The following is a 60,948-nucleotide window of genomic DNA, read 5'->3' on the forward strand; positions in this document are numbered from 1 at the left end:
ATGCAATTTAAAATGCAGGAAGCAGCAGCGATCACTGCCCAGAGAGGCCTTGAGTCCCCTAAGTCCATGATTGGTCGGAGAAGAATGGATGGAGGCAGGATCCAGTGGAAAGCAAGGCAGATATTTATTTTTCTGTTGCAACAAAGCTCCCTTCCCTCCTTCCAAGGAGGGAGAGACCCTGAACAAAAGTGTTCAGGAGCCTTTAAAGATTTTTGACATTGCCCAACCCCCTCAGCCAAAGACCACCCCAAAATCATCATACATACATCATAGGAGGCGGTCTACAGCAGAAATCCTGTCTGCCAGGATACCTGATAATGGTCGCTGGTTACATTATCTGGGCAGCCTGGTTATTCTTTTGTGATGGTTAATACTTCAGTTCCTGAATCCAGGTCACAGGCTCGCTCTATTCATACACAAATATGCTCTTAAGACAGGAATTGTAAGAGAAAAGACAATGGGAAGGCTTTCCCCATGTGCCTCCCTTACTGCAGAGGAATATTTGAGGTCATTGGCAGAGTCAAAATGGCTTCAGGATTGCTCTCCCATACTATTTCAGACACATGGTTCATATATTTAGATATGTGCGCATTTATGAATATTTATTCTATATTTGAGACCTGAGAATTCTTATAACAAGGGGAAGTATCCTGAGGCACAGTAAGGGTGTAGATTGTTCAAGGACTGTTAAAAGATTGTATTGGTGGAGTAAAATAACTAATGCCTGCTTTTCCCGAAGTGGAAGTGGTGTCACTAACCCGAGAAGGAAGGAGTGGCAACGAACAAAACAAAGGGAGGCAGATCTGGTTGTGTGAGGAGGGGGTCGGAGAGGAGGGGAAAGAGTGGATGGGATCTGTGACCTACATAGAAAGATGTTCACTATGTCGGACACAGTAGAATGTAAAACTAAATTATCAATGAAAACAAATTAGAGATTGTTTGATGGCTGTCATTTCATGCTTCATTCACTCCTTAATGAATCATTTGGAAAGGCTCAATCAATTTAGGTCAGTGGAGGCTGTATACATGAACCAATAAGCTACGTTCATATATTTTTATATAACAACTCTTGGTTAGTACTTTGTCTGTAATATGATACGCAGCATAGATGACATCTAAATTTACTTTCTAGCCATTTCTCAACAAAATGTTGCCTTGAGAATTCACAGCCTATCTTTGTAGGCATGTTCCAGCAGCTCAGTTAGACATTTAGGTTCACAGAAGTCATTCTCTTTAACTCCTTGTCCATTGAGCTTCCATTTCCATTTTAAAAAAATGTTCCGGTTTACCAAAAAATAAAATCTACAATAGTTAATTTCATAAAGATAAAGGTAAAGGTACCCCTGCCCGAGCGGGCCAGTCTTGACAGACTCTGGGGTTTGTGCGCCCATCTCACATCTATTGGCCGGGGGCCAGCGCTGTCCGGGGACACTTCCGGGTCACGTGGCCAGCGTGACAACACTGCTCTGGCGAGCCAGAGCCGCACACGGAACGCCGTTTACCTTCCCGCTGGTAAGCGGTACCTATTTATCTACTTGCCCCCGGGGGTGCTTTCGAACTGCTAGGTGGGCAGGCGCTGGGACCGAGCAGCGGGAGCGCACCCCGCCGCGGGGATTCGAACCGCCGACCTTTCGATCGGCAAGCCCTAGGCGTTGAGGCTTTAATTTCATGCACATTGTATAATCTTTGTCCCACTAGGGGGAGCAACAGCACTTTATCAGCCAGCACATTTTATATTACAACTGAATGTCCAAAATTTGAAGAAAACTGACCTTCATATGTAAATGCTGACAATCCCAGATGAATTTTATGCAGGTCCAAAAATAGATATCTATTTCCCTGATTTTGGCACATACCAACAAAAGCCTCCTAGTGCATGCTGACAATGGCATTTTATGCAACTATTGGCTTTCACTGGTATATCTTTTGAGTTTTCAGGCATTTACAAAGTTTGCTATATTTGCAACAAAATAATTGGCAACCTGCCTCCTCTGAACTATATTCAAGCCAGGCTGCTGACTCTCCTGGTGTAGCAGCTGGAACCTTATTGGCTGTTAGCTTCTTTATTGCTTCATACTTTGGTAATCAAGTCTAGATTATTTCCTTTTGTAATACTGAATTTACTCTCCTCTGTTTGCAAAATTTTTGATTTTGTTGTCTTTGAATGTATTGATACATTCTGTTGATTGCTTTCTTCTCCACCTTCTATTCCCCAAGTGTTTTGTATTGGATAATAAGCGGGTGGCTGTTCTTAGCTTGTTTGGGAACAGTTCATTGTGGAAAGGGTATGTAAATAAGCTAAATCAAATCAGTAACATTCATAAGACTATAAAGAGACCTGATGGAACAGAATAAAAGCCCTGTCTAATTCGTGCTACCAAAAATGTTATTTTTATTTCAAACAATACCAATAATAAAAGGAGTGACAATATTTAAAGAATGGCAAAGAATATTATCAAGATATATTTGGCAGGGCAAGAAACCAAGAATTAAATTTAAGATATTAACTGATGCAAGAGAAAGAGGAGGTTTCGCCCTGCCAGACTTGAGGTTATATTATGAAGCGTCATGTCTTCGTTGGTTGAAAGAATGGATGAAGTTAGAAAATAATGAATTATTGGATTTAGAAGGTTATGATAATAGATTCGGTTGGCACACGTATTTATGGTATGATAAAAAAAGAATACATAAAGGGTTTGAAAACCACATCTTTAGAGGATCTTTGATTGGAGTTTGGAATAGGTATAAAAATGTATTAGAACCAAAGATTCCACATTGGTTATCACCATTAGAGGTTATGAGTATTAAAAAGATAAATATGAGCGGGAGATGGATAACATATGAGAAACTATTAAAAAAGGAAGGAAATAAGTGGAAATTGAAACCATATGAAGAAGTAAAAGAATATGCTAAGGACTGGCTGCATTATTTTCAGTTAAATGAAAAGTTTAAAAAAGAGTTTTCTGAAAAAGAATCTAGATTTCAACAAGAAATCTTAAACAATGAAGTGAAAATTTTATCTAAAATGTATAAAATATTGTTGGAATGGAATACTGTGGACGAAGAGGTTAAATCTGTTATGATTAGCTGGGCTAGAGATTTCAGATATAATATTGAATTTGAGAAATGGACTAAATTATGGAAGGATGGGTTAAAGTTTACAGCTTGTACAACAATTAAGGAAAATGTTATGAAGATGTTATATAGATGGTATATAACACCAGTAAAACTGGGTAAAATGTATAAAGTGTGTAATAAATGTTGGAAGTGTAAGGAGACAGAAGGAACATTTTACCATATGTGGTGGGAATGTAAGAAGGTAAAAAGCTTCTGGGAGATGATCTATAATGAGTTAAAGAAAATGTTGAAATATACTTTTGTTAAAAAACCAGAAGCTATCTTGTTGGGAATACTGGATAATGAAATTAGTAAAAAAGATGTGAAATTAGTTTTGTATGCAGTAACAGCAGCCAGAATTTTGCTGGCACAGAAATGGAAACAGGAAGAGATGCCCACGAAAGAAGAATGGAGGATGAAACTGATGGAATACGCAGAAATGGATAGATTGACGGGGAGAATTAGGAACCAACGTGACCAGAGATTCTCCGAGGACTGGAAGAAATTTACAGAGTATATCAAAAATTTCTGTGATGAGCAAATAACGTTCGTTGGCTTTCAAAAAGCTCTGTGAAATTACTGTTAGAAATATTGTTTTAAAAATATGATGTGATTAAGAGTATTTGAGTGCAATATAATATTGGGAAATGTGAGACGATAAAAAATAAACGGAAAATTATCAGACAAGCTGAGGGAAGTTCTGGAAAAAAGGGTTTAAGTTAAAAATGGATGTATAATTTTGTAAAAATGTTTTTTTTTAATGGAAAATCTAATAAAAAATATTTATATATATAAAAAAAGCCCTGTCTAATTCAGCACCCTGTTTCCCAACCAAATGTCCATGGAAAGTCTATATGCAAGATATGGGTGCAACAGCACTCTCTCGTTGTTGTTCCCCAGCTATTGTTCCCCAGTATACTGTCTCTGAACCTGGGCGTAGTAGAATTGAGTCATCAAAACCAGAAGCCATTGAGAGCTTTCTCCTCCATGCATTTGTCCAATTCTGTTTTAAAGCTATCCAAGTTGTTGTCCGCCATCACTACATCTTGTAGCTGTGAATTCTCTCTTTCTCTTTTTAAAAAAGGATTTTTATTAAAATTTTGTTTTACAATTTCAGATAAACCTTGGGCTATGCGGAGAGCAATTGCCTGCTTTAAATCTCCTGCTTCTCAGTTTAACTGGATGACCCTGGAGTCTGAGTATAAGAAGAGAGGAAGGAACAGAAGACAACCCTCTATTTCCATGCGTCATTTTATACAGTGGTGCCTCGCAAGATGAAAAACTCACTAGACGAAAGGGTTTTGCGGTTTTTGAGCTGCTTCGCAAGACGAATTTCCCTATGGGCTTGCTTCGCAAGACGAAAACGTCTTGCAAGTTTGTTTCCTTTTTCTTAACACCGTTAATACAGTTGCGACTTGACTTCGAGGAGCAACTCATAGAACGCGGTGTGGTAGCCTTTTTTGAGGTTTTTGGTGATTTTTGAAGCTTTTCCAAAACTTTCCCGACACCGTGCTTCGCAAGACGAAAAATTTGCTAGACGAAAAAACTCGCGGAACGAATTAATTTCGTCTTGCGAGGCACCACTGTACATCTATCAGACATGCTGGGGTATTTTAATGCAGCTCGATAAAACAGGGATTCATTGGGTGGGTGGGTGGGGGAAACCATGTACCCCACCTGGAGCTCCTTGGAGAAAAAGGTGGGACACAAAGGTAAAAAATAAAATATAGTAGATACATTCTGGCTGTAGGGCGTTGTTGAGGAGGCCAGAATACATAAGGTCTCCCTCTTGCACCTTGCAATTGCTAGAAATAGCAAATGCCTCTCTCTGGTTTTTGTCACCTTGTGGAGCTGCACCTTGCCTGCCTTTCTGTGATATTAACCTTGGATGCCTGACCTTGCCTCTGGATAATGTTTTGGACCAGGACTAATTCTCTGTGTTGACCCTGGTGTGTTTGGATTGTGCTGCACCTCTAATTCTGCCTCCGTTGACTGAGTGTTTTGGTAAGAGATGTGGTAAGAAAATCGAGACTGGCTTTTTTCCACAGTGGACCTCAAGGGATCCCAAGTCCCTTGATGGGGAGTTGAGCTGGATATAGAAAAATAGGGATGGTTGGCTTTTGCTGCCCAACTCCCCAAGGGACTCAATCCCCTAAGTCATGGGTAGGCAAACTATGGCCCGAGGGCTGGATCCGGTCCAATCGCCTTCTAAATCTGGCCCATGGACGGTCCGGGAATCAGCGTGTTTTTACATGAGTAGAATGTGTGCTTTTATTTAAAATGCATCTCTAGGTTATTTGTGGGGCCTGCCTGGTGTTTTTACATGAGTAGACTGTGTGCTTTTATTTAAAATGCACCTCTGGGTTGTTTGTGGGGCATAGGGATTCGTTCATTCCCCCCTCTCCCAAAAAAATATAGTCTGGCCCCCCACAAGGTCTGAGGGACAGAGGACCGGCCCCCTGGTGAAAAAGTTTGCTGACCCCTGCCCTAAGTCTGGGATCAGTCAGAGATGAATGGATGGAGGCAGGATGCAGTGAAAACAAGGCAGATCTTTATGTTTCTGTTGCAACAGAGTTCCCTCCCTCCTAGCAAGGAGGCAAGAGTGACCAAGAACCAAGAAGAAACATCTCTTTTAAGGGTTTTCATTTTTGCGTGGAGAAGGACAATTCCCTCTACAAAGTCAGAAATTATATCACACCTAAGGTGGGGTTACTGTGGCTCAGGCAGGCCAAGGGGGTGATATTCCTGAGGATTTAGCAAGTTTTACATAGTTCCAGTGCAAGAAGATCAAACCTCTCCATTCTGAAGGAAATCAGCCCTGAGTGCTCACTGGAAGGACAGATGCTGAAGCTGAGGCTCCAAGACTTTGGCCACCTCATGAGAAGAGAAGGCTCCCTGGAAAAGACCCTGATGTTGGGAAAGATGGAGGGCACAAGGAGAAGGGGACGACAGAGGACGAGATGGTTGGACAGTGTTCTCGAAGCTACTAACATGAGTTTGACCAAACTGTAGGAGGCAGTGGAAGACAGGAGTGCCTGGCGTGCTCTGGTCCATGGGGTCACGAAGAGTCGGATACGACTAAACGGCTCAACAACAACAACAACAACAACAACAACATAGTTCCAGACACAGTTTACACAAAACATTAGCATTTGATAAGACAATCAGGATGCTCTCAGACATCCCTCAATGCGGAGCATCTGGGCAAACAGTGACAATTAATACAAAGGAGGTTCATAGATATAGGAGAGGAATCCCTTCAGGAACGTCCCCTGATTGCTCTCTGCCTATGTGTTCTCAGGCAAGGGGGATTAAGGAGGCAGAGGAAATATTGAGAGTCTTTAAGAAAGCCAAGATGGCTTTTGGATTGCTCTTTTGGATCACATTCATCCAGTACTTTACCAGCTACACTGGCTCCCGGTGGAGTACAGGGTCAGGTTTAAGGTGCTGGTTTTGACCTTTAAAGCCCTATGCGGCCTGGGACCCACATACCTACCGGACCGCCTCTCCTGGTATGCCCCGCGGTGGACCTTAAGGTTCACAAATAACAAGACTTTGGAGGTCCCGAGCCACAAGGTGGTTGGATTGGTCGCAACTAGGGCCAAGGCCTTTTCAGTACTGGCCCTGACTTGGTGGAACGCTCTGTCACAAGGGACTAGGATCCTGCAGGACTTGACATATTTCCGCAGAGCCTGCAAGACAGAGCTGTGGCCTTTGGTTTGGACTCAGTCTGACCCTTATGTCTTCCTTCCCTTTACGGTTTTGATTTATGGGCTACTTTTAAAATGAGGCTGCTTTTTAAATTGCATTTTAACCTGTATTTTAAATTGTTCACACACACCCCTATTATGTTTCCATTGTAATTTTACTGGTGTTAGCCGCCCTGAGCCCGGCTTTGGCCGGGGAGGGCAGGGTATAAATAAAATTTATTATTATTATTATTACTTTTCTCCAAACAAAAGGTGGCAGCAAAGAAAGGAGTAGCTGCCTTTGCCACTGAAATAACAATAAGCATATTTTTCTGCAAAAAGCTTGAACGATGCTTTCTGCTGACCAGCCTCATTTATTAGCTAGCACATGTGGTAGAAGAGTCCTCAACTCTTTATCTAAGAGACTACTTAGTCCAGATTCACATTGCCTCTCCTCAAACAGACCTTTGATCAGTACAAGACCTGAGAAGAGCTTTCCAGTTTCTTAACAACAGCATGTTAGCTAGAACAACCTGTCCTTAGCAAACAGCTAGAGTAAACATGGATCACCCAGGCAAGAGATTTTGTGTGCTGAACATGCACTCCCAAGTTTTGCATCCTGACAGAAAAAAAATGAGAGGCGTCTGTTTTGTGGTTGGAGTCAGGACAGCCAGATCAGAAGATCACAGGCCTTTAAGTTCAAACAGCATGTAGAGGTATATGGCAGAAAAGTATAAATGTTCAGATTCATGTATATATTCAGTAAGATAGCACAGCTCACATCACCGCTGTGGTCTCCGATCCATTCTCCCTGATGTTTTTTTGCCAGCGCAGTAAATATGCAGCAGAATAATCTGTGGTAGCTGTCCCTAGTTTACCTGCCTTTTTCAAAGAGTTAAGAGTCAGTCAATATTAAGATGGAGGAAATGGAGGGGAAAGAATCAACACTTTAAGTGCTCTGGTGCCTGAATAATGCAAAGGGGAAAGAGTAAAATGCCTGGTTGTCATGACAACACCATCCCTAGATGCACTGGGATGCTTCTTACTGTGCTTACATCCCAAAGCTTCCGGACTATTGAAATGATGTGAGCAAATTTTCCAGTTGTGCAAGTAAGTATATGGAAGTGTTCTGCATGGCAGACAGGATGTGAGGAATTTTGCGAGGGCTTGGCCCTGTCCCAGAACATAAATGGGGAACTGAAGCTGGAAGTAAAACCTGCCTTAGAGTAGATAACTATTAACTACAGTCACACCCACCATACATTTAAAGCACACTTCTTTCCCAAAAAAATCAAGGGAATTGTAGTTCTGTGAGGGGTCAACTGCAACTCCCATGATTCTTTGAGGGAGGTCATGCCTGTTAAAGTGGTTTGGATGTGGTTTAAATTGTTTAGGGTTGTAGCCAGCTAAGTTCTACTAAGAGTGTTGTTGTTTAGTCGTTTAGTCGTGTCCGACTCTTCGTGACCCCCTGGACCAGAGCACGCCAGGCACTCCTGTCTTCCACTGCCTCCCGCAGTTTGGTCAAACTCATGCTGGTAGCTTCGAGAACACTGTCCAACCATCTCGTCCTCTGTCGTCCCCTTCTCCTTGTGCCCTCCATCTTCCCCAACGTCACGGTCTTTTCCAGGGAGTCTTCTCTTCTCATGAGGTGGCCAAAATATTGAAGCCTCAGCTTTAGGATCTGTCCTTCCAGTGAGCACTCAGGGCTGATTAGTTTCCATGGTTCTACTAAGAGTAGAACCATGGAAACTAGGAGACCCTACTTTTTCTTGCCAATTAATTTCAATGGGTCTACTCTTAAGTATGCCTGACGTGGGATACAACCCTTATTATTTATTGGTTACGTTTCTAGATCACTTTCTCCCAAGGAAGTCCAAAGCAACATATAAGAAGCTATAAAAAACACAAAGTACAGATCATAAATAAAACATCATAACCAATGTAGTATAACTAGCTTCTCTTTCCTCCTCATGGACTAGAAAAACCTTGAACTGCAGTTCCAAGATACTGTTTGGAGAAGGAAATGCAAATTCTAGTCTTTGGAGTGCCGTGGAAATTGCTGCAAGGCACGTGTTCCTCTGAGGAAAAGAAATGGAAATTACACGAGCGAATATGAGTGGTATTGGCTATTGTACTTCTTATTATCACAAAACAACATACTGCAGCATAAAAATTACTAGAATAACTAAAAACTACATAGACTCTTAACAGTGCTTCAACATTAAAATCATTTATTTTGGCCCTGGGAGAATAAAGAAGTGTTAGAATCATAGAAATGTAGAGCTGGAAGGGATCCTGAGGGTCATCTAGTCCAACCCTGATTTCTAGAAAAGAGGGCTGCCATATGTCCTGGATTTCCTGGACACTACTGGGATTTCAAATACGCAAGTGACGTCCGGGGGAATTAATGGAAGGCCTGGACCTTTGGCAAGTAAACCGAAAAAACACTTTCATTTAAAAGAAAAAGCTCAAAAATTTTGGGGTCTTCCTAAAAAAAAAGGACACTTTCGGAGTGTCTTGGTTTTTACTTTTTGAAATATGGCAACCCTACAGAAAGGTTTGCCTAAGATTGGAGTCTTATGTCTTTGAAGTAGTTAAAACTATACATAGTTAGAATATATAATGAATGCAAAGCATACAATGTTATACAGAATTCATACATTACCACTACCCAAATACCCCCCACTATTCTCTTTCTGAAATTATATCTTTTTTTAAAAAAAGCATATAAAACCCACAATATCATCATAAGAATTGATGGGAACCTTCTATAGCTGTAGCTTCATTCACCAGATAACTCCAGGAAGGATATCCGAATGGAGTAAATTTTTCTCGGATGCCTTTCACGCCATCAAAAGTAGCAAAACAATATGAAAATCCAGGGATTTTTCAAGTTCTTCTTCTGGTGTCCTGGCTCTTTCTTATTTGCTTCAGGTTAGTATCAACCTCATTATCCATTATGTGCTTTTAGACTGTTGACTTCATTCATCTTCACAAGCCTTTTGTGGAAGATTACTGTTGTTCCCAGGACATGGGTGGCGCTGTGGGTTAAACCACTGAGCCTAGGGCTTGCCAATAAGAAGGTCAGCGTTTCAAATCCCTGTGACAGGGTGAGCTCCCGTTGCTCGGTCCCTGCTCCTGCCAACCTAGCAGTTCAAAAGCACGTCAAAGTGCAAGTAGATAAATAGGTACTGCTCCCGCAGGAAGGTAAACGGCGTTTCCGTGCACTGCTCTGGTTCGTCAGAAGTGGCTTAGTCATGCTGGCCACATGACCCGGAAGCTGTACGCCGGCTCCCTCGGCCAATAAAGCGAGATGAGCGCCGCAACCCCAGAGTCGGTCACGAATGGACCTAATGGTCAGGGGTCCCTTTACCATTGTTCCCATTTTGTAGACCAGAGAAGTCCGCTAAGCCTTTAAGATACAGCAGTGTTGTGGAACGGCAGAGACTCCTCCAAGGCCCCGACGAGGGAATCGTGGCATCGGAGCCCCATCCAGATAGGGACAGGATGTAAGCCCACATCACTTATCAGAAGCCGGATCCTAGCCTGTATTCTGGATTGGCAATTGGGGATGCAGATTAGGATAAGGGCTGAGGCCGGGGCACAGAGCAGATGGAGAAGGAAGGCTTCCCTTGGGTCCGCTCCCTGGCCATTTCAGCAGCCATCACCTGGGGCCCTACCTACTTTTCCCTCGTTGGGTCCCCCCCCCCCCCGGTTCAAACCGATGGTTAAGGACTTCCGGAGGCGGCGCAAAACAGCAATGGCGGTCCTCTTCGCGCTGTGAAGAGGGGCTCCGCGGAAAAGGGTCGTCCGCTGCGGCAGAGCGGAGACCCGTTAAGATAAACCACAGGTAGAGTGAGCCCGTGGACGTGGGACTCGGCGGGCACCAGGAGCGACCTCGGAAATGCAGAAGGGACCCCGTAAGGGGCTCCGGAACGTGAAAGGGGTAGCGGTGCTGTGAGTTCATCGCTCTTTCCGCGGAAGTGAAGCCGCGCGGCTGCTGCTGATGAGCGCTGACCTTTCTTCTTTGAATTTGGCTGCAAACAACAACTCGTGAGTAAGAAACACAAGATTCCTGAACGTTAAATTGAGAAATTCGGCTGAAAGCGGGAGACGTTAAAAGGAAGTCCGTCTTTCGGCTCTGCTTAAAGTTCTAAGCAAAGACTTTTAAAACTGAAGTGTGGAGAGGGGCTCTTTAAAAGAAGAAGGAATTTACTTTGCAAATTTGGACTTGGCTGAAAGGAAAAATTTATGTTATGCATGGACTGATTGTGGATTGAGGTTTCTCCTCTTTCTGGTGGATTATAAAGTTTTGTGAATTTAGCTCCCTGCTCCCGAACTGCTTGGATACAAAAGATCCATCAAATTGTGGTAACTGTTTTCAAAGTTAAATGATACATTTGGGCAAAGTGGTGAGATACAATAAGGAACTGTTGCATGCACTATTGTTAAAAACTACCATCTGGCTTGGACAAAGCACTGCAAGTTTAAAGTGAATTTGAAAGGTTCTCTCCTTTATTCCTTTTGTTGTATTTTCTTTGAGGAATTTAATGGTGGAAACTTTTTGCCTTTTTCCCTGCTTTCTAACTCTTGGGGAGCTCCCCCTACAGGATTGTGGATTATCTAGTCTCTGAGAACTGCTGGTTGTTTTGCAAATCTTCTGCTTGGATGTTTTTGTCTTGGACTGCTTTCCCATGGGATTTACAATTTGACCTTGAGGCACGGACAGCTGTGGAATGAGTGGCGCAGCAAAAACAAGGGCTGCCAAAAAAGCAAAACAGACTGAACTGTTGCAATCAACTTTAACTGTGCAGCCACGTAGATCATCTGTTCCAATCGTTACAGGCCTTCAGGAGGAAGAAGTTAAACAGCCAGCTCCAGGGGATATGGCTTCAGGAGGACTGGATCCAGTTTCTAAAGAAATACTGGAGCAGCTGGCAACTTTAAATAAGAAAGCTGATGAACAGGCGGCTAGATTTGAACAAGTAACGGCTACTATTAACAAATTGACAGACCAAGTTAACCAAAATACACAGGCGATAGGGAATTTTCAAACTGTAACAGCAGAAAATCGGAAACTGGTCGAAGAAGTAAGATTAAAAGTGGAACAGGCCAATAAGAAGATTGAGGAAGTAAGAGGGGAAGTAAGGCCACTGAGTAGACAGATCAATGAACAGCAAGCTTTTCTGTCCATGCAGGAACTGAAAAATAGGGAGAGCAATCTGAGGCTGAGAAATATACCAGAATCTGAAAAAGAAGATTTGATTGGCTTCTTGACAGCAGAAATTTCAAAATCTTGGAACCTAGCAGAAGACAAGGATTTTAAAATAGTCACCGCATTCAGATTGGGAAGAGTGGCGAGGAAGGATAAACCGAGAGATTGCCTGATCATTTTGAGATCTAGGCAAGAAAGAGATAACATACTTAGCCTACATTTTAAAAACTCACTGGTGATTCAGGGGAAGACAGCAGAAATCTACAGAGATATACCAAAACAACTTTTGGACCTGAGAACTACATTTAAAGACCTCGCTGCATTGTTGAGAAACAACTCAATTCCCTATAGGTGGGAATTCCCCCAAGGACTATCTTTCAACTTCAAAGGGAAAAGGGTAAAAATTAGAAGCACAGAAGATCAAGAAAAATTCCTGAACGATTACGGGGAGGACCTTCGGAAAGGAGTGGCAGGAGCTTGGCCACCACCTCCTTCTGGCTCAACACCTGTTCCACCTCCAGATTTGGACGAAAAGGGAGATCCATCCCAATTGGACTGACAGATTGATCCAGGATGTCTCTGCAGCTACTTAGTTGGAATATTCATGGAGCAAATTCCCCTGAGAAAAGGAAAATTTTTTTCCACATATTGAAAAAAGAACAATTGGACATTATATGTTTGCAAGAAACACACGTGACTAGGCTTCATAGGAGAGTTTTAATCAACAAAAGACTAGGCCAAGAATTTATTTCAGACAAAGTTAAGAAAAGAGGAGTAGTGATCTATGCAAAAGAAAACCTATCACCAAAGTTATTGTTTAAAGATGAACAAGGAAGAATTTTAGCAATTGAAATACAAACACAAGGAGAAAAATTTTTGATAGTAGGAATATATGCACCTAATGAGGGGAAATCAGAATTCTACAAAAAGCTGCATGAGACAATGCTGGACTATATTGACTATACCAACATCATTGTGATGGGAGACATGAATGGGGTGGTCTCCACCTACATGGACAAGTCACAACACCAAAACCTGACTAATGATGGTAGGTTACCTAAGACCTATTTTGAATTAACTGACAACATGGACTTGATCAACATATGGAGGACAAAGAACCCACTAGGTAAAGAAGGAACATTCTTTTCTGAGGCACATCTATCCTGGACAAGAATCGACCAAATTTGGATATCTAGAGGACTGGCTCCTAAAACAAAAAAAGTAGAAATCTGCCCTAAAACCTGCTCCGACCACAACGCTTTAAAAATGGAACTAAGACTTATGCCAACTGGATCTTTCAGATGGAGAATGAATGACACTTTATTTAGAGATCAGGAGATAGTGAAGAAGGCCCAAAAAACCCTGAAAGATTATTTTGAATTAAATTTGAACACCTCGGTGGAAAAGAGAACAATCTGGGACGCGAGTAAAGCGGTTATGAGAGGGTTTCTGATTCAACAGAATTCAATAAAGAAAAAACTCTGGAATGGGAAAAAAGATAAGATATTAGAGAAGATAAGAGATGGTGAAAAGAGGTTGAGACTTAACCCAAAGTCAAAAGAAGTATTAAGAGAAATTAAATTTTACCAAGCTCAATATTCGAAATTGATAAATCAAGAAGTAGAATGGAAAATTAAACAAATGAGACAAAAATCATTTGAATCAGCAAATAAGTGTGGAAAACTGCTAGCATGGCAGTTGAAAAAGAGACAAAAATTGAACTTTGTCACCAATCTGGAGGTTGAAGGGGAAAGTATTCAGAAACCAGAAGAAATTAGAAAGTGTTTCCTGATATATTTTAAAAAATTGTTCAAACAAGGGCCTCAGGAAGAGATGGAGATAAACCAATTTATAGATCTAAATGGATTACAAAAATTATCCCAAGAGAAACAAACAACCCTGAATCACAGAATAACAACACAGGAAATTGAAAGTGCCATTCAGAATATGCAACTAGGAAAATCTCCGGGTCCAGACGGACTTACCTCCAAGTATTATAAGACATTAAAGGACTATTTGACTCAACCATTATTGGAGGTATGCAACCAGATTATGGAGGGGAAGGGGGCACCGGAATTGTGGAAAGAAACTTTCATCACATTGATACCAAAATTGGAATCTGAAAAGACTCAACTTAAGAATTACCGTCTCATCTCACTCCTAAATGTGGATTACAAAATTTTTGCTAACATTTTGGCAAACAGGCTTAAAAAGGTCTTAAATGATGTAATTCATAAGGACCAGGCAGGCTTTCTCCCAGGCAGACATTTGTCAGACAATACTAGGAACATTATAGATGTTCTGGAACTATTGCAGGAAAAATTGAATACAAAAGCAGTGTTAATTTTTATAGACGCGGAGAAGGCCTTTGACAACATTTCCTGGAAGTTTATGAAGAAAAATTTGGAAGGGATGGGAGTGGGACGGGCATTCCAAAATAGCATAGAAGCAATCTATTCAGAACAAAAGGCTAAATTGATAGTGAACAATGTGGTGACAGAAGAGTTCAAAATTGAAAAAGGGACACGGCAGGGGTGCCCCTTATCCCCCCTGTTATTCATATCAGTCCTGGAGGTGTTACTGAATTTGATTAGGAAGGACCAGTTGGTACAAGGAATACAGGTCGGAGAAAAACAATATAAATTAAAGGCCTTTGCAGATGATTTGGTACTAACATTACGAGAGCCAGAATCCAGTACTAGAAGAGCTTTAGAATTAATAAATGAGTTTGGTCGAGTGGCTGGTTTTAAATTGAATAAACATAAGACTAAGGTGTTGGGAAAAAATTTGACATCTTCAGAAATAGTTGAGTTTCAGAAGGAGACAGAATTAACTGTGGTAAAAAAAGTAAAATACCTGGGGGTCAATTTGTCTGTTAAAAATCTGAATTTATTTAAAGACAATTATGAAAAATGTTGGTCTGAAATCAAAAGGGATTTAGAAATTTGGTCAAGATTGAAACTTTCCTTGTTGGGAAGAATTGCAGCTGTTAAGATGAATGTATTGCCAAGGATGTTATTTTTGTTTCAAACCCTACAGATTGTGGACAGAGTGGAATGTTTTGGAAAATGGCAGAAAGATATTTCGAAGTTTATCTGGCAGGGCAAAAAGCCCAGGATAAAATTTAAAATACTAACAGATGCGAAAGAAAGAGGGGGATTTGCCCTGCCGGATTTAAGGTTATACTATGAAGCTGCATCTTTCTGCTGGATGAAAGATTGGTTCTTACTAGAAAACACGGATGTCCTAGATCTGGAAGGGTTTAATAATGCTTTTGGATGGCTTGCATATTTATGGTACGACAAGGTAAAGGTTCACAAGCTGTTTAAAAACCACATTGTCAGGAAAGCTGTGTTCATAGTTTGGACTAAATATAAAGACTTACTAGAAAACAAGACTCCGAGGTGGCTTTCACCAGTAGAGGCAAAGGCCCGAAAAAGACCAAACATGGAGGTTGGTTGGGCAAAGTATTGTGAGATTATAGAAAAGATTGGAGAGAATTGGAGGTTGCAGAGCTTAGACAAATTAAAAAACAAGGTGCATGACTGGTTACACTACGCCCAAATCCAAGAGGTTTTCAAAAAGGACAAAAAAATAGGCTTCCAGGTGGAGAAATCGAAATTAGAGACAGAACTACTTGAACCAAAGACAAAAGTGCTTTCAAGAATGTATAACTTGCTGCTTAAATGGAATACTCAAGACGAGTTAGTCAAATCAGCCATGATAAAGTGGGCTCAGGACATTGGGTACAACATTATGTTTGATGACTGGGAAAGGTTATGGACCACCGGTTTGAAATTCACTGCATGTAATGCTTTGAAAGAAAATGTTATGAAAATGATATATACCGTATTTTTCGCTCTATAGGACGCACTTTTTCTCCTTCAAAAATGAAGGGGAAATGTGTGTGCGTCCTATGGAGCGAAGGCGCCGTAGCCCCGCGACCCTCTCCCGGCTGGAGAGGTGAAGCGCGGCTATGGCAGGAGCCTCTACAGCCCCACGTCACCTCTCCAGCCGGGAGAGCGCACGCGGGGCTAAAGAAGCACCTGCGACCCTCTCCTGGCTGGGGAGGTGACGCGCTGCTATAGAGGCTCCTGCCATAGCTGCGTGTCACCTCTCCAGCTGGGAGAGGGTCGCGGGAGGCTGCTTTAGCCCCGCGCACGCTCTCCCGGCTGGGGAGATGACGCGCTGCTATAGAGGCTCCTGCCATAGCTGCGTGTCACCTCTCCAGCTGGGAGAGGGTCGCGGGAGGCTGCTTTAGCCCCGCGCGCGCTCTCCCGGCTGGGGAGATGACGCGCTGCTATAGAGGCTCCTGCCATAGCTGCGTGTCACCTCTCCAGCTGGGAGAGGGTCGCGGGAGGCTGCTTTAGCCCCGCGCGCGCTCTCCCGGCTGGGGAGATGACGCGCTGCTATAGAGGCTCCTGCTATAGCTGCGTGTCACCTCTCCAGCTGGGAGAGGGTCGCGGGAGGCTGCTTTAGCCCCGCGCGCGCTCTCCCGGCTGGGGAGATGACGCGCTGCTATAGAGGCTCCTGCTATAGCTGCGTGTCACCTCTCCAGCCGGGAGAGCGCGCGCGGGGCTAAAGCAGCCTCCCGCGACCCTCTCCCAGCTGGAGAAGTGACACGCAGCTATAGCAGGAGCCTCTATAGCAGCGCGTCATCTCCCCAGCCGAGAGAGCGCGCGCGGGGCTAAAGCAGCCTCCCGCGACCCTCTCCCAGCTGGAGAGGTGACACGCAGCTATAGCAGGAGCCTCTATAGCAGCGCGTCATCTCCCCAGCCGGGAGAGCGCGCGCGGGGCTAAAGCAGCCTCCCGCGACCCTCTCCCAGCTGGAGAAGTGACACGCAGCTATGGCAGGAGCCTCTCCGCTGTGCCTTTCCGCTGCTCCCTGACCTGCTCTTTGGGGCTGGTGGTGGGCTTCCCCCCGCCAGCCCCAAAGAGCAGGTCGAAAGGAACCTGAAGCCTGGAGAGCGAGAGGGGTCAGTGCACACCGACCCCCCCTCTCGCTCTCCAGGCTTCCAAGGTAGCCACCTGAACGCACCTTAAACGGCACCTTGTTTTAGAATGGGAAAAGAAGAGGGGGAAAGTTCTCCCCCTCTCTGTGCAGCGCCTCCTGCCGCTTCACTGAAGGGGCGCTGGGCAGAGAGGGGGAGATTTTTTTCCCTTGTTCTCCCCCCTCTAAAACAAAGTGCGTCCTATTGTCCGGTGCGTCCAATGGTGCGAAAAATACGGTAGGTGGTACATGACCCCAGTCAAACTTGCAAAGATATACCATTTGTCAGATAATAAATGCTGGAAATGTAGGGAGGCTGAAGGAACATTCTTTCACCTCTGGTGGACGTGCCCGAGAGTGAAGGCTTTCTGGGAAATGATTTATAATGAGTTAAAAAAGGTATTTAAGTATACCTTCCCCAAGAAACCAGAGGCCTTCCTCCTGGGTAAAATGTACCAAGCAAACAACATGTCTGGAGCAGCACAGGAACACAGTCCTGAAACCAATGTTTCTCTGCAAGGAGGGAGGAGGTAAAAAAAACCTTTCTTGTTACAGGAGTTTAGTAATCACCATTTCAAAGGGCGACAGACTACCAGGAAAGGCAATCAGATAAGGCATTATCAGATAACATGGCAGACAGGAAAAACAACAACATTCAAATTTCTGTTGTAGACCACCTTTTCTGTGATGTAGTATGATGTTTGTAGGTGGGGGGTGGTCTTGGGTTACACCCCTTCTGTGATGTATGTATTATGTATGGAGGAGTGGTTTTGAGCTCCAGGGCAGGGAATTTAAAATGTCTATATAAGGGCAGACACACCTTGGTTCTGGGTCCTCCTCCTTTCCTGCGTGTGAGGGGAGCACCCTGTTGCAACAGTTCAATAAAGATCAGGCTTACTAGCTGCTTTGCTTCTCAATATTCTCTGGTTGGCCTCTGTTATTTTCTCCTACCAATAGGGAACCCATGTAAGGAATCTATATCGGCTCTTGGATACCCCATAAGGGAAAAAGGGCAGATTTTGTTTACAACACCTACCTCTTAGCAATTGTCACAACTGGGTTGGGCATTGGGGCAATCCTTTGTTTTGGATGGAGGGGAGGTTGTAGTCTCTGCCTGCTCCTCCAAATGCTGGAGTATCCCGCTAAAGGGACCGGGGGGTGGGGAGTGGTCATGTTCGTGTGTTCAGGCGGGGCCAGGGCTGAAGGCAGTCCCCCAGACAGCGGTCCCTGCGGTGGTCACCCTATTTGATGTAAGTCTTAGGAAAAGGGAAAAGGTAAAGGACCCCTGGATGTTTAAGTCCAGTCAAAGGCGACTATGGGGTGTGGCACTCAACTCGCTTTCAGGCCGAGGGAGCCGGCGTTTGTCCACAGACAGCTTTCCGGAGCATGCGGACAGCATGACTAAACCGCTTCTGGCACAATGGAACACCATAACAGAAACCAGAGCGCATGGAAACACTGTTTACTTTCCCGCCACAGCAGTACCTATTTATCTACTTGCACTGGTGTGCTTTCGAACTGCTAGGTTGGCAGGAGCTGGGGCAGAGCCATAGCTGTCAACCTTCCCTTTTTTTGGCAGGAAATTCCCTTATTCCAGCACCGTTTCCCGCTGCTTCCAGCATTGTTATATACCCCTTAGACTGTCCCCGGTACAGGTGAGGCTGCTGCTCCCTTATTTTCAGGGCTGCTGATCCCTTATTTTCAAATCTGAAAATTGACAGCTATGGACAGAGCAACGGGAGCTCACCCAGCCACTGGCATTCAAACTTTTGGATCGGCGAGCCCAAGAGGCTCGGTGGTTTAGACCACAGCGCCACCCTCGTCCCCAAGTATTAGGAACACCCCCGCCCGGATTGGCCTAAGTGTTGCTTCCAGTGGGCGGGCCAGAAGTATTGATTGCCCCATGCCCAAGCCAAACCTCTTTCATCTGCATTCAATAAAGTTTGTTTCAATCCAAACCAGTCCTTTATTTGTCTGCAGCTTGGGGACTAGAGAGCACAATGCCTGGACCCGCAAGAGAGACTGAGAACTGGTGACTTGCCAAAGGCCACCTAGGCACTTCATACCTAAGCAGTGATGTGAATAGTGTCATGAGACAAAGGTTCTTGAGAGCAGAAGCAGTAAGGCCTACAAGGCCTACAAAATCATTCAAACCTGCTAACTGTGGACAGCAAACTGTTAAGTCACTGTGACTTGTGACTCCCTATAAAAGCAGCCAGCCTCTCTGTGGGCCTCAGTGTGTGTGTCTCAGCCAGTGTGTGTGTTGTGTTGTTGCAGACACAGTGGCTCCAGGACTCTAGTAAATCAGTAACTAAGATTGTGCCTCTGTGAAGAGTCAGATAGCTGCCATGCAGTGGCATAGCGTGGGGGGTGTAGGGGGGGGGCGGCCGCAACATCTGGGGGGCGCGCGCTCGCACTCACAGCTCTCTGCCCCTACCTGTTAGGGGGTGCAAATTACTTGCCTTGTCCCGGGTGCTGACAACCCACGCTATGCCACTGCTGCCATGAGCACTCTGTGTATGCTCTTTAACTATGCTGTTTATGAACAACTTTATTTTCTCAAGTAAAAGTTTTATTCTGTTTATGAAGAAGACTCTGCTTTGATTAATTTACCGCTGCACGACAAGTAGTGGCAGCTGGGAAGGAGAATGTGACTTGTAGTCTGCATAGCTTCATCCCTCCCTCAGTGGCTAGCGGCAGCAAAATCAGATTGGTCTCAACTAGGGCTAGGGCCTTTTCAGCACTGGCCCCGACTTGGTGGAATGCTTTGTCACAACAGACTAGGGCCCTGCGGGACTTGACATCTTTCCGCAGGGCCTGCAAGACAGAGCTATTCTGCCTGGCCTTTGCTTTGGACTCAGTCTGGCCCTTATGTTTCCCTCGCCTTATGGTTTGATCTATGGGCTACTTTTGAAATGAGGCTGCATTTTAAATTGCATTATAACCTGTATTTTAAATTGGTTTTTTCCTATTATGATTTTACTGTAATTTTACTTGTGTTAGCCGCCCTGAGCCGAGGAATAAATAAAATTTATTATTATTATTACTATTATTATTATTAATGCAGAACAAGCTCTCTCACACACATATATGCACAATTTATTCAGGCTGCAGAATTTGTCTTACTCAGGGAGCAAAATTTCTGTTACTTTGTTCCGTATTTGGGTTTTCTTCATGCACGGTGCATTCCCAACGAAAGTTTTGCTTTGGCAGATATGTATTTTGGTAAGAGTGGTTCCTCTGAAACGCTTTTTCAACCTGCAACTTCCTAGTTCTGTCAATTAGCTGGATGGCTGGAATTCACCTTGGGCTTAACTGAGTGGATCACTAATTCCCATGGGTCAGCCTCAGCCCAGTCTTCACTCATTTGCCCTAGTTAACGAGCAACAACTCCTACTCACAATTATATAATAATCCACCAGACTGTATTGTGGCTAAAATTAAAGCAATTAGCTCTAGGCAGAGGAAAATGTTACTAAACAAAATACCAGTGCTCGGCTTCCATTATATAAAAAGCAAATCAAGCAACTGTTTTTATGGTAGATTAGCTATTTTAGAGTGAACAGAGAGGTTGCAGTCATATGTTCCAGCTATAATGGCTGCAGCTTATACCAGCAAATAATGTAGTCAGATTCCTATGTTCCCATACCCTCCAACATCATTGAAAATAGGGACGTCCCATTCCATAATGATAATTTTACTATTTATATCCCACACATCTTACTGGGTTGCCCCAGCCACCCTGGGCTTCTTCCAACATACATAAAAACATTAAACATTAAAAAAAACCTTCCCTCTACAGGATTGCCTTCAGATGGCTCAGGGGTCAGATAACTCCATACCCTCCAACATTTCTCCAATGAAAATAAGGGACATCCTAAGGAAAAATGGGTCATTCCGGGATCAAATCAGAAACTGGGATGGCTTCTCTAAATCAGGGATGTCCCTGGAAAATAGGAACACTTGGAGGGTCTGTGCTTCCCAACAGCAAAGTAAAAAGCATGATTCTAGGATCGGAAAAGTCAGCTAATATTCATTCATTCATTTATAAAAGTCTATATACTCACATAAAATATCAAGGTGATACACAGCAAAATATGCAAACACAATAAAATATAGAATATTGTTAAGAAATATGATACTCATAAGAATGACTAGTTCATCAAAAAGGGGAGAATTAAACAACTGAATAGGCCTGTCGGCACAAAACAGTCTTCAATATAACAATGGAAACTTCTCCCATAGGAGCCATGACAACAGTGTTCCTGACCTCCTCCTTCTTTGGCGATCACTTACAGCCAACTATGATTATCTACCATGAACACAGTTTTAACAGTGAGTCCGTAAGTGACTGTGGAGGCCAATTCTGCATTAACACCTCTTTCCCATGACTTTACCTTCTGCGCAACCAGCGGCACATTGTGCTATGGGAGTAGAAAACCAAAGATGTCCATAAAGTCAGTCAATCCATCTGAACAGCTTTCAAGACAAGAACAGAAGAATGGCTGCTTTCTGGCTTCTAACTGCTCCAACTGACTGGGCTTTCAGCTTAGCCAGAGATCCTTTCAAGCAACTCACCTGGCCTCCTAGGAAACAAACCATTCCCTAGGATTCCAGAGCTGGTTGTGGGGTCAGAGCCTGGCCAAGGACGGGAGCCAATGGGCTCTGGGCTCCGGGAATGCTCTCTCTGCCAGGCCCAGGGCACCACTGGGCAACTTCAGGTAGCTGCCAAGCATCTGCATTTACACCCATGCAGAAGGCTCAGGCAGCTGGATCTAGGCTCCGCTTAGAGTTCCCCCAAATCCTCTCAACTTTGCACCCCTCTGGAGTATTGAAGGAAATAAGGCAGGCCATGACTGTGGTCCAGTTTCTGGCACCTCCTTTAAATTCACCAGTTTCTTCAGGAGTCGGTTGGCTAGTGGTCCATCATTTGGTCATGGTGTATCATACATTCCAATGGGTTGAATGTTCTTTTAAAGTTTTTTCGGGGGGCCCTTCATTGTATTATGGAGCCTTCTTTCTCCACCTGGTTGCTCACTCACATTCACCACTAGGCATCTTTTTAAAAACATGTTTGGTGCTTTATTGTATTATTACAACAACAACAAATCTGTTTATTGTGAGGACCATGCCTGTACACAAACATCAAGACAACAATAGTTAAAAATATTAAAATTCATTAGATACTATGCCAACAAATACCTTCATCCCACAAAATAGAAAGAGAGGGAAAACAAGCAACGAGTTAAACAGACGATGAAGGGGTCTTTACATTGTCATCCATAAATCTTTCCCTGGCTTTCATGGCCTTCATCACATTATTACATGAAAACACCTTTTATCTGAGGAACGTGGGGGCTGAGAGGAAGAACCAATAAGGCAAGTGTAATAGGTATGAGTTACTCGTGCGTAAGCTGGTGCCTTTCTCGGTTAATTTGCCTTGTTAAAACTTTCTGACTGCACAGCCCCTTCTCATCGTGGCTGCCTCAGTCACTGGCAGAATCCGTCAGTGGGCGTTTCTTGAACCTCTTCCAACATAAAAGTTGTTTGACACCCAGTCTCCTCCTCCTCTCACTGCGCGGGAGTCTTCTGCGCAGGGAAGGCGTGGGTAGCGGAGGACCTGGGCTCTCCTCACTGATGTCCAGTGAAGAGTCCTGGAGCCCTCTCTCCAATTCCCCCGCCTGCCCCCCTTTATCCCCGGTGTTGCGCTGATTGGCTTCCCCCTCTACTGAGCTGTTTCTCCCCCTGCTGCTGGGTCCTTCGCCAGCAGAATCTGGGAGCCTCCCCTTCGCCTCTCCCTCCGATGTCAGTTCCCTGACAGCAAGGCTGTGCTAGCAAACACTGCTCACTTTTATCTCTGTTTCTCTTTGGACGAAGCCTGAAGAGCAAATGGTGGACAGGCTAGGAGCCTCAATGGCACCCTCTGGAAGTTTCACCCAGGGCAAAAACCCTGGCTAGCCCCTCACCCAGCCCCCAAGCTACACCTCTGTGTGAAGCCCATGAAAGTGCTGGCCTCAGGTGAGTTGCTTGCCAGCAGGTGAGGTGGGCTAGAATATTGGGCCTCTCCAGACCCCAAAAGGCTGCTGTGCACCTCTTAAATGCGCTTTTAAGAAACAAAAGAGCTCTCAGGCCTCAAGCACAGAATTACTTTTTTATTGCCTCTTGCTAAACTAATCTAGACATGATCCTGGAGGAACATCGGCTGGCTGTGAGTGTGAAGGCTGCTCCCCGCAAGGCCCTTTCCACCTGGCCTAGGCCCACACTCACCAGCCCCACTGAAGAGGCTCCTCATAAGGCTGAAGGAACATCGCCCGGCTATTGTTTTATTGATTTAATATGCTGTAAACCGCTTTGAGATTTTTATTAAAAATATAAAGCGGTATGTAAATAAATAAATCTCCCCCTCTTTTTTGTTATTGTTGCTAAAAATAGAGATACCTCTCTTGGATCATGCTGCAATTTCTCTGTGTTTTTAATATTAATATTATTATTAATAATAATAATAATAAGTCCATCTGGCTCCCAACATAATTAAAAGCGCAATAAAACATCAAACATTAAAAACCTCCCTAAAGAGGGCTGCCTTCAGATGTCTTCTAAAAGTCAGATACTTGTTTATTCCCTTGACATCTGAATGGAGGGCATTCCACAGGGCAGACGCCACCACCGAGAAGGCCCTCTGCCTGGTTTCCTGTAACCTCACTTCTCGCAGTGCCCAGGCTGGACAATGGGGGTGGAGACGCTCCTACAGGTATACTGGGCCAAGGCCGTTTAGGGCTTTAAAGATCAGCACCAACACTTTGAATTGTGCTCGGAGGCAATGTAGGTCTTTCAGGACCGGTGTTATATGGTCTCGGCAGCCACTTCCAGTCATCAGTCTAGCTGCTGCATTCTGGATTAATTGTAGTTTCCGGGTCACTGTCAGAGGTAGCCCCACGTAAACCGCATTGCAGTAGTCCATGCAGGAGATAACTAGAGCATGCACCACTCTGGTAAGATAGTCTGCGGGCAGGTAGGGTCTCAGCCTGCATACCAGATGGAGCTGGTAGACAGCTGCCCTGGATACAGAATTGACCTGCGCCTCCATAGACAGTTGTGAGTCGGTTGCACACCTGGTCCTTCAGAGGCACAGTTACCCCATTCAGGACCAGGGAGTCCTCCACACCCACCCGCCCCCTGTCCCCCCAAAACAGTACTTCTGTCTTGTCAGGATTCAACCTCAATCTGTTAGCCGACATCCATCCTCCAATCATCTCCAGACATTCACACAGGACCTTCGCCTTCACTGGTTCTGATTTAAAAGAGAGGTAGAGCTGGGTATCATCCACATACTGATGAACACCCAGCCCAAACCCCCTGATAATCTCTCCCAGCGGATTCATATAGATGTTAAAAAGCACGTGGGAGAGGACGGAACCCTGAGGCACCCCACAAGTGAGGGCCCAGGGGTCTGAACACACCACTTTCTGGACACAGCCCAGGAGGAAGGAGCGGAACCACTGTATAACAGCTCCTCCAGCTCCTCCAGACGGTCCAGAAGGATGTCATGGTTGATGGTATCAAAGGCTGCTGAGAGATCCTGCAGAACTAGGAAACAGCTCTCACCTTTGTCCCTAGCCCGCTGGAGATCATCAACCAACGTGACCAAGGCAGTTTCAGTCCCATGATGAGACCTGAATTCCGATTGGAAGGGACGCGAATGGTCCGCATCCTCCAGGCATGCCTGGAGTTGTTCAGCAACCACCCGCTCAATCACCTTGCCACAAAATGGAAGATTTGAGACTGGGCGATAATTGGCCATATTGGCTGGGTCCCAAGATGTTTTTTTAAAGAAGCGGTTTAATAACTGCCTCTTTCAGTGGGTCTGGGAAGGCTCCCCCATAGAGGGGAGCATTCACCACCCTGCAGAGCTGCAGAGCCCATCGCCCAGCCCTTCCCGGCTTGTTTTTATGAGCCAGGATGGGCAAGGATCAAGGAGACAGGTAGTTGGTTTCACTCGTCCAAGCAGCCTGTCCACATCCTCAGAGGTTACAGATTGGAATTGATCCCACGCAACTTGACTAGACAGGACTCAGGTGTGCTTTAAAGATGCAGCATGTTGTTATAAGAATTTTAAGGTCTCAAATATAGAATAAATATTCATAAATGCAGTCTTACTGGAATTTATGTAAAGGTGGTGGGGTTGCCCCTCCAGCAGACCTCCTACCCCCCCCCAACTACCAAAATCAACAAATCACTCCTGCAAATGTCCCCACAAAACATTTCATCACACAGTTGATAAAGAAACTAAGATTAAGAAACTGACAAGAAAAAGTATCTGAAACCATAAACTTGTTAATGCTTATAAAATAAACTTGTTTATGTGGTTTAATGTTAACAACTGTCTGGACTCCGTGTGTACCCGAGAGAAACGGGTTGGTGGCAGCGGGGAAGCAATCACAGTGGTGGCACAGGGATCAATAGATCATCAAAGGTACGGGGACCCTGTGTTACCTACCTGAGGCTAGGTAATCACTTCACTTCTTAGTTTCTTTGCCGGCCTATACCTTCCTAATAACTTCTAACTGATTATCCCACCTGTCTATCTGACTCCTCTTAACAGATTCTCTCAGTTTCTCACATCAAACTATCCCAACCCACAGCCATATCCTCCCTTTCCCTTCTCTAACACCCGACTGACACCTTAACAACACTAACTCTAACTCCTCCCCTTGGGTTCCCACTTGTCAATCACTTCACACTCATTTAACCCTTTCCTTATGACCCAGCATGATGTCACCTAGGAGGGCAAACGCCACATAATGTAATAATACAATAAAACACAAAGAAAGGTTTCTAGGTGCACAAACAGGTTTTTAAAAAGATGCCTAGAGGTGGCAAATGTGGGTGAGCACCCAGGCGGAGAGAGAAGGTGGTTCCATAATGCAATGAAGGGGAGGGCAAAAAAGCTTTAAAAGAACATCCAGCCCACTGGAACATATGATACACCATGACCAAATGATGGACCACTAGCCAGCCAACTCATGGGCAAACAGGTGGATTTAAAGGAGATGCCAGAAAGTGGATCACAGTCATGGCCTGCCTTATTTCCTTAGATTCTCCAGAGGGGTGCAAAGCTGGGAGGATTTGGGGGAACATGAAGGGGAGCCTAGATCCACCTGCCTGAGCCTTCTGCTTGGGGGTAAATGCAGGGCTGGGTCAGACGCTTGGCAGCTGCCTGAGGTTGCCCAGTGGTGCCCTGGGCCTGGCAGAGATAGCGTTCCTGGAGCCCAGAGCCCATTGGCTCCTGTCCTTCGCCAGGCTCTGACCTCACAACCAGCTGTGGAATCCTGGGGGAATGTTTGGTTTCCTAGGAGGCTAGGTGAGTTCTTTGAAAGGATCCCTGGCTAAGCTGAAAGCCCGTTGGTTCAGTTAGGAGCCTTCTTTTCTGAATTTGAAAGCTGTTCGACTGACTTTGTGGGCCTTTCTGGGTTTGTAGATCTTTTGCATAATGTGCCGCTGGTGGCGTAGAAGGTAAAGTCATGGGAAAGGGGGGAGGCATCCTGAAGATTCGTACCCCCACCACATGCCCAGTTTTTAAAGATGCTCCTTGGTTATGAAGACCTTTCTTAAATCCCATGCTGGATGTTACATGAGCCAGCAACTTTCCCAGGGAGCTTTCTGATTTGTTGCTATGGAGAGATTTTCCTTCAAGAATGTTTGAGACCACTGGAACAGAAACCCACCCCACCGAAACAGAAACAGGGGAGATGTTGGGGACTGCTGGCCTTCCAATTATTGCTGAATCCCATCCAATCCCCTCCTGCGGGCTAGAGAAGGATCTCTGGTGCGAGATGGCCGTCCCCAGCTTCCCACCTCCAGCCATGTGCATTTCCAGTGGGCATCCCTACATTGACCATGTGCACCGTATCAACAGCCAGTGTGAATTGGAGAGTGTGACACGCAGAAAACACCAAGGGAATCGGCCCTGGAACGGCCCCAGGTGGAATCTGGACCATCTGTTCCCGGAGAGACCCCAGTGACGACGGCGACCCCCCGGCATTGTGAAAAGCTCAAAAAGCAAAATTCAACACTCCCAAGGGAAACCTTCACTGCTCAGGCCCAATGGCACCACCCTCCACCACGAGCTCAGCGGCTGCAGTATTCACAGATACTGTCCAAATCCCTTCCAGTCCCAGAGCCTCCCTGAACCCACCCGCAGGGACACCCGTCCCACCCTCTGCCACATTGAACATGTGTGCTGTCCTCAAAAAGGGGGAAATCCACCTCCCAGCAACCTCTGAACTGCCTAAAATTCCCAGCGAGCAGCACACCGGACCCTCCATTCACAGAGAGCACATCACTGCGGGTCTCCAGCTGCCGAGTGCATCATCTGCTGCCATCGAGATATTTTACTTCAAGAACACAGAAACAGAAAATGCCTTAATAATAATAATAATAATAATATAGAGATCTAACTAAGAGTTAAAGTAGCTATTGCTAAAGTTCGTCTGAGCAGCTGGCCACAGCAGCAACTGCTCTGCAGTGGTGATGGTCTCGAAGCAAAATCTCTCCATACCCACGAAGGATGCACTCAGCAGCTGGAAATCCGTACCCCATACAAATAGAAGGTCCAATATGCTGTTCCCTGGGAACCCCAGGCAACTCAAAAGCCACTGGGAAGTAGACCTCCCCACCCTGCAAGACAGCACACATGCTCCATACAACAGAGAATAGGACAAGTATCCCTGCAGGCAAGCTCAGGGAAGCTCCAAGACCCAAAAAAGATCAAGACAAAATCCCCACATTGCACAGACAGTGCACGAGGCAAACGACACAAATGCCACAGTGGCTGAACTCATAATGGAAGCCAATGCCATCAAGTCCCGAGCAACAAAAATCTCCCTTGGGAGGGCCAGATACCACCCACTGAACTCTTCACAATGCCAAAAAGAGTCGCCATCGTCATCAGGGTCCGTCCAAAAACAGACAGTCCAGACTCCAATCAAGACGTCTCCAGATGTGGCATGTGTCTCCAGAGCCACATGCCACACTCTCCAGCCCACACCAGTGGCTGATGCAATGCACACAATCCAGGCTAAAACACCAGTCAAAAATGTACACAATCAAGTGTTCTACAATTCCCCACCGAGCACCACCTGGCCTTACTACGCCTCTGGCAGGATCCATCTCTCCTTGTAACGCAGAGCCCAAGTCTTTTTTGAAGCTTTAGCTGCCTCTTTTCCGGACCCTGCTGGGATTCAGCCTCAACCTAACGTCCTTCCCCTTCTGCCCTCTTTGCACAGAGCTGTTTATGGTGGAGGCCTCCCATCTGAGCTCCCTGCACATTCTTACTGTGCTGTTCTGGCTATATAAAGAAAAACCCCTTTCTCAGGAGGAGTTGACCCTCGTCTTCCCCGACCTAAGAGAACTGCTTAAGATCCATGGTAAGTCTGTTTCCCCTCCAGACCATTCTGTGGCTGGCCCAGGCCTCCGCTTCTCCCTGGGTGGGTCAGGAGCAGAGGGAGAAGGGCCAAAAATAAAAGCACAGCATCCAAAGAACTCTGCAGCAGGATCAGACCCGAGGGGCCCAGCCAGACCTGCAGCCTGTTTTCAGGGGGCCCCACAAGCAGCAGGGCAGAAGCTCAATGCCCCCCGAACTCCCCTGACGCCCTACACACGCCACACTCACCAGCCCACACTGGCCACTGATGCAACGCAACCAGTTTGGATGAGAACAATGCCCCCCCCCCCGGAACAGGGATTGTTCAGAGGCATCAAGAGCCTAGTGCAGCCAGTTGCTGCCTCTCAACCTAACCTACCACACAGGCTGGTTGTGAGGATTAAATGAGAAGGGAATCCATGGGCACCCTCTTAAGCTCCTTGGAGGAAAAGGTGACATAAATAAAGGAGACACCTGGTGTCAGAGTTGCTTCCAGATCCGAGCTCACAGAGGATCACGCTAGCCAGCGTTCACTGTATAAAAGTCTTTATTGATTTACAGTTTCCAATTCCAAGCTGCAGCGTGCAACTCTACGTCTTACAAGCTAGACCGGCGAAGCTCCGTCTGAGTCTCTGCCTCCTGTACACCAACTTAATACCCTAGCCTTACTCCACCTTTTCCGCCTGACCGTTCTTCTCTGGGTCCCTCTGCCCCCCGGGGTCTCTTCCTTCCGGGACTCTTCTGACGCTGACCCCCCGGACCCCTCTGTCTCCTTTCCGGGCTGCTTACTGTGCCGCCTTCCTGTGCATTTGAACTTGGCGCGCGCGCCCAACCTCCCACTTTCCGTTTGACCGTTTCTTCTCTCTCCGATGGAGGTGTGGCTACTCCTGACTCATGCCCTTCCCCCTGCGGCAAGCCGCCGGATCCCGATGCCTGGCGCCCTTCCTCCCCACTGCGCTCTGTTGGGGACGTTGGCCCCGATTTCCAACTGCTGCTCTCTGAACCCCCTTTTGTCCCTTCCTCCTGGGGTGTCCCCCTAAGCTCCCCCCTTGCTCTGGTCACTGGCGCTCCTTTCTGTGAATCTTCCGATTCACTGGAGAGACTCGGAGATCTCAGGTCGTCGTCAACGCTCATTTTTCCTTCGGACTCCTCCCCTTCACTCTCTGTTTCCTCCCTTGCCCTCGCCTCTGCTCCTGAACCCCTGACACCTGGTCTCTCCACCACTGAGAAAGTGGGATTCAAAAAAGAGCAGGCTGTTTCTGTCCCTCTCCTGTCCCTGCTGGGGTTATTCTTTATTCCCCCACTCCTGTTGCCTTGCTCAACCTCCCCCCCCACCTCTTCCCTCCCCCCCAGGTTCTCTGTCGGGGGAAATGAAGGATCTGCAGGAGAAAGGGCCCGTCACTGAGGAGATTGGGGACCACCTGCTTTCCCAGGTAAGGATCCCAGAGCAGGGCAGAGGCTGGCAGCAATTGGCAGGGGGCTGCCTGTGGGTTTCCAGTGGACTTGGGCCCTTGATTTCCTGATGCTCACTGGACGTGTTTCCTCTCCCCTGCCCCCTCCCTCCCTTCTCCCCCCCCCCCCAGTTTGGTGTGGCTGCAAGTGAGGAGCTCCAGCAGGCCATTGCCAAATATGGCTTGCAGCAGGCCAGGGCTCTGGAGTTCCTTCAAGCGAAGCAGAAGAGGGATGCTCGGTTCTGGCATGTCATCCAGATATGCTCCATGAGAAGAGGAGGCTGAGCTCAGGGAAAGGGCCTTCTCAGCTGAAGGATCACTCCCTGGGCGAATGAAAGTGTGCAGGAGAACAAGCCAGATGGTGTAGGTTAGGTGGTAACCTCTAGTTGGATGCAACCCCAATCTCCTCTCTAGGTGGTTCAAGATTCCAGGGATTCTGGGGGCTGAGCAGCAAGGCTCCCCCCACTTGTTTTGCCGCTGACTCTCTCTGGTGTCCAGAAACGTCATAATAGTGATAATTATGTTGTCTGTCTGCTTCCTTCTCTGCCTCTCCCAGGAAATCGAGAGCTGCCCATAAGGCCACCACCGTTCAGCTAAAGGATTTTCTGGAGTTCGAGATGCAGCTACCCTCTGCTGCTGAATAACATCATCCAGCACACTAATGGCCTCTCTCTCTCTCTCTCCTTCTCCATATATTTATGTGTCAGGTGTGGTGGCGAGGGTGTCCCAGGAGAGCTGTGTGGCGTTTGCCTCCCAGGATGGGTCATAAGGAAAGGGTTAAAGTGGGTGTGATGTGATTGGCCAGTGAGAATGCAAGGGGGGAGTAAAAGTTAGAGTGGGAGTTTTTGAAAGTCAGTTGAGGTTTGGGAGTTGAGGTTTGGGAGTTGGAGAAGAAAGAGGGAGGAATAGGAGTTGTATTAATAATAATAATAATAATTTATTATTTATACCCCGCACATCTGGCTGGGCCTCCCCAGCCACTCTGGGCGGCTTCCATAAAAACCAAAAATACAATAAAATATCACACGTTAAAAACTTCCCTGAACAGGGCTGCCTTAAGATGTCTCCTGAATGTCAGATAGTTGTTTATTGCTTTGACATCTGCTGGAAGGGCGTTCCACAGGGCGGGCGCCACTACCGAGAAGGCCCTCTGCCTGGTTCCCTGTAGCTTTGCTTCTCGCAATGAGGGAACCGCCAGAAGGCCCTCGGCGCTGGACCTCAGCGTCCGGGCAGAATGATGGGGGTGGAGACGCTCCTTCAGGTATACAAGACCGAGGCCGTTTAGGGCTTTAAAGGTCAGCACCAACACTTTGAATTGTGCTCGGAAACGTACTGTATTGTGAGACAGTGAGAGGAATTGTTAGGTGGAGTCAGATAGATAGTTGGGAATAATCACTTTGAAGTTGTTAGGAACTAAGATTAAGAAACTGCCAAGAAAAATTAACTGTAACCATAAGCTTGTTCCTGCATTTAAAAATAAACTTGATTATTTGTTAATGTTAACAACTGACTGGACTCCGTGTGTCCCTGTGAGATACAGGGTGGTGGCAGCGGAAAAAAGCAATCGCAGTGGTGGCACAGGGTCAACAGCCCGTCAAACGCCCGGTGGCCCTGTGTGTGATCGCCACAAGCTGCTTCCTCTCCATGATTCCATGTTGATGTGCTTCCTAAGTTTGGGAGGTTGTGAGTTGCATTGAGCCTGCCTAACTAGGGAAAGACAGCACACAAGAGGGTGATGGTGTGATAAAAGGCCAAGGCGAAGACCTCTCCCTCACGAGATGTCCAAACCTGTGCCAGCTATGGTGAATGCTAGGCAACATGGTTAAATGAAAGTCCTGAGGGGATTCAACAGACAGGATGTGTTGCTGTAGCACTATGTCAGTGTGAGACCACAGAAGAGCTAGCTTGACACCTGAGAAACACACAAAAATGGCGAAGGGCAAAACACCAACTGCACTTTCCAGTCATTACTGGACCTTCCTGCTAGGTGTAAAGCATAGAACACTATTGAGTAAATGGTCTCTCCCAAAGTGTTAGAATGCCACAAGTAATTTAGTAGCAAAACGCAACATGTGTTATTTTTATATGATATATTTATACAAAGACATCCATTTACAACATACGATGCTATTATTTGTGGGGCAAAATTTTTTAAGAAAAATTCTAGCCCCAAAGGGGGGAATAATGTGATAGGAATTATATGGTCTTAGATATATGGTAAAGTTCATAACTGCACATACATAGATCAACACAGGAAGACCATCCTGGAACCATTTTGATTCCTAAACTGACCAAATCCTTTCTCTGCAAGGTTAAAAATGGAAAAGCCTCCCCATTGTCTCTTCCTTCACAAATCCTGTCTTAATCTGTGTTTGAATAAGGTGTGAGCCTGTGACCTGGCCCAGGAAATAAGTATTTTACCACTACAAAAGAATGGCCAGGCTCCCCAGGCAATCCAATCAAGTAACTTGCCAGACAGGAGATAAACAAGGACAAGAGAAAAACAACATTTAAATTTCTGTGATGTAGGTGAGATGTATCTGAGGGGTGGTCTTAGGTTACACCCCTTCTGTGATGTATGCATAATGTTTCTGGGGGTGGTCTTGATCTAGAGGATGGGAATTTCAAAAGTCTTTATAAGGCCTTGCACGCCATTGTTCTGGGTCCTCTTCCTCTCCTGCGTGTGAGGGGAGTACCCTGTTGCAACAGATCAATAAAGATCAAGCTTACTAGCTGCTTTGCTTCTCAATATTCTCTGGTTGGCCTCTGTTATTTTCTCCTACCAATAGGGAACCTACGTAAGGACTCTATATGGGCTCTTGGATACCCCATAAGGGAAAAGAAAATATTTTTATTTACAACAATGGGGTGGGGGGAGAGACGATGGTGTGTGTTTATGCAACCCCCATCTGCCTTCATTAGTGCCCCATGGGCATAACAACAGCCCACTTTCTGATCAGCAAACAAGGATCCCTTTGCCTTCTGCCTCTGGGCTGCTGCTGCTCATCTGTCTTTCAGACCTGTTTGCTTTTAAATGCAGCCTTGTTCCTAGTTTGTTCTGGGAGCTGGGTTTCAAAGTAATAAAATGAAACCAACTTTGCAGGCAGCCTATCAAAAACACTCCCTCGTCACCCCCTCTCTCTGCATCTTCCTTGCTCAGATTCAACTTGGGAGCACCAGTATCTCTGCCTGGTGTGCGATGAGTGCAAGGAGATCCTTGAGGACTTCCAGGAGGAGTTGGGGCAGGCAGAGAATCACGGGCGGCTGGATGCCTCCCCAAAGCGCCTGGATGCCAGATCTCTTTGCAAGAGCAGCCACCCACTGGCCAGGCAGTTCCAGGTAGGGCCTCCCCTTCGCCCTCCCTCCAATCCCTGGCCTTATCCTGCTCTTCCTCTCTGCGAAATGCTGCCTTTTTCTGCCCCTGCTGTGCAGAATCTTGATCTCACGAAACACCACATAATTCAGGAAGGGCCTCTGCAGCTGCGCAATCAACAAGAAGACGACTGCGGGTACGTAGAAGAAACAACCTCTCCCACCAAAACACACACACACATGGCACAGGCCTCTGAGTGGAGGGGCATGCGCTCTTCCTCTGCAGTTGGCTTTGCCATTTAGACCCCCCCCTTTTCTATTAAGACAGGAATCAATGAGGGGAGGGGGTTGTGGCTTTGTGGTGGCCGAAAAACACTGGAGTCTAAAAGCCCTGGAGAGTCGCTGCTGCAAAGTGGAGCCTCAGCTGTCGAAACATCCAACTTTCATGAGTATTTAGAGCTCTCATACAACAAGCCACAGATCCCAAGACTCTCTTGGAAAGAGTGTTTGGGTGGCAGAAGGGCTCTGGTAGCTCGATGGCAGAACATGTGCTTGGCATGCAGAAGGTCCCAGCTTCCATCCCCAACGGCATTTCCGGGTTGGGCTCAGGGGAAGACCCCCCGCCTGGGACCCTGGAGAGACACAAGACAGGGCTAGATGGGCTCAAGGGCCTGATTTGGTCCAGCCTCCTTTGTCCCTCTGACTTGCTGGGCCTTTGGCTGATTCTGCAGCCTGGCACCTAGATGTTCTCCTCAGGATCAGTGGCGCAGGTGAGCAACAACCCCTCTCTCTGCGTGTGTTTGTGTCTCTTAGGCCTGCACGTCCTGCTTCTGGAACATCTTGTAATATTTCTGAAGCCAAAGGGGCGGCGGATGCAGTTAAAATGATTCAGGAGGAAGGCAGGGGGCTCTGTTTTAAGCCCCGTGGTTCCTCTGGAGACCACCCTCGTCCGTCCTGCAGCCACAGGTAAGATGGGGGGCCATAACACCACCGCTCTTCATGACACCATGAGCAACAACCCCTCACTCTGTGTGTGTGTGTGTCTCTTAGGCCTGCGCGCCCTGCTTCTTAAAGACCTGGTCGTGTTCCTGAAGCCAAAGGAGAAGTGGGTGCAGATGAAATGCCTGAGGAAGAAGACAGAGCAGGGCTCCTCTTTAAGCGCTCGTCTGTCCCTCAGCCGGAGGTAAGAAGGGGTCCCATAACACCACTACACATGATGACCCTGTAAGGACTCTTCTTCCATCTTGTCTATTTTCTCTGATCAGATCCAAGATCATTCTTCCTGATCTGTGTTTTGGAGGAGACACCAGACATCTATGAGCTGGTGGCGTCCAGCCCTTCTGAGAGGATCATGTAAGATGCTTGCCTCTTATTCTCCCCTCTCCCCTGGGAAATGACAACAAGCCAAGCAGTTTAAACGAAGCTACAAGCACAGAAACGAGATTTATTTGGGGGGTGAAATATACTCAGAGTCGCAGAGTGATTTCATGCTCTTTATTCAGCTCATAGTGGTGAGGAGGAATGAATGAAAGTCCCCTCACAGTATCTGCTTTATATACATTATTTACACAATGGGCTGCACATGATTGGCTAATTCCGGAATTCTACTGTAAGCCAATCAGGTTGTGGATTCACTTCAATCTGGAGCAGGATTGGGTGGTTCCTGCCAACCAATCATACTGCTGCATTGTTCTAGGACCAATCAGACTGCTGCATTCTGAATCCTATTGTTCTAGGACTAATCAGACTGCTGCAATTTGGATCCTATTGTTCTCAGTACATAACACCCCTCCCCTCTAAGTTCCAGTCCTGCCCGGGAGGTCGCATTCATAGTCCTCAAGGTATGCCGGCGGCCTACGTGTGCGTCGCGGCCTGGGGTGTTCCCTGGTCCGGGCTCCAGGTTCTGGCTCGTGTTCCAAGGATGCTGGCTGTGATGGGGCTGTTTGGTCTGGTGCAACCGGCTCGCTCAGTCGTGGTTCTGGTTCTGGTGTCCTTTCGGCCTCACGGGTCCTCTCTGTATTTACTGATTCTGCCTCTCCTGCTGGCCCCTCCTGCTCTATGGGTCTCACTGCCCCGCTGTTCCCTTGGGACTCCTCTGACCTGTCCTCCTCCTGGGTTTCTCCCGGGAATCGTCGCCGTATCTGGTCGCAGTGGCGGCGCCAGCATTGCCCCCCATCCGTTAGCACCTCGTACGACACGGGGCCAGTGACCCTGGTGACTGTGGCGGGTACCCATGCTGGGCCTGCCCCAAAATTCTTTGCGTACACTGGGTCCTGGGCCTCGAAGGTCCGGGGGTTCCTGCCTTCCCCCACCACTACCTCATCCTGAGCTCTATCGGGGTGAAGGCGGTCCAATCTGATTGCAAGGCGCCGACCCATTAGTAGTTCAGCAGGGCTCCGGCCAGTCGTTGAGCTGGGGGTGCTGTGCTGTGCTAGAAGGAATGTAGCAAGGCGGTACTCCCAGTCCCCTTGCGTCATGCGGCGAAGGGTGTCCTTGGTGGTCCGCACCATGCGTTCTGCTTGGCCATTGGTGGCAGGGTGGAACGGCGCCGAACGGATGTGGCGGATGGCGTTCTGTGCTGTGAAGGTTTGGAATTCTCCTGACGTAAATGCAGTCCCGTTGTCTGAGACGAGAGTGTCAGGGAGCCCGTGGGTTGCAAACAGCCTGCGTAGTACCCGGATGGCTGCGGACGTGGAAGTGGACGGTACCAGTGCGACTTCCAGCCATTTGGTGTAGGAGTCCACCACTATGAAGAATGTTTTCCCCTGAAAGGGGCCAGCGAAATCCACATGCAGGCGTGACCATGGTGCTTGGGCGGACTCCCAGGACTGGACTGGGGCCCTTGGGGGATCTGGGCGGGATTCTTGGCAGGCCTGGCAGTGTTTGACCCAGGCCTCTATCTCTCCATCAATCCCCGGCCACCACACATAACTCCTGGCAAGGGCCTTCATTCTTACTACCCCTGGATGTGTCTCGTGTAGGGCTGTGAGGACCCTTTTGCGGAGGGGCTGGGGAACAACGACTCTGCTTCCCCATAACAGGCACCCCTTGTGGGCAGACAGTTCATGTTTGCGGGTTGTGTAGCCGGCGAATTCTGGCCCGGGGCTGCTGCTGGGCCATCCCCTCCACACCCAGTCCAGGACCCGGGAGATGACCCTATCTTTCTTGGAATGGTGTGCAACTTCTTGTGCCTGAATGGGGCGGTCGGGAAGCAGCTCCAGGCTCATAACCTCTTGTGCAGGTGCTGGGTCAGGGCCTGTTTCCGGTAGTGGTAGCCTGCTGAGGGCGTCCGCATGGCCCATCGCCTTCCCAGGTCGGTGAATCAGTGCATACTGGTAGCTGGCAAGGAAAATTGACCACCTGAGGACGCGAGGAGACAGCACTTGGGGGGTCTGCCTTTCGGGGGCAAACAAGCCAAGCAACGGCTTGTGGTCAGTCACCACGGTGAAGGGCCGCCCGTACAAGAAATCATGGAATTTTTTTACTCCCTTCACGATTGCCAGACCCTCCTTGTCGATTTGCGAGTAGTTCCGCTCGGTTGCGTTGAGTGTCTGGGAAAAGTACGCCACTGGTACCTCTCTTCCATCCGGGAGTTGGTGCCCCAGGACAGCGCCAATGCCATAGGGTGAGGCGTCGCATGCTAGCACCACCGGCAGCCTCTCGTCGAAGTGTGCCAAGACAGAGTTTGAGACAAGCAAGTCCTTGACTGCCTGGAATGCGGCCTCCTGGCGCTGGCCCCACACCCAAGTGGCCCGCTTGTCCAGGAGTCTGTGTAGGGGCTCCGCTACCGCCGCCTTGTGGGGAAGGAAGGAATGGTAAAAGTTCAATAGTCCCAAGAAGGCCTGAAGTTCAGTCTTGCTCTTGGGCGCTGGGGCATCACAAATAGCCCGTACCTTGTCCCCAGTCGGGTGGACCCCTTCTGCGTCCACCATAAATCCCAGAAAGTCCACCTGAGGCACTCCTAGTAGACATTTTTCCCGCTTCACCTTGAGACCCGCCGTCTGGAAACGGTGCAGAACGGTGCGGAGGCGGTCCTCAAACTCCTCTGGTGTGGGCCCGGCAATCAACACATCATCGAAGAAGGGGGTGACACCAGGAATCCCTTTAAGGAGAGAGTCCATTAAATTCTGGAATATGCCTGGTGCCACGCTGACCCCGAATTGCAGCCGCTTTACCCTGAACGCTCCTCTGTGTGTCACAATCGTCTGTGCCTCTGCTGTGGCCTCATCTACTGGCAGCTGTTGATATGCTTGGGCCAAGTCCAGCTTGCCAAAAATTTTCGACCCAGCCAGGGTGGCAAGGACATGGCTGACCACTGGCACTGGGTATGCGTGGGCCGTGAGGGCCTTGTTTATGGTACATTTGTAGTCTGCGCAGATGCGGACCGAACCATTAGGCTTGACGGGTGTGACGATTGGAGTTTCCCAGGGGGCATTAGGCACCGGCTCCAGCACTCCTTGCTCCACGAGTCGGTCCAATTCCTCGTCTATACGGGGTTTCAAGGAGAACGGGACCCGGCGGGCCTTGAGCCTGACCGGTCGTACTGCGGGGTCAAGCTGTAGTGCAATGGGGGGGCCCGTATACTGTCCCAATTTCCCGTCGAAAACCCCTGGAAATTCCTTGCATATGGCGTCCACGTCCACTTGTAAGCTAGTGTGGTTCACCCCGGTGACAGCTAGCCCCAGTGGTCCAAACCATGCCAATCCCAGTAAGCTAATGTAGGGGCCCTTGACCACAAGCAAGTCCAGTTGCCGCGTCCGCCCTCGGTATTGCACCCTGAAGGTCCCCACCCCCATTGTGGGGACCTTACGTTTCTGGAAGTCCCGGAGGGTGAATGGGGCCGGCCTGAGTTTGGGACCCCCAGTAGGACACAGTTTCCTTAAAGTCTTTGCCGAGATTATGGATAGAGTTGAACCCGTGTCAAGCTCCATGCGGCATGGGGCCCCCTCTATCTGTACCTCTACATAAATTTTCTCTACATTGGGGTGGGGCAACTGGTATACCTGGCAGTCCGTGAGCTCCGTCGAGTTGCCTTGGTGCGTTGGCCCCCGGGACCTGGGGCTCTTGGGTTGGTCATCTGATGCCTGGTGTCGGGTGGGCCGAGCCCGACACACCCGGGCGATGTGTCCCGATTTTCTGCACTGCCTGCACTCTGCGTTGCGGAAACGGCAGGTCCTCCTCTCGTGACTCTCCCCGCAGCTTGCGCAGTTTCCTCCTTCTCGTCGAGGCAGCTGTGGTCTGTGCGCTGCTTGAGTGCGCTGCTGTACTCGGTGCACCTCCTCCCTGTCGGATCCTGAGTCGTCGGTGAGGTCTTCGTGGTGGACCCTCGGTTGGGATGGCAGGCTCGGCCGTGCCTCTTGTGTCGACCTCTCGGCAGCTTCCGTTGCCAGGGCCTCCTCCAGAGCGACCTGGAACGTTAGGTCCTTCTTAGCGTAGAGGTGTCGTTGCAGCTTCTCATCCTTCAGGCCACCGACGAGGCGGTCACGAAGCATGTTCTCCAGCTCTGAGAAGTTGCAGAACCGGGCGGCTTGGCGGAGAGAGGTCACAAACCCAGTTATGGTTTCCCCAGGGGCTTGTCGCTTTGCGTAGAAGGCATTTCGACGAGCCACCACTGAGGGCTGCGGCGAAAAGTGCCCCTTCAGCTGTTCCATTATTGTTTTGTATGGAACAGTAGCGACGTCTTCAGGTGCAAGGAGAGCCCGGGCGATTTCAAACGTCTCCTCTCCGCAGACGCTGAAGAATATTGCCCTCTTCTTGGCGTCTTCTTCGTCGGTGACCCCTTTGGCTTCTAGGAGGAAGGTGAAACGGGAGGCGTATGCTTCCCAGTCTCCAGATGCTGGGTTGAATGGCGAGAAGCTGCTGTTGGCTGCCATTCTGAGTTCCTTGTGTCCCGGAGCTGAAGCCTGGATACACGGTGCGAGGCAGCGGTGCGGCAGGTGGCGGTGCTGCGGTGCTGTGTGTGGCAGTCAGCTCAGCGGGATCCCATCCTCGTCGCCAGTGAAATATACTCAGAGTCGCAGAGTGATTTCATGCTCTTTATTCAGCTCATAGTGGTGAGGAGGAATGAATGAAAGTCCCCTCACAGTATCTGCTTTATATACATTATTTACACAATGGGCTGCACATGATTGGCTAATTCCGGAATTCTACTGTAAGCCAATCAGGTTGTGGATTCACTTCAATCTGGAGCAGGATTGGGTGGTTCCTGCCAACCAATCATACTGCTGCATTGTTCTAGGACCAATCAGACTGCTGCATTCTGAATCCTATTGTTCTAGGACTAATCAGACGGCTGCAATTTGGATCCTATTGTTCTCAGTACATAACAGGGGGAGACATACATTAAGTGTCAAAAGGCAGGGTAAAGGTGTGTATTTATATATGTGTATGTTTTGTATGCATATATATTAGCTTTGAATAGCGCTGGAACTCCCTGGAGAAAGACGCTGCTGAAATAAATGTGGGGTTGCACTTTGGTCGCCTGCCTTGCAAACTGGCAAATCGAAGCCCCTCTTCTGCTCTCTTGGGGCTTTAAGAGCGTCTCTCTCTGTCTCCCTTCTTTTCCTGGCAGGTGGCTGCAGCATCAGGAGAGGGTGACAATGGCCACCAGGAAAATTGTCATTCTGCCCTGCAGGCAGCCCCACCAGATGTCCCCCCCCCCACGTGCACCCACCTGTGCCTTTCTGGTGAGAGAGACCCCCCCACACTCTGCATGTTTCCTATTGCCAGGCTAGGACACCTCCAGGCAAAGGGACCTGGCTGGATTGTAGCCGACAGGGCCAAGTTGGGAGCCGCATCCATGACAGCCTCATCTTTGGGCCCTGGGCCCTCTCACTGTCAGCAAATGGCCCCCAGGAGGCCCTCGGTTTGGAAGAGAACCGCTCCTGGGAGGCTTCTCAGCCGGGTGAAGGGGATGGACACCCCCCTTTGCGATGGCTGCCCTCCTTTTCAGGGGTCCCTAGCCCCTTCCCTCTGGGCTCGCCTTTTTGCAGGAGATAGACAAGGAGCAATGGGAGCGCTAGACAGCAGAGTCTATTTTTTATAGTTATAAAATTTCATTGATGTATTTTTCTTCGGTTTACTTTTGAAATACATGTGTGTAAAATCTAATCTATTTTCTTTTTTCCTGTAACTTTTAAAAATGCAGTAAATAAAAAATGCAATTTCTAAGGTCACGTGGGCTAAAGGCTCAGTAGTTATCCATTTGAAGATAATAAGCCCATATCTTATCTTGGCACTTTTGTGCCCAGCCCCCTACCTGCAGAAGTCCTGTGGCAGAGACCCAGGCCTAGGCTCAGTCACCAAAGAGGCTGGGCACCCATAACAAAAATGTTGAGGGTACCTGGGCCCCCAATGGACAGGTGCAAAGTCTCTGAGCATACGGGACTTTTCTAAAGGCTCCTTCCAGGACCGGCGAGGGCAGAGCTGAGCTTTTGGCGAGTGTAAAGGCCCTTCTTGCATTTCTAGATACGAGAAAGAAGAGATATGCTGCCGGTGCGGCTACCTCTCTCTCTCTCTCGATTTCTCCAATTTTATAGTCGGGGCACCTTGAGCAGTCCTGTTGTCTCTCAGTGTCTAATATTCTTTGCCTGACTGTAGCTTTTGCCTGGCCCAACCCCAGGCTTAGAAGGACTTGAGGGGCAAAACCCAGTTTCTGAAGGGTGTTTAGGACTACCAGCCCGACTGAATTGATCGCAGAGGATCAATGGGGCTATCCCTCGGGGGAGCAGATTCAATGTCAGCCATTTGTAGATTGATGTTAGGCAGATGTTAGCCTCATCATCCCTGTTTGAGACACATCTGGGGACTTGTAGGAGAGCTCTAAGAAGTCTGGATTGAACTCTCCATTCAGACCACCATTCATAGATACTTATAGTTTGTGACTTGTTCTAATTTGTGGCCTTGGAGTTCACAGCTTCTAAGCTTTGGTTTTTCCCCAAAAGCAAATATCTTGGTCTTTTGATAGTTGATTTTGAGGCATTCAGATTCACAGTATGCTGCAAGCTTTCTTAGTGCTCTTTTGAGTCCAATGAGGGTTCTAGATAGAATTACTGCATCATCGGCATATAGCAGGACCGAAATATGCCAATTTGCGAGCTTCGGTGGGTGGAGTTCTGAGTCATTGAGTGAAGATACTAAATTATTTAAATACAAAATTGAATAGTAGAGGGCCAATAGGCACCCTTGCCTGACTCCTTTGAAGGTTTTAATAGGGTCCGTTAGGTGTCCTAGGCGGCTACACCTGACTCTAAGAGCCGTGTTTGCGTGCAGTGACTGAATTAAGAGCAGAAGCCTTCTATCTATATCTATAGTGTCCCAGAGTCTGGTTCTGGAGACTGTATCAAAGGCCGCTTTTAGATCAACGAAGGCAGCTATAGTGAGGCCTCCCCTCCTGATTTGTATTTGTCGATGAGATGTTGTAACGTTAGACAGTGATCTGTCATGGACCTTCCGGGTCTGAAGCCTGCTTGTTCTATTGCCAGGATATCTTCATTCTCTAGCCATTCTGTAAACTTATTAAGGAGGTGCTTTGAGTAGAGTTTACTAATCACACTTAATAGGCTAATCGGCCTATACCTATAATTCGCTGGGTCCCCTCTGTTGCCCTTTTTATAGATTGGGACTATTATGGCTGTTCCCCATTCCCTTGGGATGCGGCCAGTGTCATCTATGTAAGTAAAGAGGATGGCTAAGAAAGGTGCCCACCAATCCGCCTGTGCTTTTGTCATTTCTGGCGTAATGCCATCTGTGCCTGGGGCTTTGGCCGTTTTCAATTGGTTTATATATGATTTCACTCAGTTACTGAAACTGGCGGCCATTTAGCCATTTGTTCTATATTATAATTCCGTAATGGAGGTTCAGCATCCTCGTACAAAGATTGGAAGAATGAGACCCAAAGGTTAGGGGGAATTTGTGAGGTTAAGGGGGAAACAGCCTTATGGGTGCCAGAAGCTACCAGTTTCCAGAATAGTGTCTGATCTTTTGCTTTTGCCACACTAATTAATTCTAGCCAACATTTTCTGGTATAGGCGTTCTTTTGGTGGGTTATTAGGTCTTTATACTCTTTTTTAAGGGCACGAATGGCAAGATAGGCTTGCTGTCTGACAGAATTTATGGCTGTCAGGGCAGCTTTGTAAGCATTTTGCAGGGCTTTCTTGACCTCAAACCAGGTGTAGTCAAACCAGGGTTTATTTGATGTTATTGGTTTAGTTGGCCTGTTCTCTGTGGTATTAAAAAGATGGGTTTTTTAATTGTTGGAGTAGGCTCTCATACTTGGAAACTGGGTCCTCAGGCCTAGGATTATTCCCAGAGCCAATTAAAATTGTATGCTCCCTCTCTCTCTAGCATCAGACTGCAAAGAGAACAAAGGACAATAGTCCCACTTCACGGAACACAGTAACACAAAAATCCTGTCTCCGTCACTTCCCACTCTGTGGGGTCAAAACATACACCGTCATGTGATAGACAACAATCCCATGACTGCAACCATGGAGCAGGAATTCTGACATTTCCAGGGTTTTGCTATTAACATTCTGGCTGCTGTTGTTGGGTAAAGAAATACTCTTTGGTTTTCATTTTGGTTCCAAGATGGCGGCGCGTTCACACGCTGCGGTCTGAGCTTCCAATACTTCACCTACTCACGCACAAAACTGGTAAACAACGGGCTCGCAAGAAAAATAGAGATAACTAGAGAGTTTCAAAGGTCCCACTGTATACCAAACTGCACAGTAAGACCTCCAGGATCTCTATGGATTGTCGTCGGGAGGGGGAAGTGCCAGAAGAAGCGAAAGAGAAAAGAGCGAAAGCAAAAAGTGGCTGCAGAGCTGGTCTGTTAACCCGGCTTCGAAAAAGACCCATCAGACCAGCACTGCCAAACGTCTTCCTGACCAACACCAGATCTCTCGTCCATAAAACTGATGAATTACAGTTGCTGATGGCAGCAAACAAGCTTCTTCGTGAGAGCTGTGTGGTAATTATTACAGAAACTTGGCTACATTCAGCAGTACTCTGCCATGGGAGCATATTCACCCAGTGCTTTTCAAGCTGCACTGGCTCCCGGTGGAGTACAGGGTCAGATTTAAGGGGCTGCTTTTGACCTTTAAAGCCCTTCACCGCCTAGGACCCTCGTACCTATGGGACTGCCTCTCCCAGTATGCCCCACGGAGGACCTTAAGGTCCATAAATAGCAACACCCTAGAAGTCCTGGGCCCTAAGGAAGTTAGATTAGCCTCAACCAGAGCCAGGGCCTTTTCAACACTGGCTCCGGTCTGGTGGAACGCTCTGTCTCTTGAGACCAGGGCCCAGCGGGATCTGATTTCTTTCCGCAGAGCCTGTAAGACAGAGTTGTTCCGCCTGGCCTTTGGCTTGGAGCCAATTTCCTTCTCTCCCCCTCTTTCTTTTTTCTTTTCCTTTCTCCTCCTGCAATGAGGCTGCATTTTAATATTTTAATGTTTCAATATTTTAATGTTGTATTTTAATTTTGTTTTTAAGTTGTAATCATTCAACTTGTTTTTATTATTGCTTGTTAGCCGCCCTGAGCCCGGCCTTGGCTGGGGAGGGCGGGGTATAAATAAAAATTATTATTATTATTACCAGATGCGGCAGTTGAGCTGAAAAATCGAATAATTTATTGCTCTGATAGAAACAGTGATTCTGGTAAAGCTAGGGGTGGAGGAGTCTGTATTTACATACACAGTGGTTGGTGCGTTAACAGCAAAGTAGCTTACACGTATTGCTCCCCAGATGTAGAATTGATCGCAGTTACATGTCGGCCATTTTATCTGCCTAGACAAGTAACTGTCATAATTATTACAGCTGTTTATATTCCACCTGATGCTAATGTCAGTGCGGCACTTTCTAAGCTATATGACGTCATCTCCAGGCAACAGCAAATCCACCCAGAGGGTGCCCTTGTTGTGGCAGGGGACTTCAATCAAACCTGCCTGAAGACAGTTTTCCCTAAGTTTGAACAGTTTGTGAAATTTCCCACTAGAGGACGGGAATATTCTAGATCTTGCGTATTCCAATTTGAAACAGGCCTACAGGGCAATCCCCTTCCCCCACTTAGACTCATCCAACCATTCTTCAGTTTTTCTATGTCTGAAGTACATCCCTCTCAGGAGAAGAATTCAGCCAGTTATAAAAACAGAATTTGGCCAGAGGGTGCTCTTAGTCAGCTCCAGGATTGTTTTGAGAGCACTGATTGGAGTGTGTTTGAAGATCAAGATCTGCACAGATACACAGATGCTATACTTTCCTATATTAAAGTGTGCACCGATAATGTAACATCACAGAGATGCATTAGAGTGTATAGGAACTGTAAACCATGGATGACTGCTGAGGTAAGAACACTCCTGAAAACCCGGGATTCTGCCTTTAAGACCGGGAATATAGACATATACAGAGAGGCAAGAACAAATCTCAAAAAAGGCATTAAGGCAGCAAAACAACAACATAAGCTTAATGTGGAAAATTATTTAGCCAATAACAACATGAAACAAGTGTGGCAAGGACTGCAGCACCTAACCAACTACAAGAGCAATACGATTTGCCCCCTGTATACAATGCCCAGAGGAAAAGTTATATTGCCAGTTCTTAACTGGCTTCCATGTCGATCCGCACAGGAAGTGACAGTTGAACTCCTAGCAGATAAACTTCTATATATTACACACCAGGTAGCCGAATTTGCACTGGCAGCCAAGAAGCTCTGTTCCAGCTATGTGAATGCACTCCAATTTTAAATTCAATGTTGTAAATTGCTTCTTTTTATGTTTTAATTTTTTTATTATTAAATTTACACATATACAAACATACAAACATACATTTCATACAATCCTTAAAAATGTTCAAACATACTTACACTCAATCCCACAAATAGTTCCTTTCCCCATCACCATCCACCAACCCTTCACCCCACCTTTGTGCTTGACTTCCAATCTACTCAATTACAATTTCTTTCCACTTCTATTACTTCCTTTCACACACCTTTACCCTAATTTCATACTTCTTTTTCTATTACACATTGCTTTCCATCTTATTTGATATTTCAGTATTTGAAACGGAACTTGTTTATTCTAATAGGAGTTCTGATTTTTCGATATGATTTTGCAAGTATCTTTTAAACACCTTTCAGTCCCTATCGATCTTTTCTTTTGAAATCCTTCCAATTTCTTCCATTGTTTTGGATATATTGTAATACTCCAATAATTTGGCAAGCCACTCTGTTTTTGTTGGTATTATACCACTTTTCCAGTTTTTCGCAATCAATAGCCTTGCTGCTACTGTTGCATATAAATATAAGGTCTTATCTTCTTCCTTTAGGCTTCCTGGTACTATTCCCAATAGAAAACCTTCTGGTGTTTTCCTAAATGAGCATCTAAACATTTTTTTCATTTCATTATATATTATTTCCCAAAATTGTTTGATGTTTAAACAATTCCACCATATATGTATCATAGTACCTTTTCCCGTGTTGCATCGCCAGCAGACATCACTACAGTTTTTATTCATTTTTGCTATTCTTTCAGGTGTTAAATACCATCTATGTTGCATTTTAAGGTAATTTTCTTTCAGTATATAACACATGGTGAATTTCATATCTTCTTTCCGCAATTTTTCCCATTGTTCAAACATAATATTTTTCCCAATATCTTGCGCCCATTTAATCATTGATGCTTTAACCAATTTTTATGTTTTAATCTTCTACAGGTTAGATCTCTGTAAAACGAGCACTGGAGAACCCCACGGTCTAACAGTTTCTATTTGGTCAGTCATAGAGACAGCATCTCTGCGGATATGGGATTTTTCTATAGCGATCTTCAAGAACAGCAGAGGTGAGAGCACAGAGTTGTGTCAGGGTGAATGCCTTATGGTATTTAGGCAGATGCAGATTGCTAAGATACTCCATAGGCATTGAGAGATACCTGGCAATAAAAGAGGGGGACCTATCCAGATCGGTTTGGTGTTCTGTCTTTGTGATACGCTGTTTGATGGCTGATCTAGCCTCCCCAAAACCCATTCTGAGCAATTGCTCAAGGGAAAAGCCCAGAGCTAGAATTTTGGTCATAACTGCCTGATACTATGCACATTGGAATTCATCCTTGACAACAAAGGGAGGCAAGCCCAGTTAGGAAAAAAAGATAATCTTAGCCAATATTTGAGTACAGACATCTATACTCTTGCCTCTATGCTCAAGAGACCGGCTTCCAGCCTCAAGATGGCATTTGTGACACATTTTGGGACCTGAAAGATTGATCTTTAAATTTTAAAATTTTCAATCCCCTCTGGGCTCCCCCTTTTCCAGGAGATAGATGAGAAGCAGGGGGAGCGCTACATGTCAGTCCACCCAAACCTTATCCTGGGAACACATAGAGCTTGGAGATCAGCAAAGCCCCATGAATTGCTGCGAAAAACCAGCTATGTGAAATCTCCAATATACTAATTACACCTTCAGTGGTTTTGATGCGCTCCAACGATGTCAAATTTGGAAGGGAACCTAACTGGGCACCGTGTACAAGTTTGGCTATAAACTTTTACCTCAAATAATTTCAGTGCTGCCTGTATATAATAGCTTCCTTTGAATCTGAAGCATCATGTATATTGTTCTTTTGTATTCTTATTTTCCACCCACTCTCCCCATCCTCAATCAGTTTGACTCTGGCCTTTAATATACAACAATTTATTTATCTCACAGCTAAAAAATAATAATGCTATCATTTGCTATAAATTATATATCCTAATACTGTAAAAATGCATACTTTTATAATATTTTATTTATTATTTACTTGTTATAAGTTATGTTGGATATATTGTTGTTTAAATGATGCAAATATGGTTTAAAAATAAAACTTTGTATTCAAATTATATATTGCCTATTTTTTATGCCCTCTATGGACAAATGTGTTGAGGGGTTTGTGTGTCTACACAAATGCATGGGGTGTGTTTGCCAAACTGGGTCTCTGCCCAGGTGACAGAAATGCTTCAGAAAGAAGACAAGGGGGCTCCTGTTTAAGCCCCATCGTCCCTATCAAGACTGCCCTCATCCGCCCTGCAGCCAGTAAAGATCCACTAAAAACCAGATATGTGAAATCTCTGATATAGTAATTACACCTTCAGTGGTTTCGATGTGCTCCAACAATGTCAAATTTGGAAGGGAATCTAACTGGGCACTGTCTATGAGTTGGGCTATAAACTTTACTTCAAATAATTTCAGTGCTGCCTGTATATAATAGCTTCATTTGAATCTGAAGCATCATGTATATTGTTCTTTTGTATTCTTATTTTCCACCCACCCTCCCCATCCTCAATCAGTTTGACTCTGGCCTTTAATATACAACAACAATTTATTTATCTCACAGCTAAAAAATATCTGAAGAAGTGTGCATGCACACGAAAAAAAGTGGTATCTGAAGAAGTGTGCATGCACACGAAAGCTCATAACAAGAACTAACTTAGTTGGTCTTTAAGGTGCTACTGGAAGGAATTTTTTTATATTAGCTAAAAAATAATAATGCTATCATTTGCTATAAATTATATATCCTAATACTGTAAAAATGCATACTTTTATAATATTTTATTTATTATTTACTTGTTATAAGTTATGTTGGATATATTGTTGTTTAAATGATGCAAATATGGTTTACAAATAAAACTTTGTATTCAAATTATATATTGCCTATTTTTTTATGCCCTCTATGGACAAATGTGTTGAGGGGTTTGTGTGTGTGTGTGCCTACACAAAAGAATGGGGTGTGTTTGCCAAACTGGGTCTCTGCCCAGGTGACAGAAATGCTTCAGAAAGAAGACAAGGGGGCTCCTGTTTAATCCCCATCATCCCTATCAAAACTGCCCTCATCCGCCCTGCAGCCAGTAAAGATCCACTAAAAACCAGATATGTGAAATCTCTGATATAGTAATTACACCTTCAGTGGTTTCGATGTGCTCCAACAATGTCAAATTTGGAAGGGAATCTAACTGGGCACTGTCTATGAGTTGGGCTATAAACTTTACTTCAAATAATTTCAGTTTTGCCAGTATGTAATAGCCTCCTTTGGATCTGAAGCATCATGTATATTGTTCTTTTGTATTCTTATTCTCCACCCACCATCCCCATCCTCAGTTTGACCCTGGCCTTTAATATACAACAGTAATTTATGGTGCTGGAGGAGACTCTTGAGAATCCCATGGACTGCAAGAAGATCAAACCTATCCATTCTTAAGGAAATCAGCCCTGAGTGCTCACTGGAAGAAGGACAGATCCTGAAGCTGAGGCTCCAATACTTTGGCCACCTCATGAGAAGAGAAGACTCCCTGGAAAAGACCCTGATGCTGGGAAAGATGGAGGGCACAAGGAGAAGGGGACGACAGAGGACGAGATGGTTGGACAGTGTTCTCAAAGCTACCAGTATGAGTTTGACCAAACTGCAGGAGGCAGTGGAAGACAGGAGTGCCTGGCGTGCTCTGGTCCAGGGGGTCACGAAGAGTCGGACACGACTAAATGACTAAATAACAACAACAATTTATTTACCTCACAGCTAAAAAATAATAATAGTGCTATCAATTGCTATAAATAATATAACCTAATACTGTAAAAATGCATACTTTTTATAATATTTTATTATTTACTAGTTATAAGTTATTTTGGATATCTTGTTTAAATGTTGCTGGAAATCAATACAAATATTGTTTAAAAACAAAACTTTGTATTCAAATTATATATTGCCTGTTTTTTTATGCCCTCTATGAACAAATTGTTGAGGGGATTGTGTGTATATCTACACAAACACATGTGGTGCGTTTGCCAAACTGGGTCTCTGACCCAGGAGACAGAAAGCCTACTTTTGCCCCTGGGCACACCACCCACTAACAGCAGCAGTCAAAATAATTGTTTTAAAAGGGCAGAAGTGGTTATTATCAAACTATTCAATACTGTTTTAAAAAAGCTGGTTTCATAATTAAAAAGAATACTGTAAAAATGTGATTGATGCTGAAATTAGGGTTCTTATTCCCCACCCAATTCTCATAGGAGTTATGTCCAGCTAAGGACATCCTCAAGAATACACTCATTGAAATTAATAAATTTAAGTTAATCACGCCCATTAACTTCAACGGGTCTAGTCCGAGTAGAACAAGCACTGAATACAACACAATATTCTTTTGATAGTTTTGTTCTTTTGTATATAATTTTTATTTAAATTGTCTGTTTTGCAATTTAAAATACTCATTTTACATCCTTAAGATATCAATCTCTTCCCTTCTTCTTTTTCCATGGTTCATTTTACATATCATAAATCCCTGCGTATTTTATAAAAACTACACCAATCGGTTTTCCATTATTACATCCATCAAAAATTATTTACAGTGTTGAATTTATCTTAATGCTGCCAGCGTTTTTGGCTGTACACAATTATTTCCCATATGGCCAACAAACGTTTGCCAGTCTTCTTTAAACGGATCTTCTTCTTGTTGTGCATTTTTAAAAATATAGTTTTGTGCACTTGCTTCTGAGAGTAGTATTGCCGCGGCCTCTTAAAAGCTACGTTTTGGGCATCCTGGCAGCAACAATAATTTTAGATGACAAGGGAGAAACTATGGATGTAGAATAATAATAATAATAATAATAATAATAATAATAATAATTTATTATTTATACCCTGCCCATCTGTCTGGGTTTCCCCAGCAACTCTGGGCAGCTTCCAACCAAACACTAAAATACAATAACCTATTAAACATTAAAAGCTTCCCTAAAGCAACGGTCAGAGTCAGAAGAGCTGTCAAAAAAAGCAATATGGATTCTTTGGAGGAATTAATCATGATAATTAACGTGAATAATTATTAATAGCATTGATAATAATGTTTGGAGGAATTAATAATTGGAGGAATTGATAAGAAAAACGCCCCTTTCCCTCACTCCCATGTATTTTAGTCAAGAGTTCATAGCCCCCATTGACTAAGAGGGAGGCGGTTAGAGCAACGACCCTAACTTGGCGCGCGCCAGTGGCGGCGGTTGGACTGACGGACAAACCGTCTTCGCCTCGACTTGGCGCGCTAGCGGGATCGGCGCATGCGCCGGCGGTTGCCCGCACGCGCAGACGGCGGGGGTGGGAGGTCGGTTGCGGAGCGGAGACCTTCGCCGAGAGGGGGAACTTTCTCCACGCGCGCGCGCGCGCACACGCTTCAGTTTTCCTGGTGCGCAGGCGCGTAGCAGGAGGCCGTTGCTCCGGGAGACCTGACGGCCGGCCTTCTTCCCTCAGGAAAAGCTGAGGGGAGGGAGGATGTGGCGGCGGCGGCGGCGAATCCCGGCGTCGCCCGCCAGGCGCTGAGAGGGAGAGAGCGCGCGAGGAAAAAAAAGGCCCATGGCGGAGTTCCTGCCGGTGCCCGGGCTGTTCCTTCGGGAGGAGCCGCTTCCCGGGCCGGATGCGTCCGAGACGGAGGCCGAGCTGTCCCTCAGCCTGGCGCGCACCAAGACCCGCTCGTACGGCAGCACGGCCACCGTGGCGGCGCCGCTGGCCGAGCGCTATGTGGAGCACCGTATCAGCGCCTGCGACACCCTGCAAGGCATCGCGCTCAAGTACGGCGTGACGGTAGGTGATGGCCGGCAGGGTCGCTGGCTTCCCTGTCAAGGGTCGGCGTCCTTCTTGCTATGGGTAAGAGGACGCGGCTTGGGGGGGGGGAGCGCCTGAACATGTGCAGAGTGCCGTCTTCTTCTGGGGGCTCCCACCACCAGAGTGGAATAATTGCGGGATGGATAAGCGAAAGCGAGCGGCCCCCCTTTATCTGAAGCATGTGCAGAGTGCTCCCCCCCCCCCGCCACGTTCTCAGTGACTCCAGCTGGATTCTCAGCCATATGTGGCTGTTAGGAAGAGTACACTTAGTAGCGTAGAATTGTAGAGTCGGAAGGAACCCCGAGGGTCATCTAGTCCAACCCCCTGCAATGCAGGAATCTAAAGCATCCATGACGGATGGCCATCCAACCTCTGCCTAAAATCCTCCATTAAGCAGAGTTCACAACCTCCCGAGGGAGACCATTCTAGGGTTGAACCACTCTTATTGTCTCCTACTGGTTTCTCTGTTTTGTGATTCTTGATGCCAGATTGCCTGATGAGCCTGGATAGCTCAGTTGGTTAGACCGTGGTGCTGATAACACCAAGGTTGCAGGTTCGATCCCTGTATGGACCAGCTGCATATTCCTGCATTGCAGGGGGTTGGACTAGATGACCCTCAGGGTCCCTTCCAACTCTACAGTTCTGTGATTCTGTGATTTATGTCCGTTTATTCTTTGGCGTAAGGTTTGGCCTGTTTGTCCAATATAGAGAGCTGAAGGACACTGTTGGTATTTGATGGCATACACAATGTTAGACGATGAGCAATTAAATAGTCCCGAGATGGTATGTGTGATGTTGTTGGGGCCAGTAATGGTGTTGTCCAGGTGTATGTGGCAGCAAAGTTGGCATCTGGGTTTATTGCAAAACCTTAGGCCAAAGAATAAACGGTCATAAATCTGACATCAAGAATCACAAAACAGAGAAACCAGTAGGAGAACACTTCAATCTCCCAGGACATTCTATACAAGATCTCAAAGTAGCTGTTTTACTACAAAGGAATTTCAGAAATAGACTGGAAAGAGAAGCTGCTGAATTGCAACTCATTACCAAACTTAAAACCATGGAGAGACCTGGTTTGAACAAAGACATTGGATTCTTATCCCATTATACATGACTAAGCCATTTCTCACCCTCTCACCCCTTGCCTTTTCCTGTAAGACCTATTGCAGTCGTTAAGAGTCGTCAACAGGCTCATCTCAGCTATCTGCCAATCTCCCATTCCCACCACCCTTCTGAGTAATACCCCTCCCCACCTTCTCACTATATAGAAGGATCTGGCAACTTCTGTTTCAGTGTATCTGAAGAAGTGTGCATGCACACGAAAGCTCATACCAAGAACTAACTTAGTTGGTCTTTAAGGTGCTACTGGAAGGCATTTTTTTATTTTGACTGGTGTTTAGTGTTTTTTGTAACTTGAAGCCATTGGTTAAAGTCTTGGTCCCTAGATCCTTTTCACATGTACTGCTAGTAAGCCAGATTCCCCCCCCCCCCATTTTAAATTTTGCAGAGAGGGCCTTCCTCCTCCTCCTGAAACTAATTATAGATAAATCCCCAGACATCTGTGACTGATGTAGTCTATGAACATGTACAGAAGGCTTTTCTCTCCCTGCCCTTTGGCTCAGCTGGTCCCTCAGGCATCTGTGCTTGATATGAAGAGAGTGCTTCTCTTTGCTGGTGTGCTGAGCCCCAGGCATCTGTGATTGACAGAAGAATGTTTGAGCATGTACAGAGGGCCTTTCGTCTCCCCTCCCAGTAACTGTCAGCCCCTTAGGCATTTGAGATTGGACAATACTTGTGCAATAGGTATGCAGACCAGTAACCCAAGTCAGCTTTTTGGGCCTCTATGAGTGATAAGAAGTAAGTATGTACAGAGGGCCTGCCTTCTCTTCTTCCCCTGCAATGATTACAGATAGCTCCTGAGGCATCTGTGACAGATAAAAGGAGAACAATTCACTCTGAATATGTGTAGAGGGGCTCCCACTACCAATTGCCCCTCAGGCATCTGTGATTGATGTGAGAAAAATTCTTTCCTCTGAATCTGTGCAGTGTCCTCATGTCCCCCGCCCCCAACATGGAAATCTGTAGATGGCACCTCAGATGTTGAGCTGGATGAGCTTCTAGAATCTAGACAGATGTGCTTGGAAGTCCAGCACATCTGTCTTTAGCACTAAAGTTGTAAGAACACAGGGAAGTGCATTATGCTGATTCAGTGCATTGGTCCATCTAGGCCAGGGGTCTGCAACCCGCGGCTCCGGAGCCGCATGTGGCTCTTTTACATCTTTGCTGCGGCTCCGGGGCAGATACTAGTGAGGGGAGGAGGCGCATTGTGCGCCCCGACACTCCTCACTGTGGCGGGCGCTGTACTGGACTGGCTGTGACATCGCATGGGGGCGGTGCGTGCGTTAGTCACGCACCGTCCCGACGTCACCTTCCCGCCCGCTGTCAGATCGTGGCTCCGGAGATATATTTGTTTTAAATGTCGCAATGGTTTTGCGGCTCCCAGTTGTTGTTTTTTCTTCGGAAATGGGTCTAAGTGGCTCTTTTTGTCTTAAAGGTTGCAGACCCCTGATCTAGGCTCAGTAATCTCTAGTGTGACAGGCAGCTGTTCTCCAGGATTTCAGGTAGGAGCTTTTTCCAGCTCTACCTGAAGACGCCTGGGATTGAACCTTGGACCTTCTGAACGCAATGCAGATTCTCTACACTGTGCTACTGTCCTCCCCCAAAGACATAATTGGGCAGCAGACAAAATGTCAATGTTTCATGTGTAGCTGCCCTGCTGTGGTCACCTTTCAGCATGAAGAGAGTATCTTCACCATCATAAGAGGTACTAAAGCCAGCACCTTAGGAACTGGTTAGGGACTTTCAGAGATACCTGAGCTCCAGCACCTCTAGCTTTAAGAACAAAGACATGGTCAGGTATGTTGCCCTGTGTAAAGAAAGTTTTCTTGGAGGATTCTCTGCGTAGCAGGAGAGGTGATGTTTGTTACACAACTGTTGCACTTCCCCAGCCTTACTGAACTGTGATTCAGTTTGTTGCCTTGGCCGAATGTCTTCCCTTTAGTATGAATTATTTAAAGATTCACCCAGATACAAAAGAAGGTGAAGTGGTTGTTGTGGGTGACAATACATTTTAGAAGCAATATCTCAGAGAAGCAACAAACAAGTGTTTCCCAACCTTTTCCCGACAGTGGCTCCCTTCCGACCTTGTTTCCTTCCTGTGGCCCCCCCATGGGCATGGGCAGGGGGGCAGCTTCCCCCCAAAAGTAAAAATCAGTACAAATCAGTACAAATCTGAGGTTCTGTTCCCCCTAACAAAAGCTTGCCCCCCCAACAAAAATCTTGGCTACGCTCATGCGTACTGGTAGAAAGGTAGCTATTTAAATGTTTTGTTTGTAAATAGAACATGTTTTATTTTTTTTATAATTTATACAAAATACAATTACATAAAATGATAGGAACATAATGAAATATTGTTGAAGCAGAAGAACATAGAATCAGGGAGCTGGAAGGGACCCCAATGGTCATCTACTCTAACTCCCTGCAACGTAGGAAACTCAGCTAAAGCATCCATGGCAGATGGCCATCCAACATCTGCTTAGAAACCTCCAAGGAAGGAGAGTCCAGAACCTCCTGAGGGAGATCCATCTTCCATGTACAGTGGTGCCCTGCAAGACGAATGCCTCGCAAGACAGAAAACCCCCTAGACAAAAGGGTTTTCCGTTTTGGAGGTGCTTCGCAAAACGAATTTCCTATGGGCTTGCTTCGCAAGACGAAAATGTCTTGCGAGTTCCTGCGGGGTTTTTTTCCTCCCCCCCTTTTTCCTAAGCTGCTAAGTCGCTTAACAGCTGATCCGCTTAGCCGCTTATCAGCTGATCCGCTAAGCCGCTAAACCGCTTATCAGATGATCCGCTAAGCCGCTAGTAGCGCTAATCTGCTAAGCCGCTAATGGGCTTGCTTCGCAAGACGAAAAAACCGCAAGACGAAGAGACTCGCGGAACGGATTCTTTTCGTCTTGCGAGGCACCACTTATTTGACCCCAGTTATTTGACATAGAGAGGGAAACCTACAGATACAGTCCAAAAGGTGCACAGGGAGTTCTGTATATATGGGATAATTTTAAAAAGCAAGTGGTCCTCACTGACCTGGTGCAGAAAGATTTTGTCATCCAGAGAAGCCCTGGCTACCTATATAAAACACTATAGCCCCACAAACCCTTACTTGGTAGTAAGGCCCATTGAACTCAGTGTGGCTTTCTTCTGAGTAGACAGTTATTTACTACAGGCAAGTCAGCAGCACCAGACGACTCCGCTCGGCTGGGCGCTGTGGTGCATTTTACTCTGTGTCTTGCAGAGCCAGGTCAATGCTGTTGACAGGCCCTGCGCTCATTGGCAACATCCAAAGGCCCTGATCCATTTGGCGCTGGGGTAGATTGCACCCTGCGCCTTGCTGAGTCAGGCCCAGGCTGCCAGCGGGCCCAGCACTGGTTGGTGGCAGCAACAAACGGCTCCTGCTCTCTCAGCCCTACCTATTGCCACTCCACCCCTGCACTTACCTGACCTGGGGGTTCTGAGAGGACTGCTCCAAGAAAAAGCACACAGCAAAAAATAGTGCTACTTTTTGCGGATAGCCAGCCAATCAGGATTTATTTTTATTAAAAGCGTGATTTCCCCCCTCACTACTCACTTCCGTCTGTGGCCCCCAGCCTCGTGCTATGACACCCCCCCCCATTTAAATGATTTTCACCTGTGTCCCCCTTGGAATATCCTGTGGGGGGGGGGGCAGCTGGGAAACATTGGTTTAAGGTGCATACCAACAATCCCTTGCAGCGTGGTTGGGGAGATTTAGGTGCAACTCCTGGAATATGTGCTGCTACCAGGAGTCCAGGAGTTGTATCAACCTTTCTTAGGAGATCCTAAGCTAGTCTCATGGGTTGCTAGAGACAGCAAACTTTTGGACTAACATTCACACTGGGCTTGTCCTTGAAGAAGGTGGAAAAACCTGGAAACATAAGACAATTACTGATGAAATGGAATGGGTTACTAATAGTATTGCATATGCTAAGCTAACTACTAAAGCATATTTATGAAATAAGCATTCACGCTATTAAGGGTTTTTATTTATAATTATATATTTGCTACTTTTACTGAAATGAGGAAGTCAAGTTACACACGTAAGTGCACTCATTTACCTGTTACATGGCATACAGCAGGACAATGAGCCATCTAATAAAAGAGCTAGGAACTAGCTCACCAGCCTCCTGCCAAAAATGCCATCCTGGGAAGCAAACCATATTTTGCATAGTGGGAGACGGATGTTACAGCAATAACCCTGTCCACTTCTGCCTCAGATCCCACCCACTTTCGGCATGCAGCTTCTAAACATTTGGTATGAGGCAATGTGACCCTTGAAGAAAGAAAAGTTCCTATCGCTGATGTAAAATATTAGTTCATTAAAACTCATTGGGCAAGAGACTTTGTTTAGAGATAACTATGGGCCTTGAACTTTCCAAAAGCAAAGGCTTCTAGTTTTGGATCTTCTGTCTTAGTAAGAGAAGAAGGAGGTGTGCTTTGTTTATAGTTAATAACAGTTTGCAATTTTATAACAGATTTATATAGCAATTATATAGAAGATTGCAGAGCTCAGGTATTGAAAGATTATAAAAAGAGGAGGATAGCTTATGTTGGTACAGTGGGATGAACTTTCTCATGACAGGATAGCATCTCATGGAGCCAGGTGCTGGATTCTAGTACCTATGATGATTTCTCAGTCCCCGGTCCCCAGTATTGACTCATAATAACAATATGACCTAAAGTGCTGTATTTGTAGTGCTTCATCTCATTCCTCTGGTTCAATATTTATATAGAAAAGCAGAAATTAACAAGCATGATTCATAGAAAGCTACTGATTTGGATTTAAGGGATAGGTGTAAATTAACATGCTTGTATTTAGATATCATTTTAACCAGGATGTTAAAAATTCCTTTGAAGTTTTACATTTCTTGAGCCATGTGCTAGAGAAGCAGGAGGGAAACAAAATCTTGAGTTACGTAATAGCTTTATGTGCATTATTTATTAAGCTGTGCTGTGGCTGCTACATTTTCTTGCTAGCCCATAGTGAAAACAACGCCTCAGAGAAAATATTGTGTTTCTTGGTTGAGACTACCCTACTTGAGACGATTCACGTATATGGAGAAACTGTTGCCTGATAGTGAAAAATATATAAAAACTATTTCAATAAACAAAAACACAAAACTGTTTCATACAGTTATGGAAATAAAAAATAAAATGCAATTTAATTGCAGGGTTTTTTATTTGTCTAGTTAGAGCTGGAAATACAGTTTGTCTCCAAAACCTTTACTATAACTTAAATATTCACATGTCTATGGTAGGCACCTGTTATTTCAGCTGTAATAGGACATAGGGCTTCATGTTGACGCTCAGTCTAGTTCCATGACTGTTAATTATAAGCTTTTCCTAACACCATCGTGGGAATTTTGGATGGCTGATGGTGTGGTGCAGTTAGAGCCACAGCTCTTCAGTTACACATCTTTATTGTCACTGTAGTTATATGATATTTTATGTTTATTACTTGATGAGCTAACTGGCAAATGAAGGAGAGTGGAAGGGATATAAATAAGATGACAAGGCCCTCTTTCACACTTGTTTCTAGCAATTGCTGGAAGGGGCACCAAGGCTGGCAACTAGAAACTCAGATAATCTCTTGGGACCCCTAATTTTCAAGTTCCATGGAATATTTTGCATTAGGTGTCCTGGTTCATGACTTCCAGTTCCATTAATCTGCTGAATGAGCGAGAGATAACTTGCCTGGTTGCCTGGTATTTAAATTCAATTTGTGTTTTGCAGCATTATTTTCTACTTTTTGCAAGAAACATTATTATGGGGCATAATAAGAGAATATGCCCAAAGGGATCATATATTATTGTTTAATTTCATTATTGAAAGATACATTTTATAGTGTATATTTGAAAGAAGAGATGGTAAAGTTGCTGAGACATTACATTTAAGAAGGAAATGTGTGTCATGAAGCTGTTTATAGAAAACTGATAAACAATCTTTACTTGAATCAGTAAACATAGTTTTATGTCTGTTTCAGATGGAGCAAATTAAAAGGGCAAATAAACTGTTCACCAATGACTGTATATTTCTGAGAAAAACATTGAATATCCCTGTTATATCTGAGAAGCCTTTGCTGTTTAATGGACTTAACTCATTGGAGTCTCCAGAGAATGAAGCTGACACCCCCTCTTCTTGTGAAGATGGACCAGTGACAGTTCAGGAAGACAACTCTTCACCCAGTCCTCAAGAGCCTGACAATCAGCTCCCTCCACCCGAAGAATTATCTGCCAAAGATTTTCTACATAGACTGGACTTGCAGATTAAGATGTCCAAGCAGGCAGCTCGGAAACTAAAACCTGAAGATAACAGGTAAAGAAAAAAGAAAACTGCCTGCTTATTTAAACACATTTTGAGGGCTTGGTGTGGATAATACTTAGAACAGTAGCATACAAAACATAGAGTTACCCACTAAAGCACAGTACCGTTGGAAAGGGTTTACATTTTTTCCTGAAAATTTTGAGAATATTCAGGAAATTCCATTATTTGAGCTTCCATGTTACAGATTTGGTTAGGCAAATTCCAGATACTTTGATCAGCTCAGTGGCTAAAATTTTACACACACATACCTAGAGAACTGAAGTAATTCCGTTTTTAAAAACTTTGAGAAAAGCAAAAATACAAAAGACCAAAGACCTGTCCAGAGTTTAATCTTCCTGCCCTGCCCTGGTCTCAGCGATACTACAGTAGTACCTCGGGTTACATACGCTTCAGGTTACAGACTCTGCTAACCCAGAAACAGTACCTCGGGTTAAGAACTTTTGCCATCTCTCCTGGAACTTTTTCACCCGAGTTTATCAATAGAAAAGCTTGTAACTTAGAGGTTGTACTTGCATCTGCATATTTCTTATTTGCTACTGATCTATTTTTTTTCCCTTTTGTGGTATGGTTTTGTAGATTGTAAGTCTGAGGGTAGGGATTATATTATATTTCATTTTATGTAGTCAAAATATAAAGTCGTACCTTGGTTCTCAAACGCCTTGTGACTCGAACGTTTTGGCTCCTGAACACCGCAAACCCAGAAGTAAGTGTTGCGGTTTGTGAACTTTTTTTGGAAGCTGAACGTCTGACGCAACTTCCGATTGAGTGCAGAAACCCCCTACAGCCAATCGGAAGCCGCACCTTGGTTTTTGGAAGTCAAACGGACTTCCAGAATGGATAGCGTTGGAAAACCAAGGTACGACTGTAGACTTCTCACTGTATACAAAATGCTTGTGGGCTCGCTTGATACATTGCTGCTCGAAAATTGTGAAGATTTCCTACAGGGAATGACCATTCTGCTACATTCCTTAAATGCTTTACTTTGTGGAGTAAATTTTGTAAGCACCTGGAAACATTTTCACAAGCTTCCTTTTTTCTCAACAGGGAGGACGATGAGGAAAACTCCTATGCAACTTCTTATCAGCAGCAGTAGAAGATGACTGAAGAGCTGGAATCAAAACTGTTCTTAAAGAACTAAATATCTGAGGATTCAAAAGCAAACCTTTTGGATTGATTTATTATCGTGTACTTGTTACAAGTCGTATATAGGTAATTCCACTAACTATACTTGCACTACAATTATTTGACCTTCGCCTTCTGCAGGCCAATGTCCTTTTACTATACATTAATAAAGGAAGTGATCCTTCCGAAACTAGTAATTGCCTTCGTATTTCTGCTATGAAAATATATCCCTGAGACAACTCTGAATCAGGATCATTAGGAAACAGCTGTATATACTTCTAAGATAAAGTGTAAGGAAGATTAAATATTTATGATGAAAGTCATTATTATGGAGCCTTGAGATAGATAAGCCTGTCATGCAGATTTTGTGCATATCAGAGCTGACAGATGCATCTCTGAATATTTTTTTCTCCATGTGTGTGTACATGTGTCTTTATACAGATATAAAAATATGTATAGAAAGATATTTGTTCTTAAAATGAACCAGTTTTAACTGTTTTGGAAATCAGTTGAGGTTTTAAAGTATGTATGGCACAATACCTTGCTCGGAGACTTTTTTAAACAAAGGGAAGAACCTTGGTAAAAATGTATTTTTCTTTGTGTCAGGGTAATGTTCAAAACATAGATACTTGTGTGCAGATATATGTAGTTTTCATGTAATAAATGCAAAATGCACTTTAAGAAAGTGAATTGTCTTTGTTTTTCAGCCTATCTGTATAGAAAATACAGAATGTCTGGTGCTTTGCAAATACATTTCAAAAATATGCTTTTCTGTTTCATTTGAGTGTATTAAAATTTCCAAAGCTGTCAAAGTTTCTGCCTTTTTTCTAACTACTGCAGCTTTATTTTAAATACATTAATTTTATGACCATAAAGAAAAATGAATCTATTGATTATGCTTTTTTATTATTTATGCTTCTGAAAAACTGAAATGAGAAATTTAATATCTTGGTTGTGGAAAATGAATGAGGTTGCTATTGTATATGTTGGGGTTGGGGAACTTCAGGTTACAATATTCTGCTCCATCCGGCACTGCAATGATGGATAGAAGTCTCACAATTTGCTTGTGTCTGGAACTACTATTCATACAAATTATAAGGACCTTGGTGGGCACGTAATTCAAGGCTTGTCTCATCCCTTTACAATACATCCATGTGACCAGGATTCTGAAAGATCATCTCACCCCTTATATATACCGTATTTTTCTCTCTATAACACGCAGATTTTTTCTCCTAAAAAGGAAGGGGAAATGTCTGTGCGTGTTTTTGAGCGAATGTGTGGTCCCTGGAGCCGAAAAATCAGGCAAAAATCAAATCGCGCGTCTAGGAGAAGGGAAACCTGAAAAGAGGAAGCTGCTGCTTTCCTGCATTCTGCCTCAGGGTCTTACTGCTCACCCGCTTCTGTTTGTTACTGTGTTTGCTCAAATGGAACAAAGAGCAGGGAAAGCCCCTCCCCTCCAGGCAAGCAGAGGGGAAAGCAGAGTGTCGTTCCTTCCTCTCTGTGCTCCGGTGCTGCTGAAAACATGCAGGTGGGAGAGAGAGAGAGAGAGCTGGCTGGCTTGGGTGGGGGGAAA

General features: G+C 45.7%; 2 protein-coding genes and 2 long non-coding RNA genes across 4 annotated transcripts; 3 read left to right on the forward strand and 1 right to left on the reverse strand.

The window, feature by feature from the left end:
• Nucleotides 1-8,725: 8,725 nt before the first annotated feature.
• Nucleotides 8,726-21,711, reverse strand: LOC309518621. Its single transcript, XR_014213564.1, has 2 exons — nt 21,409-21,711; nt 8,726-8,884 (listed from the first exon to the last, which is right to left on the reverse strand). It is a non-coding gene; the product is annotated as an uncharacterized lncRNA (long non-coding RNA).
• Nucleotides 21,712-28,154: 6,443 nt separating this feature from the next.
• Nucleotides 28,155-30,788, forward strand: LOC309518628 (rho guanine nucleotide exchange factor 11-like). Its single transcript, XM_082198946.1, has 3 exons — nt 28,155-28,437; nt 29,787-29,866; nt 30,441-30,788. The coding sequence occupies exons 1-3, from the start codon at nt 28,305-28,307 to the stop codon at nt 30,459-30,461; spliced, it is 234 nt and encodes a 77-aa protein (XP_082055072.1). The 5' UTR covers nt 28,155-28,304; the 3' UTR covers nt 30,462-30,788.
• A 1,972-nt stretch (nt 30,789-32,760) lies between these two features.
• LOC309518546 lies at nt 32,761-47,179 on the forward strand. The gene is made up of 3 exons (XR_014213477.1): nt 32,761-34,651; nt 39,526-39,563; nt 45,905-47,179. It is a non-coding gene; the product is annotated as an uncharacterized lncRNA (long non-coding RNA).
• A 3,076-nt stretch (nt 47,180-50,255) lies between these two features.
• Nucleotides 50,256-60,187, forward strand: LYSMD2 (LysM domain containing 2). Its single transcript, XM_082198873.1, has 3 exons — nt 50,256-50,778; nt 57,913-58,244; nt 59,298-60,187. Exons 1-3 carry the CDS (start codon nt 50,551-50,553, stop codon nt 59,344-59,346), a joined length of 609 nt encoding a protein of 202 aa, XP_082054999.1. The 5' UTR covers nt 50,256-50,550; the 3' UTR covers nt 59,347-60,187.
• Nucleotides 60,188-60,948: the final 761 nt, after the last annotated feature.

The sequence above is a fragment of the Podarcis vaucheri genome (genome assembly GCF_965113315.1).
Source record: "Podarcis vaucheri genome assembly, chromosome: 14".
Taxonomy (NCBI): domain Eukaryota; kingdom Metazoa; phylum Chordata; class Lepidosauria; order Squamata; family Lacertidae; genus Podarcis; species Podarcis vaucheri.

Excerpts from the sequence above, each read along its gene's own strand:
- LOC309518628 (XM_082198946.1), top strand. The coding sequence starts at position 28,305 with ATGGTGGAGGCCTCCCATCTGAGCTCCCTGCACATTCTTACTGTGCTG. Across the intron at positions 28,438-29,786 it reads AGAACTGCTTAAGATCCATG|GTTCTCTGTCGGGGGAAATG; the intron begins GTAAGTCTGTTT and ends CCTCCCCCCCAG. Across the intron at positions 29,867-30,440 it reads GGGACCACCTGCTTTCCCAG|GAAATCGAGAGCTGCCCATA; the intron begins GTAAGGATCCCA and ends TGCCTCTCCCAG.
- LYSMD2 (XM_082198873.1), top strand. The coding sequence starts at position 50,551 with ATGGCGGAGTTCCTGCCGGTGCCCGGGCTGTTCCTTCGGGAGGAGCCG. Across the intron at positions 50,779-57,912 it reads CGCTCAAGTACGGCGTGACG|ATGGAGCAAATTAAAAGGGC; the intron begins GTAGGTGATGGC and ends TGTCTGTTTCAG. Across the intron at positions 58,245-59,297 it reads CTAAAACCTGAAGATAACAG|GGAGGACGATGAGGAAAACT; the intron begins GTAAAGAAAAAA and ends TTTTCTCAACAG.